General features: G+C 59.8%; 5 protein-coding genes across 5 annotated transcripts; 3 read left to right on the top strand and 2 right to left on the bottom strand.

Annotated features, from left to right (window-relative positions):
- Positions 1-3901: 3901 nt before the first annotated feature.
- LOC306656148 (testis-expressed protein 19.2-like) lies at positions 3902-4951 on the top strand. Its single transcript, XM_079131038.1, has one exon. The coding sequence runs from the start codon at positions 3917-3919 to the stop codon at positions 4943-4945; it is 1029 nt and encodes a 342-aa protein (XP_078987164.1). The 5' UTR covers positions 3902-3916; the 3' UTR covers positions 4946-4951.
- A 10069-nt stretch (positions 4952-15020) lies between these two features.
- Positions 15021-18589, top strand: UTS2R (urotensin 2 receptor; the record flags this gene model as incomplete). The annotated part of the gene is given in 3 exon segments (XM_079131037.1): positions 15021-15043; positions 17345-18546; positions 18549-18589. Coding segments are annotated over 2 exon segments (1158 nt in total). The 5' UTR covers positions 15021-15043; positions 17345-17429.
- Positions 18590-27799: 9210 nt separating this feature from the next.
- On the bottom strand, positions 27800-45276 carry OGFOD3 (2-oxoglutarate and iron dependent oxygenase domain containing 3). Its single transcript, XM_079131040.1, has 9 exons — positions 45145-45276; positions 42735-42955; positions 40020-40095; positions 39077-39119; positions 36924-36988; positions 36423-36479; positions 33980-34133; positions 31871-31994; positions 27800-28161 (listed from the first exon to the last, which is right to left on the bottom strand). Exons 1-9 carry the CDS (start codon positions 45216-45218, stop codon positions 28025-28027), a joined length of 951 nt encoding a protein of 316 aa, XP_078987166.1. The 5' UTR covers positions 45219-45276; the 3' UTR covers positions 27800-28024.
- A 154-nt stretch (positions 45277-45430) lies between these two features.
- HEXD (hexosaminidase D) lies at positions 45431-60807 on the top strand (the record flags this gene model as incomplete). The annotated part of the gene is given in 14 exon segments (XM_079131016.1): positions 45431-45551; positions 46437-46571; positions 51651-51760; positions 52997-53084; positions 54066-54230; positions 55323-55506; positions 56364-56435; positions 56867-57062; positions 58048-58130; positions 59018-59096; positions 59169-59267; positions 59444-59533; positions 60190-60341; positions 60344-60807. Coding segments are annotated over 14 exon segments (1989 nt in total). The 5' UTR covers positions 45431-45479.
- CYBC1 (cytochrome b-245 chaperone 1) lies at positions 60773-65999 on the bottom strand. The gene is made up of 7 exons (XM_079131051.1): positions 65544-65999; positions 64970-65089; positions 64265-64306; positions 63681-63754; positions 63076-63172; positions 61736-61880; positions 60773-61456 (listed from the first exon to the last, which is right to left on the bottom strand). The coding sequence occupies exons 2-7, from the start codon at positions 65052-65054 to the stop codon at positions 61336-61338; spliced, it is 564 nt and encodes a 187-aa protein (XP_078987177.1). The 5' UTR covers positions 65055-65089; positions 65544-65999; the 3' UTR covers positions 60773-61335.
- Positions 66000-67981: the final 1982 nt, after the last annotated feature.

Genomic DNA, 67981 nt, shown 5'->3' with positions numbered 1-67981 from the left:
TACTTCTGGACAAGCTTTATAATTTTTCAAACTGAATGCTGTGAATTCAAGAGCCACTGCATTACTAATGGCCTTATGTTCTAAGATCAGCCCCTGACTACCTTTTCCTGATTTAAATCATGAAACCAGCCCAGGCTGCAGGACAGGAGGCGTTGGGACTGGGGAGGAGGGCCCTGGACCCCCCGGGCTGTGGCTTTGTGGAGGGGCACACAGGTGGGCCCCAGCTGCAGACAAGGGCTCAGTCCCAACCCGCCTCGTGGCCTAGCAGAGCCCTCAAGGCCCTGGCTGTGGTGAAACACTAGAGGCCACTGGCCGTCCCCACCAACCCCCACCTTGGCCCACCTTGGCCACTACGAGTTCAGCTGAGGGCCATGTGGACCTGGAGGACTGTTGGGTATCCACATCTAGTGATGGACGGAGCTGGATACCAGCTGGGTCCCAGGACACGGCCCCGAGAGACACTGAGATGGGCAGAGGAGCACACTCCAGCTCCTGTGAAACTCACAAGGAAACCCAGATGGACTTCAAAAAGTCCGGTCGACAAATCAAGGACACAGAAGAACTCCAGCAGAGGAATGTAAGAACAAGACAGCTTTGGAGGGCAGTTCCCACAAAAACACACTGGGTATAGGAGTCGAGGGAAAGGTGGGCGTGGATCAAACCAACAAAACCCGAGAAGGAACCCTGCCTGAGGTGGACACAGGCCAGGCGGAGAGGGGCCAGGTGGACAGGGGCCCGCTGGAGAGGAGCCAGGACAGGGACACTGAGACATGTCCACAACAGCCTGGACAACAGGGTAGGCCAGGAACTCCAGTAGCGAGGGGCACCATCTCCTGAGAAGGAAGGGGACACACGAAACAGGTAGCCCTGTGTCGCCTGCAGGAGGTGCCACAGGCCCAGCAGAGGAGGAAAGTGGGATGCGTGGCTCTGGGGTCGGGCCCAGGTTTTCCACAACGGGCAGAACACAGTGGCCTCGGCCTAGGGTCAGCAACTCAGAACTCACTGTTTGATTCAGGGGGTGGGTCTGGGGAGAGGTCGGGGCCCAGAGCCCCTGAGCTGTGCTGGCCCTGCACACTACTTGGGGAAGCAGCAGGTAGACTGGCCACAGACCAGGCCGGGGGTGGTACTGCATCCTGACCTGCGTGCGGTGAACTCTGGTGCCAGAGGGGCCAGGGCTACCACCAAACCCACAGTCAGGGGAGTGGTCTAAGCAAAGCCAGCGGGAGACCAAGGCCTGGCCCCGGTGACTGCAGATGAGTGGTCGTCAAGTCCACGGGGAGCAGGGGAAGAGGGAGGGCTTCTAGGGCTTTTCCCCTTAGCGACCCCATCTTGTCCTGGCCGGGGGCAGTGCCCACACCGGGCATCCCAGGGACTCGGAGGCCGAGGCAGGAGGACCTCAAGGTCAAGGCCGGTGGGGGCAACTTGGCAGGACCCCGTCTCAAACTAGAAAATGACAAGGCTGGGGTGTGGCTCCGTGGTGAAGCGCCCTTGGGTTCAATCCCCGGTGCGAACGAACCAACAGGCCAGCAAACCCGCTCTGTGTTTGAGCGGGGTCTCTGATGGGCCTGGCGAGAGGACACGCCCCACTGTCCGGCACCCGCAGGCCCAGCAAGGACGGCCGTGGGCAAGCAGGAGGAAGGCCCGACCCAGCGGGCATCCCGCCTGGACGTCCACACACCAGAACTGTGACAGAAGCAGCCTCTGTGGCCCAACCACCCGGTGGTGACGTTTTATCTCAGCAGCCGAGCAGACGAAGACGGGAGCAGCCAAAGGGAACAGTCAGGAGTAAGCAGAACACGCGGGGACCTGGCCCCACGCCGAGGGGCTGGGCGCGACCCCAGACCCCAGGATGGCCTCCCCTTCAGGAAGAGGCCGCGCACTGGGTTACCTCCAGACCAGACACGGCTTTCAGAGAGCGTCCGTGGCCCCATGAGCAGAGCCCACCGGGCCAGGGCAAAGGAGCACAGGTCAGAGAGGACGGTCTCACCGCCTGGTGCCCGAGCACCTGGACGCCCCCCTGCAGGAGGGAAGTCTGGACGCAGCCCTCACTCCGAGCCCACGGGACACGGACCACGCACGTGGGAGGGAGAGGAGCCAGAACCACACGGCTGGTGGAGGAGGCAGGACACCAGAGGGCCCGGGGCGGCCACGCGCCACAGCAAGGCCCCGGAGGGGTGCCGCACCAGAGAGGCACAGGCAGCCGCCCAGTGGTCCCGGCGTCCTCAGAAAGAGACCCCCGGGGACCCCGCGCCCCGGCAGCCGCGTCTCTGTCTGGGGAGCGGGCCTGACCAGCGGGGTCTGCCGGAGCCGCGGCCCTGACCTCGGCTCCGGAGCTGAGGACGCCTTCTGCGGCCCGCGGGCCACCGGGGACTGCCGTGAGGTCGTCGTCCCGTGAGCTGCGCACCTGTGGCCTCGAGGGCTTGCGAACCTAGCGGAGCGGCCGACGACCCGGCGGCGGTGCCCTTGCCGTTGGCCCGGCTGGGAGGAAGGCGTCCACACACCAGCAGAGACTGCGCCCAACGGCTCTGAGGCGACTGGCCGGGCGACTGGCCGTCCGTGCGCGTGAGCGGTGGTCCCTCGTCACCGTCACCGAGGCGCGCTCCGCCCGTCGGGCCGCCGGGACACGGAGGGAACGGGGCCACTCTACGCAGTAAGGGAAGATGGAAGCCCGCAGCGTGCCCGGGCCCAGCCGGACACTCTGGAGGGCAGAGGGCCGCAGGCGTCGACGGTGAGGGCCCTGTGGCTGGCCGGGTGCCCAGGGGCCACGAGGACTCCACATCCGGTGCTGCGCGGGGCTGGGTCCCTGTCATCACGTCGATGCCAGGGCGGACCCCGGTGAGGACCGGGGCCCGGCCGCTGACGGTGTGTGGGGCAGGTTCCACGGTGACCAATGAGCCACTGCTGCGCAGCCTGGACCCTGGGCATCCCCGCCCGGGCCTCGCGCTCCATTGGCCGTGACCCCAAAGCTCGTCCAAAGCCACCGAAAACACAGGCATGGGTTTGGGAGAGCCTGCGTTTAAACAGCGAGGGCGACCCGGAAGGGGAAACGCGAGCGAGCGGGCTAGGACGCGAGGTTCACGAGGAGCTTCCCGGAAGGGACGGACGCGGGATCTGCTGGCAAACGCCCCGGCGGCAGCGGGACCAGCAGGGCGCGACTCACGCGGGGACGCGGGCCCTCGGTGGGCTGGGGCAGGCGGGCAGGCAGGCAGGCAGAGCAGCGGCGCCGGCCGGGCCCTGGGGGGCGCCGAGCGGCACGTGGCTGGCCTGGGCCAGGGCGACTCAGCACTTTCCCTGAGCAGGGGCTGCTGGGAGATATGCAGATGAGCCCTGGCTTTATAGGCCCAGGCCCGCCCTGCTCCTCCTTTCCCTGGCTGGCTGCAGGGGAGGCACCTTGGTGAGGGCACCCCCCGGGAGGGTCCCAAAGCCGGGGCGGGGCGGGCCGACGCCGAGGGCCACCGGCCACCGGGCCATCTGTCCTCTGGGGCAGCCGTTTGGGGGGTGGGGGTCCGGGCTTGTGCCTCCCCTGGGCTCCCGCCCGTTTTGTAGGCCAGGCTGAGGGGGCTGATGGGGGCCCAGTCCCGTGCTGGGCAAGCCGAGTGGAGGTGGTGCCCGGGCTTGCCTGAACCCCCAGAACCCCCTGCCCCAGGGTTGCCTGACCCTACCTGCCTTGCCTTCCCAGCGCCGGACTCTGCACACGGCAAGGCTGCAGAAGATTCTGGAAGTTCTGACCCCCACCTCTGTAGCTGCCAGCTGAATTGGGACCTCGTCCTTCCACCCACCCCGCGGCCCCCTCCCGCTCTGCCTCCCCGCCCCCCTGCCCCAGCCCCTGCCGCCCACCCCAGACCTGTGGGCCTGACCCCCTGAGAGCCCGGGGAGGGCTCCTGCCGCCCACCCCCAGGAGGCGGGCAGCGTGGCCATGTGCCCCCCGGTCAGCGTGCGCCACGGGAGGGAGGGCATGACCTGCCTGTACGCGTCCTGGCTGTACCAGATCCAGCATGGAGACCAGCTGAGTGTGTGCTTTGCCTGCTTCAAGGTCGCCTTCCTGGACCTCAAAGACATGCTGGAGTCGGAAGACTGGGAAGACGAGGACTGGGACCCCGAGGCCGCGGAGCTCCCGGAGGCAGGGCCCGAGCAGGAGGGGTCCCCGGGGCAGCCTGGGCATGGGGGCGCAGAGCACTGGGGTCCCGGGGCCCTGGCGTCAGCGCCAGCGGGGGCGGAAGAGGTGGGCCTGGACCCACTGTTTGTGCCCACCGAGCTGGAGCCTCAGAACGCGGTGCCCCTGGGCCTGGGCCCGGAGGACGCCGACTGGACGCAGGCCCTGCCCTGGAGGTTCGAGGGGCTGCCTCCCTGCTCGCACTGGCCACGCCCCCCTTCCCCGTGGCAGCACTTCCCGGGCGTGGAGCTGCCCCCGGGGGAGCCCATGGTGCTGGAGCTGGGCACCAGCCGGCCCGTGGACCCCGAGGAGGCCGAGGCCTGGCTGCTGGGCCTGCAGGTTGTGTCCACGGTGGGCTGCCAGGACGCCGTCTACCTGCGGAGGATGGTTCCGGGCTGGGCTCTGCAGGCCCCAGGCCAGCGCTGGAAACTGCTGCTGGACCCCGGCGAGGTGTGGGTGGTGAGGCTCCAGAACCCGTCCCAGCAGCAGGACCTGCACCGCTGGAAGCTGAGCGTGCTGGAGAGGGCGGGGCAGGGTGCAGAGCTGGTGCCCGCAGACTGCGCCCTGCAGAGGAGAGGCTTCACCATCGTCTCCTACTCACCCTGGAGCAGGAGGGAGGCGGAGGAGGGGGCCTCGGCCTGGAGGCCACGGTCCTGCCCCCAAGGACAGGACGCCAGCAGCCCCGAGGCCTGGGGCGGTGTGCCCGGGAGGCCCGGGGAGAGCCTGGCTGTGGTGGGAGCCTCGGTCCTGGGGGAGCCGCCCTGCTTCCAGCCCTTCAGGCCCGGGCCCTGAGCTGAGGGGCCGGGGTCCCTCGTCCTGGCTGCCCCCGCACACCAGGGACTGGGGGGTGGCGGCTGGCACCGGACGGGGACCTTCCCCTGCGGGGCAGAGCTTGGGCAGCCCGGGGCTGGGACGTGGGCTGCGGGGACCTCCGGAAAAGGTCGGGGGTGTCCGCGGAGTCCTAGCGGCAGTTACCTGTCTGTCTGTTGACTGTCACCGCCACCTGGTTTGGAACAAGATGCTGACCAGCCTGTTTCCGCGTGAAGGGTCAAGCTGCCCCTGATGCAGAAGCAGATCCCAGGACCGTGCCTGGCTCTAACCTGGCCGTGGGGAGGGACGCCGGGCGTGAGACCCCCAGCGACAGCCGGCGACCGCGACGCGTCCCGGGTGGTGCGGGGAGGGTCCTGGACGCCCTGCCAGGCGCTGACTGGGCACCGGGGTGGGTCTGCAGCGGGAGGGCCCGGGTGGCGAATGTGGGGCGTTGGTGCCTTTGGCCTGTTGATCCCTGTTCCTCTGTGTGGTGTTTGGTTTCAATAAAGTCTCTGCTTCACGCCCTGTGTGGCCTTCCCTCGGGGGTCCTCACGGGCCTGAGGCATCCTCTGAGTGTCCCAGCCGGGGCCGGGAGGGGGCACGGGCCAGGGCTCCGGCTCGGGGGCAGTCCGCCCACACGTGTTGGGCGGTCCTGTGGTCCCGGCCCAGGTGTAGACAGCTGCTTAACCCAGGAGGCCCTGTTTTCGGCGTGAGTGTGCCTCCCGCGGACGCGAGCCCCAGAATTTAGAACCCCACAGCGCAGACGGGTCTCAAGGGTGCTCAGGGCGAGAGGGCTGCACGCTTGGGCCCTGTGGGCTCTGCATGGATGAGACGGCGGCAGCACCGTGGGCAGGAGACCGGTATGGGGGACGCTGGGCGGTGGCTGGCTGCCTGGCCCCTGTGCCCAGGACAGGCCCTGCTCCCTCTCTTGCGTCCTCTAGAAGCGAGCGTCTGGGCCTCGGGCCAGGGAGGTGTCTGAGGCCAGTGCGAGGGAGAAGCAGCCGCCACTCAGCGGCTGTTCCGGGGGCCTCACCCTAAGGCGCCCCGGCCACCCTAGCGGCCTGTGGTGGCTGGAGGCCTGCACGCCACCTGCACCTGGTCCTGGTCCCAGGCAGCTGCAGCGGGGTCTCGGAGCTCTGCGCTGCCCCCTCTCGTCCCTCCTGGTACAATGTCCTTCCGCCATTCCTCCTCTGTCCCTCCTGGGCCGGCTGTCCGTCTGTCCGCCCTCCCTCATCCCTCCTGGTCCTGCTGTCTGTCCACTCATGTCTGCTGGTCCAGCTGTCCGTCCGCCCACCCTCCCCTCCTCCCCTCCTCCCCGCTGCTCAAGCATCCATCTGTGCAAACTCTGGTATCGCGTGGACTTTATTGAGAGGCCCGTGTCTGTGCTGCAGGGACTCTGGGACCAGGAGAGAGCCCCGCTCTGCCCGGTGAGCTGCTCCCAGCTCTTGGGCACCAGGTCAGAAGTTAGGTGGGAGGGGATAAGTCCAAGGCGTTCTCAGTGACAGGATGGCCCTGTGACCCGCGATTCCACTCCTAAGCACAGACCCCACGGAGTCTGAGACGTGCGGCCGGGAGCTCAGGGCAGCACTGTGCACGGGAACGGCCCACGCGCAAAGCCGCTCTCTGCCACCCGTGAGTGGGTGGCCAGCTGGAGACCCCTGCCTCAGCAGAGTCCTCAGCCGCAGGAGGGAGGGAGCAGGGCTCAGGCACGGATCACCCTCCGGGGCATGCTGGGCAAGAAGCCCGGCACCAGAGAACAAGTAGCCTGAGTCGCTGGGCTGGGACTCAAGAGTGGGCAAATCCACAGAGCGGAGGAGCAGCTCCTGGGGGCTGGAGGGGGCCAGGGCCTCCTTCCCGGGTGAAGGAGACCATCGGAAACGGGGAGAGGGCTCGGTGGCACGTGCTGTGCATCCACTAACTGCCACTGAGTTTTACTTCCAATGGTTGTTAGGTGACGTTCGCCTGAATCTTAAAAAATCAGCCGCAAAGCTGCTAGCGCTGGGGTCCAGAGCAGGCACACCTGGGCTCCTCCTCCGAGCGCCTGGCGGGCGTCCCCTGGTTCCCCGCTCCAGAGCAGAGCAGCCGCAGCCAGCCCAGCCCTAAGGGAAGGCCTTCCGCTACACACCGGCTCAGGGCCATCTTCTCTCTGGTCCGAAGGTGATGCTCATTTGCATCTGTGGCCTGGGCAGGCTCCTCAGAGGGACGTTCTAAGTAGCACCAAAACCCCTGATGTTGATCGCAGATCCAGATCTACCCGGGAGTCCTGTGTTTCTTTGGGGGCGGCTGCTGCTTGGCTCCACGCAGGCAGACCTGGCGTGGTCTGTAAGGGACCCGGCCCCGGGGCCTGGACAGAACGGGGCACAGGGAGGGCAGGGGAGGTAAAGAAGCTTGAGAGACGCCAGGGTGCACCCCCAGGGGTGCAGGCCCATTCCAGAGCCTGCTGTGTGCTGGCAGCTCCCTGCCCCGGGAAGGGCAGCAGTGGGCACTGCAGGCCACTGAGGGCTCTCACCCCACCCAAGGGTCCTCCAGTCCCAGCCAGCGGCCCCTGTCCTTTGTGCTGGGCTCCTGTGTCCTAGGCGTTTAGTGGTCAGGGGGTCTGGGGGTCAGTTTTGGACAGCTGTCCCAGTTCTCCAGGGACAAGGTTTCATGTGAACCCCAGACCAGCCTCCATGTTGCTGGCCACAGCCAGGAGAGATGCTCCGCAGCCCTCAGAGACCAGCCTGGCCACCCTGCCCCAGGAGGCCACTGATCCGGAGCTCCTCCCTGGGGCATAGGGATCCTTGGTGGAGGAGCTTCATTTCTGGACTGGCACCTGGGCCTGAAACCCAGACCCTGGGCACACTTGGAATCTAGGTTCTGACTCTCAAATGAGGTCAGACTAGAAGAAGGACTGGGGTCCATAATAAAACAATCTTTCTGGGGCATGGTCACAGCTGGGCTGACCAAACAGGTGTGAAAAAGTCACATCTCCCCGTCTCTAAACTGTGATCCAGTTTAAAGCCAGGAGCAGTGGCACAGGCCTGTAATCCCTGCTGCTCGGGAGGCTGAGGCAGGAGGATCTCAGGTTCAAGCCTCATCAGCTCAGGATGTGAGGTTTTGTGATTCTGAACTGAGGCCTTTTTCCAAAGGTCATTCAGCCTTCAAGTGACCTCAGGTACCTAGAGAGGCTTCAGTGTGGACTCCTGCAAACCCCCACCCAGGCTGGAGGCCCCTGGAGGCCAATCCTGAGAGAAGACTGGGTATTGGATCGTGTCGCCCCTGCATCTCAGCCTTCCTGAGCTCGGGCCTTTTGGGTTGGGAGCTCACTGAATCCAGTTGCTTCCGGCACCTTCAGTGCTTGGCTCACTTGGGGTTGCTCAGGTGTCTGAGACTGTCCACTGATGAATTGCCGCCTGCCCCATTTGGAAACCTGTGCGTGTTTTAATTCGTTTGATTGATGTCGTTACCTGTCCAGCTGCCTCTCTGGTCTGGGGGCCTTGGGACCAGGATTGCGGAAGCTCTAGCACCTGGACCCAGTTAGGGGAAGGTCCACCACAGCACCAAGAGGGCACTGCTGGAAGAGCAGAGTGAGCTTGGCTCTGGCCAGCGTGTCCTCCGGTCTCCTTCCCTCAGGAGCACAGGCTGTGGGAGGTAGGCACCAGGCAGCTGACACCAGTGAGCTTTGAGGGCCCAGTCGTTTCTGCACCGTGTGCTCTCGGCTCCGGATTCTGTCGTGGGCAGTGAGACCAAGCTGTCACCCTGTGTCTTGCTCCCACTGGTCATCCTTCCCAATGTTCTCCACCATAGACCACTCACTCTGCTCACCAGCACCTGCCCCCAGTGCCCAGCAGCTGGATGGACTCCTGGTCTCTGAGCACCTGTGGTGGCAGGTCCTGGACAAGGTGTCCTCTGTGACAAGCCTGGAGAGCACAGATATGGGGGCCGGGTGGGCCCCCCGAGAGCCACCCGCACACCAGGCTCTGCCTACAGAAGCTCTTTGCGGGTTCAGTAGCACAACTGGAAAGGAGTCCTTCCAGAGAAATCATCCCAAACTTAATGAGCCCATTATGTGCAGAGCAGACTCTGGAAGTCACATTTGTGGAAGAGGGGCCTTATGGGGGTGACTTACGATCCAATGACACACAAAGTGAAGCAGGCAGGCCGGGCGGCTTGTGCAGAGCACAGGGGGTCCGGGGCCCTGGGGCAGCAGACCAAAGCAGCATTCCCCAGCGACCCTGGGCACATGGCTCCTGTCTGAGCACATGCAGGTCCTGTCCTGGGCCCAGGCTTCCCAGATGATCCTCTCCCACTAGCACTTCAGGCCTGGGCTCCCTCCCTCCCTGCTGCCTGCTCTCAGGGCAGCCCTGCTCCCCCGCTGTCCACAGGGTCTGTCCAGCATCCACTCTGAATGGGTGCCCGTCCTTCCCTTGGGGTGCAAATAGACAGAAATTGCCTTGTGGCCTATGACTGTGGGAGGTCATGACCGGGGGACAAGGGACCGTGGCCACCCAGGATGCCCAGGGCATGGCCAGTTACCTTGGGCCAGTGTTGTCCTTAGTCACCCTATGTCCAGTGCATGACTCTTTGGCACCTGTCAGGCTAGGGTGGCCAGGGCCCTTAATGCTGACCCTGGGCAGGCCACAGGCCCCTGGAGGCTTCTGTCTGTGACCTGAGCACTCTCCAGGGCAGCAAACTGGCTGAACACGTGAGGCCAGATCACCTGCCCAGGAGGAGGGGGCAGGACAGGTCAGCCCGAGAGCTGGTCGAGACCTTCTCTGTGGCGGGTGCAGCAGGGCTTCCCGCTCTGCTGGTGACAGGCCCTCCTGCACTAGGAGGTGGGTCCATTCCAGGCTTCCTGAGGAAGCTCCACACTGCTTCCCAGAGCGGCTGCGCCATCTGCAGTCCCACCAGCAGGGTAGGGGTGAACCTTTTCCCCACACGCTCGCCAACACTTACGGTGGCTTGTGCTCTGGATAATCGCCATTCGGACTGGAGTGAGATGAAGTCTTAGAGTTTTGATTTGCGTTTCTGTAATTGTAAGAGATGATGAACGTTTTTTCATATGTTCATGGATCGATTGTATTTCTCCGACTGTTCAGTTCCTTAGCGCATTTATTGGTTGGGTTATTTGGTTTTTTGGATTCAGTTTTTTCAGTTCTTTACATATCCTGTAGATTAGTGCTCTATCTGAGGTGCGTGGGGTAAAGATTTTCTCCCATTCTGTAGGCTCTCTCTTCACGTCCTTGATTGTTTCCATTGTTGTGAAGAACCTTTTTAGTTTAATTCCATTCCATTTATTGTTTCTTGATTTTACTTCTTGCACTTCAGGAGTCTTGTTGAGGAATTTGGTTCCCAAGCTGACATGATGTTGGACCTACATTTTCTTCCATTTGGTGCAGGGTCTCTGGTCTAATGCCCAGGTCCTTGATCCACTTTGAGCTGAGTTTTATGCCTGGTGAGAGATAGAGGTTAAACTTCATTCTGCTACATAGAGATTTCCAGTTTTCCCAGCACCATTTGTTGAAGACACTATCTTTTCTCCAAGTATGTTTTTGGCACCTTTGTCTAGGATGAGATAACTGTATTTATATGGGTTTGTCTGTGTGTCTTCTATTCTGTACCATTGGTCTTCATGTCTGTTTTGGTGACAATACCATGCTGTTTTTATTACTATAGCTCTGTATTATAAGTTAAGGTCTGGTAGTGTGTTGTCTACTGCTTCACTTTTCTCACTAAGGATTGCTTTGGTTATTCTGGGTCTCTTATTTTTCCAAATGAATTTCATGACTGCTTTTTCTATTACTATGAAGAATGTCATTGACAATGGAATATTACTCAGCTATAAAGAATAATAAAATTATGGCATTTGCAGGCAAATGGATGAAATTGGAGAACATCATGCTAAGTGAGATAAGCCAATCTCAAAAATCCAAAGGACAAATGATCTCACTGATAAGCAGATGATGACACATAATGGGGTGTGGGAGGGGGGCAAGAATGGAGGAAGGAGGGACTGTGTAGAGGGAAAAGAGAGGTGGGAGGGGTGGGGGGGAAGGAAAAAATAACAGAATGAATCAAACATCATTACCCTATGTAGATGTATGATTACGCAAATGGTATGCTGTTACTCCAGGTACAAACAGAAACTATATGTACCCCATTTGTTTACAATAAAAATAAATAATAAAAAAGAATGTCATTGGAATTTTAATAAGAATTGCATTAAAATCTGTATAGCACTTTTGGTAATATGACCATTTTGACAATATTAATTCTGCCTATCCAAGAACTTGAGAGACTTTCCATCTTCTAAGGTCTTCTTCAATTTCTTTCTTTAGTGTTCTGTAGTTTTCATTGTGGAGGTGTTTCACCTCTTTTGTTACACTGATTCCCAAATATTTTATATTTTAGGCTATTGTGAATGGGGTAGCTTTTTAAATTTCTCTTTCAGTCGATTCATCACTGATGTATAGGAATGCAATTGATTTATGGGTGTTGATTTTACATCCTGCTAAGAAAAGTTATTAGGAGTCTCACAATTTCAGAGGTCTCAGTTCATAGAAGGCCAGCTCCATTCCTTGAGGCTTGAGGTGAGGCAGGACGTCATGACAGAAGAGTGTGGAGGAAAGCAATCAAGAACATGGCACCAGGGAACAGAAAGAGCTAAGCTCCACTCAGAAAATATGAACCCCCAGGGACCCATGTCCACCAGCCACACCCACCTGCCTTCAGCTGCCGTCCACTCAATCCCCATCAGGGAACTAATGCACAGACTGGTTAAGGCTCTCATGACCAATCCTTTCACCTCTGAAATGTCTCACGTATGAGCTTCTGGGGGCACCTCACATCCAAACCGTAACAGAGGCCCAGCTTTGACCCTTCTGCTCCAACCACCGAAGAGGGATGGATACATTCGTAGAAGGTAGAGTCCAGCCCCAGAGGCATGCACAGAGGTGGCATGGGGACTGTGGCAGTGCACACAAAGCAGTGCCCACAAAGCATTCCCAGGACCTAGCAGAGTGGACCCACAAGCTCTGCCCAGGAGTGGGCACTGAGCACATGCCTGAGCCCAAAGCCCAGTGCCTGGGAACCACAGAGATGGGGAGGGCCACTCCCAGCCTCACCCCCAACGCCCTGGAGTGTGGATTCACAAAACACTAGGGAAGGAGTCCTTGGAGAGATCGGATGTCAAGGACACTTGGGAGCGTGGGGAGGGAGGAAGGAAAGAACTCCACCCTCAGCAGGGATGGCGAATCATGGAACAGAAAGCAGCATCCCCAGAGTCTGTCCCCAGTCCAGCCCAGCCCCGGCTGGGCCACCGCAGCAACGCCCCTCCTGGATGTGTTCCCAAGCCAGGCCTGAAGTTTCCAGAGCTTCCTGGGTAGCAGTGGGCTGAGCTCTGCTGGTCCACAGTTGCTGGAGAGAATCCAACTGTCCTGATTATCGTTCCTGTCTTTGTTTTCATCCCGACAGCTTCGCTGCTATCTCTGTATCTCTGGTCTTCAGGACCAGAGGTGTGCTTCTCCTGCCTGCAACTTGCTGAGTCTCTTGACCTTGTTCACCAGGTCCAAAAACTTCCCAGCTACGACATTTTCCAATACTGGTTCTGCCCCTTCTCTCCTCTTCTTTGGGGCTCCAGCTGCATGGCAGTCGGATGGCTGGGCCTCTTATCTCTCACTGCCTGTGGCTTTATTCTTCGCCTTGTCTCTCCATTGCTCAGATCATTCCTATTGAACGACATTTGGGTTAGCTGATTTTTCTGTGTGACCTCTTAACCTTAGATATCGTATTTTTAAAGTTATAGAACGACTCTTGGGCTCTTGTATTAGCAAGTCCCATCCTCTTGAGCCAACTTGGAGCAGCTGGTGCAGACGCACCTGCCTCTGGAGGACCTCAGGGAAGGCAGAGCTGGGAGACCTGGGGCCGGCTCCATCTTCCTGTCCAGGCTGGGAGTGCTTTTTGCTCCTCCAGAGGCTTTGGAGCAGGTGATTATCCCTCCTCATGTCTGCAGGTGCAAAAGGCTTCTAAGATCAATTGCAAAGAAAAGGCACATTGCTCTTCTCCCCTCCTCCAAGAACCAGGGGTTAAAGCCAAAGCCAGGGCCTTGTGTTGGCCAGGGGGGCTCCACCACTGAGCCAAACCCCACTGGGCATTGGTCCTTTGGTTGAGCTGGTTGCTGTGAAGGTCCTGGCAATGAGCTGTCAGGGCAAGGGGCCTGTCTGAGACTGAAATCCAGCCAGTATCTGCCACCAGGACACCTGCAAGGGAATTTTGGAGGGATGGGGCAGAGCACATGACAGTCTCCTTGGGATCAAACACTCCTGGCTGCAGAATGACCATGGCCAGAATGAAATGTGTGATCCATTTCAGGCCTAAGGAGATGGAGTGAGTCCTAAGAACGTGCAGTCTTCTCGCAGGACAGATGGGGCTCTCAACTCCTCAGGACAGGGGAATGAGCCTGGGGCTTGGGGTCTGTGCAAGATATTCAGTGTCCACTCTCAGAAGCATGCTCCAGCCTTCTCTAGGTCCAGAGAGGATGACCACATGGATTCCCCAGGCCCTCTGCATCCAGCTGGGCAACAGGAAGGCCAGGTCCACATGCTCCCTGTGGGCTGGGACAGTGGTGCAGTCCTCCACCCAAAACCACAATGCTGCCCAGCAGTCACTTCTGCAGCAGCCATGATGTCCCCTGCCCTGTCCCTTCAACCTGGCCTTCCCTCAACCTTGGTTGCAACACCCCGTTGAACCCTCCAGGATGCTGTCCCCAGAGGTGCTCTCAGTTTAAGGCTCTGGGCGAGGGGTGACAAGGCTTAAGGGTCCCACCTTCACCCTCCACCCTCTCCTGCCCCTGCCCCACAGTGCATCCTCCTGGGCCGTGTACCACCTGCACATCAGTGACAGGCAGGGCTAGGGGCACCTGCTTAGCTCTGCAGGCATGTGGAGGCGATAGTAGGGCCCCAGAGGAGACAGCACATTCCAGGTGGAACCTGGGGAAGAAGAGCTGCCTGAAGAGAGGGAAGGGGCTGGGTTGCCAGGGAAGACCCCTGTTGCAGAGAGGCACTGGAGGCCCAACAGGCAGCAGCTGACCACACACAGATGGCCCAAACCCTGGCAGCCGGCCTGCAGGCAGAGGTGGAGTCCCGGGAGGATGGAGAGGAGGTGCCCAGGACGCAGGGCAAAGGGGCTTCATTTCAACGTGATGCCCTCCCACATCCAGGGCCTTGCTGCTCCTGTGTCACCTCTGTGGGTTCCGCTAGAGTGTGAGAGGCTGAGAACAAAGACCCTTGAGTCAGGAGGGCCAGGTGGAGGAGTCGGTCAGTCAGATGCAACCAGACCCCCTGAATCCCCAGACCTGCGAGGTTATGGCATCTGCAGAAACTTGCAAACGGGACACCTGGGGCTGGACCCGGGCCCTGCGAGCTCCCTGCCGCCCTGCCTGGCCTGGAGCTACTCCACAGGCTCCACACCAGCCTGCCTCCTTCAAGACCCTGATTTTTCTGGGAAGGGGTTGAGGGTGCCCTGCCCCCAGGACTTGATTGACAGCGGAGAATCCGATGGCACGAAGACTCAGCGGGATGCTGCAAGAGGAGGCTGCGAGTGGTCACTGCCCAGGCCCCCCGGGTTGAGCCCGGTGAGATGTGACCAGACGGGGACCTTCCCGGCACATTGCCCTCCCCAAAACTCTAGCGCCACCCCGCCATCGGCGCGCGTTCCTCCAGCCTGAGCTGCCCGCCCGGTAGCCCGCTCCCTTGGCTCCCGCGGCCTGCGGCCGACGCGCTGGGTTATTAATACCCGCGAGCTGGCGCGGGGCCGCGGCACATTCCCAGCTGGCGGCCGGGCAGGTGGCGGCTGCGGCCAGGGGCCGGGCGCGGCGCCGCTCTCCCGACGGAACCGGCGGCGGGCACCTCCCTCCTTTGCCTGGGAGTCCAGGAGGCGAACCCTGCCGACGCTCCGCGCCGCGGGCTGGGGCAACGCAGAAGTTCCCGAGGTCCCGTGTCCGCGCAGGGATTGGAGACCTGCCGGGAGCAACCCGACGCCAGGCAAGGTGGCTGCCCGAGCGCGATCCCAGGCTGGGGCAGATCTGATGGCTCAGTGACCCCGGTAAGCGCACGCGGCGCGGCGAGTGCCACCCCGGCTGCGTGCGGCGCGTGTGGCCCGGGCGCACGGTGCGCGGTCGCGCCTTACTTATGACTTAGGGTCTGCCGCTGGGCATCCTGCTCTCCCTTAGCCTTCTTAACAGCCCCATAGGGGGCTGTTAAGGTGGGCGACCCACAGAGGGCTTGGGCACTGGCCAGGAGGTGGGGCCACTGCAGGGAGGGGCCCTGCGCGCTGTCCCGGGTGCGCGGTCCGGCTGTGAGAAAGGATGTCCCTGCCCGCTTCATCAGACCAGAGGCAGCCCCGTGGGGGGATGGAGGGGCCTGGGACCTGTCCCTTCCCCTTCTGCAGCAGGAGCTCAGGATCGCTTGGAGTAGGGCCAGCCCGAATTAATCCTTAATAGCATCAGCCCCGACATGCAGAGGGAAGCCATCTAGACGCAACACATGGCTGGACATGAGGGAGGGCAGCCCTCAGGGTCTTCTCTCTTTCCTTTAAGAATTCCTACCATTAGGCCCTTCTTTTCCTTGGGAAGATAACCTGTAGGGCCAACAAGGGTCTTAAGTGTGCAGTGCTGAGTTTAGTGTGGCCAGCACACCCAAGCCCCCAGAGGCTCTCAGTGTCCAGGCCAGGAGACCCCCAGGTAATGGCCGCTCTGACCTCCTGCCCAGTTGACCATGCCTGTTCTTCAGCCTCAAAAGAGCCACAGTGAGCTATTTGTGCCCCGTTACCTCCACTCAAGATGGTGTGTGTGAGCTACGGCTGTGGTAATTCTGTCCTCTTTGTTGCCAGGGACACCTTTATAGCCATGTCGCAGTCTGCCTGTCCATGCTGCTATTTATGGACACTTGGGTTGTTTCCAGTTCCTTACTAGACATAAAGCTCACTCTTGCCTTTGTGTGAGCATCTGTGGTCCTCTCTCTTGGGTAGGAGCTTAAGAGTGGGACTGTTGGTGAGACAGGATGCGCCCATTTCACCTTCGGAGTGCCAAACTCTCTCCAAAGCGGCTGCTCTGTCTCACATTCCTGGCCACAGCACAGGAGATGCAGTTCCTCCACATCCTCCCGATACTCAGTGGGTGTCTGCCCTCCTGACTGTAGCATCCCAGCGGGGTGAAGGGGAGGCTGGTTTTGATTTTCACTTCCCTGCCGACTGGCCATGCCAAGCATCTTTCTGTGCTCTGTTGGCCATCTGGGCCACTGGGTATCCTTTTTCCAGCTCCTGTTCAAGGTTTTTAAATTGTTCCTTGTTTGTTTGTTTGTTTGTTTTGGGTACTAAGGATTGAACTCAGGGGTGCATAATCACTGAGCCACATTCCCAGGCCTTTCTTATATTTTACTTAAAATCAGGGTCTTGCTGGTTGCTAAGTGCCTCACCAAGTTGCTGAGGCTGGCTTTGAACTAAGGATTCTCCCTACCTCAGCTTCCCAAGTCGCTAGGATTACAGGTGTGGCCACCATGCCCAACCGCTCGAGTCTTTTACTCCACCTCCACCCCAGGTTGTTAGTCTTTATTGATCAATGCTCCTTTTGTGTATTTTGGTTTGTTCTTTCCATGTTTTCTTATAATCTTCCGGCCTATGGTTGACATTTGTACTTTCTCAATGCTCTTAATCAAGTTCATTTAAAAAAAAAAGAAAGAAATTTTGGGCTGGGGAGATAACTCAGTTGGTAGAGTGCTTGCTTTGCAAGCATAAGGCCCTGGGTTCAATCCCCAGCACCACAAAAAAAAAGAAAAAGAAAAGAAAAGAAAGAAATTTTCCTCCCAAAGGTCATGCATATATTCTCCCATTTTCTTCCAGAAGCCAGATTGATTGATCTGTTTAACCTTCTACATGTAGGTCTGCCATCCATAGCTGTGTGTTGTGAGGGTCCAGGTTCAGTCCACCATCCAGGGCTCTGTGTGTGGTGTGAGGGTCCAGGCTCAGTCCGCCATCCAGGGCTCTGTGTGTGGTGTGAGGGTCCTGGCTTGTGTTCCTCCTTTGATAAATGGAGATTTCAATTTGTACTTTGAGAGTCAGCAGTTATTACTTTTGTAGTTGGAAGAAAACGGACCCCCAGCTCCACCCTGCTGGTCTCTGACCCTGAGGGTCTGCACAGCTGTGCTCTGCTTTTCAGAAAAGTTCAGTCAACTCAATGCCTTGGCACTGAGGCTCCAGATAGTTCCCAGGTCCTCCTGAGCGGGGCAGATGAAGTAGAAGGGGGTCTTCTTGGGAGTCCCCTGCACCTCTGCAAATGGGCAATGGTCTGTGGGAGCTGTCCGTCGCAGGCTTGCAGGCATGAACCTTTGATGGGCATTTCTCCCACAGGACGGGCTGGTTGCCCAAGACAACACCCCACCCGTCCTTCTCAAGGAGCAGCACGTCCCAGCCAGAGCCTAGTGTGAGGGAAGAGATGGCGCTGAGCCCAGTGTCCACAACCAGGTTCCCTGTGCTGGATGTGACCGGCAGTGCCATGCCTGAGCCGCCTGGTGGCCCCAACGTGTCTGTCAACAGCTCCTGGACGGGTCTGATGGAGCCCAGTTCCTTGCAGGACCTGGCAGCCATGGGGGCCCTGGGAGCCGTGCTCTCAGCCATGGGTCTGGTGGGCATGGTGGGCAACGTGTACACGCTGGTGGTCACATGCCGCTTCCTGCGCACCTCGGCTTCCATGTATGCCTACGTGGTGAACCTGGCGCTGGCGGACCTCCTGTACCTGCTCAGCATCCCCTTCATCGTGGCCACCTACATCACCAAGCACTGGCACTTTGGCGACCTGGGCTGCCGTGTCCTCTTCAGCCTGGATCTCCTGACCATGCACGCCAGCATCTTCACCCTGACCGCTATGAGCAGCGAGCGCCACGCTGCAGTGCTGAAGCCCCTGGACACTGTGCAGCGCTCCAAGGGCTACCGCAAGCTGCTGGTGCTGGGCACCTGGCTGTTGGCACTGCTGCTGACCCTGCCCATGATGCTGGCCATCCGGCTGGTCCACCGAGGCCCCAAGAGCCTGTGCCTGCCGGCCTGGGGCCCACGTGCCCACCGCGCTTACCTGACTCTGCTCTTTGGGACCAGCATCGTGGGGCCCGGCCTGGCCATCGGGCTGCTCTATGCCCGCCTGGCCCGGGCCTACTGGGTGTCGCAGCGGGCCTCCTTCAAGCAGACGCGGCGGCTGCCCAACCCCAGGGTGCTCTACCTCATCCTCAGCGTCGTCCTGCTCTTCTGGGCCTGCTTCCTGCCCTTCTGGCTGTGGCAGCTGCTATCCCAGTACCACGCGGCCCTGTCCCTGGCGCCCCAGACGGCACGCATCGTCAACTACCTGACCACCTGCCTCACCTACAGCAACAGCTGCCTCAACCCCTTCCTCTACACGCTGCTCACCAGGAACTACCGTGAGTGCGTACGGGGCCGCCCGCGCTCCACGGGCAGCGGTGGCCGTGGGCCTGTGGGCACCAGTGGCCTCCTGACCAGTCATGTCCACTTCCAGCAGGACTCAGGCCGCTCGCTGTCCTCCAGCAGCCAACAGGCCGCGGAGACCTTGTACTGTCCCCAGCAGCCCCTGGTGGGGCCTGTGTCTGAGTCCCCCGTGTGAGCCTCATGCGGGGGACCCAGGCAGGGAAGGCCCCAAACCCAGGTCACTCCTGCAGCCCCTCCTGAAGCCCTTCGCCAAAGAGCCTGTGCCACTCACCTGCGCTCTGCTTCCCTTGCTCCCCTCAGCGCACCGGGCACCTCCCCAGCATGCCCGGACGCTCCTCCCACACGCCATGTCTCTGGAGCCAGGCCTGGCCTCCAAGGCCCGTGGGCGCTGGTCTTCCCAGGCTTCCTGGTCCCAGAGCGGCCGCCAATGCCACCAGGGCACCTGGCCCGCCAGGGCTCCTCCCTGCTGCCCTCCTAGCTGGGAACAGCCATGGGCACCTCCTCCCTCTCCCCTGCCCCAAACTCCTGGCTTCTGCTCTCCCTTCTCAGCACTTGGAGCAATAAAGCCAGAGCTCTGCCACCTCTGCCTCAGCACTCATGGGAGTAGGTATCTGGGGGGAGTCCATCCCCCAGCCCCACAGCCTGTGGGGCACCTGCCTGGTGCTGGGGGGGGAGTCCATCCCCCAGCCCCACGGCCTGTGGGGCACCTGCCTGGCACTAAGGTGGGGAGTCCATCCCCCAGCCCCACGGCCTGTGGGGCACCTGCCTGGCGCTGGGTGGGGGAGTCCTGCCCACAGCCCCACGGCCTGTGGGGCACCTGCCTGGCACTAAGGTGGGGAGTCCATCCCCCAGCCCCACGGCCTGTGGGGCACCTGCCTGGCGCTGGGGGGGGAGTCCGACCCCAGCCCCACGGCCTGTGGGGCACCTGCCTGGCACTAAGGGGGGGAGTCCATCCCCCAGCCCCACGGCCTGTGGGGCACCTGCCTGGTGCTGGGGGGGGAGTCCGACCCCAGCCCCACGGCCTGTGGGGCACCTGCCTGGTGCTGGGGGGGGAGTCCGACCCCAGCCCCACGGCCTGTGGGGCACCTGCCTGGCACTAAGGGGGGGAGTCCATCCCCCAGCCCCACGGCCTGTGGGGCACCTGCCTGGCGCTGGGGGGGGGAGTCCTGCCCACAGCCCCACGGCCTGTGGGGCACCTGCCTGGCACTAAGGGGGGGAGTCCATCCCCCAGCCCCACGGCCTGTGGGGCACCTGCCTGGCGCTGGGTGGGGGAGTCCTGCCCACAGCCCCACGGCCTGTGGGGCACCTGCCTGGCACTAAGGGGGGGAGTCCATCCCCCAGCCCCACGGCCTGTGGGGCACCTGCCTGGCGCTGGGTGGGGGAGTCCTGCCCACAGCCCCACGGCCTGTGGGGCACCTGCCTGGCACTAAGGTGGGGAGTCCATCCCCCAGCCCCACGGCCTGTGGGGCACCTGCCTGGCTCTGGGTGGGGGAGTCCTGCCCCCAGCCCCACGGCCTGTGGGGCACCTGCCTGGCGCTGGGTGGGGGAGTCCTGCCCACAGCCCCACGGCCTGTGGGGCACCTGCCTGGCACTAAGGTGGGGAGTCCATCCCCCAGCCCCACGGCCTGTGGGGCACCTGCCTGGCACTAAGGGGGGGAGTCCTGCCCCCAGCCCCACGACCTGTGGGGCACCTGCCTGGCGCTGGGGGGGGGAGTCCTGCCCACAGCCCCACGGCCTGTGGGGCACCTGCCTGGCACTAAGGGGGGGAGTCCATCCCCCAGCCCCACGGCCTGTGGGGCACCTGCCTGGCGCTGGGTGGGGGAGTCCTGCCCCCAGCCCCACGGCCTGTGGGGCACCTGCCTGGCGCTGGGTGGGGGAGTCCTGCCCACAGCCCCACGGCCTGTGGGGCACCTGCCTGGCACTAAGGTGGGGAGTCCATCCCCCAGCCCCACGGCCTGTGGGGCACCTGCCTGGCACTAAGGTGGGGAGTCCGACCCCAGCCCCATGGCCGGTGGAGCACCTGCCTGGCACTAAGTGGGGGAGTCCGTCCCCCAGCCCCATGGCCTGTGGGGCACCTGCCTGGCGCTGGAGGGGGGGAGTCTCCTTCTGACCTACCACACCCCTCCACTCCAGGGCCAAGCCTGGGGATGCTCATGCTGGACTGCCCTCTGACCCCACCTGGCAGTGCCCACCCTTCTGCCAGCCCCTCTGACACAGGCAGAGCTCCAGAATGTTCGTCAGGGGCGGGGACAGCTCCCATATGGCTAAGACTGTCCAAGTGTTGGGGATGACATGCACAGGTGGCCATCCCGGGGCCTCAGGAAGGGGTGGGGGATACTGGAAGTGCGGGCCACCTCGTGAACCAGCCCAGGGCCCCACCCTCAGCACACAGAACAAATGAGAACGAGAAGAAACCTGGTGGCAGGAAGACTCACACAGGAGCACCCACAGTGGGCAGGCGGGCAGGAGAGCCGCCAACCCGGCCCACTCCTCTGGGAGGCCCCTACCCCCCAGAGCCAAGATGCCCCAGAGGAGGGACTTTCTGGGGACCCTGTGGCCCCCTGCGTTGGACACACCGAATCATCAAGTCCCTTGAGGGCTGGTGGCTCCACGGCCCAGAGAGTCACCTCAGCACTGCCTGGTCCACTGGAGGGCCTTCTGGAGCAGAGGGCAAGGATTCACAGGGGACGAGCCTGAGATGTGTCCTGGCCTCATCCCCCTCAGCTGAGGTCAGGGTGGGGGCACGCGTGGGTCTCTGAGGCGTCCAGATGTCCCCACAGGCCCGGGAGGGAGAGTCCTAGAGGATAGGGGCATGTATGTCCATGAGTGTGCACAGCTCAGGGCGCCCTCTGCGTGTAGAGGCGGGTTGGAGACCCCAGGCGGGAGGAGCAGGTGAGCCCTGGGCAGTGTCCTTGCAGAAACCAAGGAGGCAGCTGCCCTGCTGAGCAGGGACCTGACACAGCAGGCCAGAGAGCAGGTGTGCAGGGTGCCAACAGGACAGCACTCCACAGACCAGAGGGGCTGCCACTCTGGCCGTCCCTGGCCCTCCCTGGCCCTCTCCTGGCCCTCACCTGGTCCTCACTGGCCCTCTTCTGGTCCTCACCTGACCCTTACTGGCCCTCTCCTGGTCCTCACCTGACCCTCACTGGCCCTCTCCTGGCCCTCACCTGGCCCTCACTGGCCCTCTCCTGGTCCTCACCTGACCCTCACTGGCCCTCACCTGACCCTCACTGGCCCTCACTGGCCCTCACTGGCCCTCTCCTCACACCTCCCACAGCCACACAGAGATGCTGCATAGCTTGCTGGAGCTCGGCACCCCCACCCCACCTTGGTCAGTCCTCTTGGCCTCACTCCTGGCACCCATGTCCCAGTGAGCTGCGAGTCCAGCTCCCAGGGGCAGTAGGCACCATCAAAGCCAGGAGGCGGTGCGTGAAGCTCCCCCGCTCCCGGGCAGGTGAAGCGCAGCAGGCACGGAGCCGCCCCGGCCCTGCCCACCCTGGCCACACCTCTGCCCAGGACTCTGTGCGGCCTAGGATCCATGGACTGCGGCAGGTAAGACGGAGTGAGATGGACAGCAGAAGCCGGGAAGAGGAGCACACCTGTGGGTGTGTGCGGATGGCTTGGACATTGGGCCTCCCTTCCTCTTGCTGGGCTGCTGCCCACCAGCAATGGCTTTTAGCTGCACACCTAAAACTCACCTGTGTGAGGTGTGCTGCAATGGTCAGTCCATCGGCAGAGGGTGCCACCATCACGGCCAGCCTGGGACGGGGTCTTTCAGGGCTCTCCTGCAGGACACAGCAAAGTGGGCCCAGGGAGTGGCTCCTGTGACTGGGCGGGCAGCCTGGAGGCAGAATCTCCTCTGAAGGTCTGGGTGCCAGCAGCTTTCACACTCGCCGCCTGGTGTGGTGCAGCTGGGCTACCTCCAGGTGGTCACCTGGGTGCAGTGTGGGGCAAAAATGAACCAGGCTGCTTCAGAACCAGCCAATGTCTCGGCCACGTGGCCAGGGGTGGTGTGCATGCTGGCACAGTCTCGGTGGAGACTCAACATGGGCGCTCACCCGGGGCAGGGCCCTTCCTGTCCTTGGCCTGAACTTGGACCTCTTGCAATTTGGGTGTGTCTAGGGGAAGGGATTTCTTTGCAGAGAAGGCTGCTTTAGGCTCCCCTGGGGAGATGCTGAGCTGGGGTGGAATGTGTGGAGTAGGTGGGCTTCGGTCCACGGAGCGTCCTCGAAGCGGGGCTAAGTGGGGGGGGGGGGGTCCTCACTGTGCAGAGCCCGCAAAGCTCCCAGGAAGACCTCGAGCAGCAGAGCAGCTGGCATGGGGACTGGCTGGACTGGGTGTCACTGCTTCAGGACAGGAGAGGGGGTCCTGTGCCAGGCCACAGGGAACATCCTCCTCTCCACTGAGCCCACCCAACTGCCTCAGACAGGTAGGCTGTGAGCCCCACAGGTGGGTCAGTGGAAGGCCCAGCGCCTGGTGGTCAATGAACAAATGAATGAATGAGTGTACCATGTCCCTCGCTGGAGCGTGGACGCCTATACATGGTCAGTTTTCCAGGCACCTTGCTTTTCTGGCCAGCTGGCTGGTATGTCTCCAGGCAGCTCTGGAACTTGGCTTTGGATCCCCTCTTCCTTGGCAGAGGGGGTGGACACCACATCTCCCAGGCTGTCCATGAGGCCCCATGGAACTTTTTCAAGCACGCTGAGCTCCCAGGGGAGTGGCCCAGCCCTGTCCAGGGGCTACAGAGTCCAGGTGTGGCCACCCCAGGCCTCACAGCAAGCACTGAAGATGTCGTTGACATGGGTCAAGTGAGAGGACAGCAGGACCCCAGGCCTCACAGCAAGCACTGAAGATGTCGTTGACATGGGTCAAGTGAGAGGACAGCAGGACCCTGCTTGCTGTGTGGGGACACACCAGGGCAAGGAGGTACAGATCTCACTGCCCCCAGGCCCCCGCCCAGGGTAACCTACCAACAGGAAACATACACACCTAAGTCCCCTGTACTGATCTTTCCAGGAATAAAGCACTTGGGAAGTAGCACCTGTAACACGTAGCCACCACAGTTTACTTGCCCAGGGAGCTCTCTGCTTTGGGACATTGTCTCCATCAAAAGGAATGTGAGGGGCACCTCCTGGGTTGAGGGTGACCACAGTGACAGCATTTGTGGGTGAGAGGTGGCCCTGGCCTGGGAGGGTGGCAGGGACATGACTGTGACTAGTCTGTAAAAGCTGGAGCTCTTCCGGCCCAGAGCCTGCACCTGCCTGCCAGGTGGGTCCTGCCTGGCTACCTAAGGGCCATCCTGGGGAAGCCGCCTGGGCCCGTCATCCCCTGGGGTATGGGGCAGACACTCGGGAGCTCGTCCCAAGCAGAGCGGGGCCTTCCCTCCCCATGTGCAGGACAGGTTTCCCCATTTAAATTCCAGACGGATGATGGTACCAGCAGGAAGGCAGCTTGTGGCCAGCGGGCAGCTCGACTCAGACCTTTGCCAGGCTAGCCCAGAGCCCAGCCCCATGCAGTTCCCTGGACTGACCCCAGAGGAGCCCCATCCTGCAAGCCACCCAGCTGGCACCGGCCCTAGCTGGCAGCACCATCCTGTGGCTCTCCTCTCCTGGACTCAAGTCTGGTGGACAGGGTGGGGAGTGCAGTAAGAGTTCCTACCAACCGCCTGAGGACTGCCCAGTGCTCAGGCCTCTCTGTCCTGCCAGCACAGCCGGGATGCCTCCTATTGTCTCAGACCAGCCCAGGGGTCACCTCCCAGAGGTCCCCCCTTCCTGCCCCCATCTGGCCTCTGCTGCATCTTTCACAGGCCCATGTGACCCTCTGGGCTGAGCCAACTGGCAGCCCCTTTCACTGAGGGACTGGAGGCTTGAGGGTCAGCCAGACCACGTCAGGACCTGTGGGGGAACCGGGGTGTGCATGTGACCAGGAAGTGCGGGAACTCGGTGCCTGGCGTCCGAGGGGCAGCGTGTGGGCTGGCAACCGTCTCCCTGGGCCAGGAGCCAGGAGAGCTGCTCCTCTGCTTGACCAGCCTCTGGCTGCGGTGTGATTGACAGTCCAGGGCCTGCGTCTCACCCCAGAACTATGCATCAGCATACAGGGTGGTGGCTCTGGCAGTCAGTGCCAGCCACCGGTGCCAGGACTCCTGGGGGCCGGCTGCCTGATGAGGAGGCACACACACAACCTGAAATAAACACACAGGTGGATACCCGCCTCTGGGCTGGGCCTCCGTGAGGGGTCCCAGGATCCAAGAGGCTGGGTGGTTCCTGGGGGAGGGCGAGCCCTCAGGGGCATCTGCAAAATGCCTCCAAGTTTGCCCCAGGGATTGGCCTCATCATCAGACAGAGAAGAGAGGGGTCACTGGACTGCCCAGCCCCTCCCCAGGAGCCCTAGTCAGCCTCCCCTGGGGACATCTTGGCCAGAGGGGGCCCTGGGGAGGGGCAGGAGGTGTTGAGGGATGGCCCTGAGTCCACGGAAGGGACCTTGTTCCAGCGCCCGTCCTGGTGCCAGGCCCTCCCCAGCACATCTGCCAGCACCGTCTTTGTCGAGGTCACAGGAGGGGACGAGGGTGGCTGTGAGCCCACCCTGAGCAGTGGGGGGGAGACCCGTGAGCCCTCCAGCCTCCTCAGGAATGGGAGACGCCCTGGTCCCATCGCGCCTCACCTTCTAGACTTCAAGATGGGTTAAGAAGGAAGGAAAGTGGGCATGGGGTCACACCTGGGATCCCAGGGACTCGGAGCTGAGGCAGGAGGATCCTAAGTCCAAGGCCAGCCTGAGCAGCTTAGTGAGAACCTGTCAAAATAAAAAATAAAAAGCGCTGGAGATGTAGCTCAGTGGTGCAGCACCCTGGGTTCAATCCCCAGGGTGGGGTGGGGGTAGAGGGGAGGAGGGGGGAGAAGAGGGAGGAAGGAAGAAAAGGGGGAGGGGGAGGAGCGGGAGAAGGAGGAAAGGGGAGCGGGGAGGGAGGGACAAGCCAGGTGTGGGGGTGCTGGGGCCCTGATTCCCTCTGTGGGAGGCCCAGGCACAGATCCTCCCCTGTCCTCTGGCAGGAGGGCCAGCGCAGCCCCACCCTCGGAGCCAGGGACCTGTGAGGGAGCAGCTGGTGTCGTGTGCTGCCCCCTGCTGGCCGGACCTTCCCCTCCCACTTAGGGCTGGGGTGGGACAGGAAAAGGGAGGTTGGGGACTCCGAGATCATAAACAGGCTCCACAGAGTCCCCTTCCTGTCTCAGTGACAAGCGGAAGTGCCCCCAACCCTGACCCTGAGAGCCTGCTGACAGCAGGGGACATCTGGCCATGGAGAAGCAGCCTGGCAGGACAGGCAGCACCATGAGATCCTCATGCAGCGAGGCCGCCAGGCCAGGTCCACGGGTCCCCCAGCTCCTCCCAACTAGCTGCAGGTGTGAAGGCGAATCTCGCACCTGACCCTGGAGTGCCCATCTTCCCCAGGCTGTCCGCTGGCTTCTGTGTGACTTGTCTGTGGGGAGACCTTAAACGTAGCAGTACAGGGTCACACAGGGCACAGAGACACGTGGCACTGGCCAGGAAGCAGCTCTGCTGGGCTGTTAACTGCCACGGTGGTGAAGTCCAAAGAACAGGGAGCCAGCCAGCAGGGCCTCATCCGTCCCACCCTGCGAGGGAAGCTGGGGTCTGTGAAGCACAGGCTGGAGCCAGGTCTGAGCGTCATCTTCCTGGGGTCACCCAGGTGATGGCTGCTCAGGCCTGGCCCTCTGACATCCTCCCCTAGCCACGAGGACACCCTGCAGGCTCATCCTCCCACAGCCCAGGGCCCTGCCTGCTGCTGATACTCAAGACCGGCTTTGGCCCCAGTTACGGAGGTAGATTCAGTATCTGCCATTGGCCAAGTGGCCCTTCCAGAAGCCTCTGAGGCTTGGTCCAGCCCCAGGGCCTGTCCCCTCCCAAATGTGGTTCTCCCCACAGTGTCTGGCCAGATCGAGCCACCGTGGAGCTGGGCAAGGCTGGCCACAGCTCTCCAGCAGCATGAAGAGGATAGCAGAGGATAGCCCCACAAAGGACACAGGGCCGTGACCTGGAGGAGGCACCGGACAGCACTGCCATGTGGGTTCACAGTAGGGACCTGGCACATCCCAAGCATGACATTGGGAAGCCAAGAGGCAGAAATCAAAGGAGAACCCAAGTGTGGGGAAGGACACGGCTTTTCAGCCTGGGCCTGGGACTGCAGCCTAACTGGACAGGCCCACGCAGTCGCCATCCCTGAGAAGCCAGCATGCCCACCAGCAGAGCTGGGCCCTCAGCCTTTCCAGATCACCACCTCCCCCTTAAAAGCGCAGCCCTTGCCCCAGGTACCCCAGCACGGGGACGGGAGGGGCTGTGGGAGCCCAGTGTGCCTGCCCACTGCCCAGGGCCGCCAGCTCTGGCCCCTGCCTGCACAGAGCTCCTCCTGTGCATGGCGGAACCTGCAAAAACAAGCACGCTCCAGCCGGTGAGGCCCCACTGCTCAAGACAGGCATGCGGTGCAGGAGGGCCTGCCAAACCAAGGGACAGACCTGACCTCAGCCCCAGACCTCCTGGGCCTCAGGTCCATTCACTCCCAGGGGTCCAGAAATGCTGCCCTTGCTTTACAGACCCCAGAGAGCATGGCCACAGGTGCACAGTCCCTGGCCCTGGCCTCTCAAGGGCCTGGGGGCCAAGAGTGGCCTCCTCCTCCAGCATCAGGGCATCTGCTCCAGGGACACCTGGCCACAATGGTCATGCTGCTCAGGCAGAGGAGGGGTGTTCCAGCAGTCCCTCCCAGGCATCCTGGGTCAGGGTGATGAGGAGAGTCTGGCTCCCAGGGGTGCTGGGTGAGGGGTCAGATCTTCTCCTGGGGAAGGTGCCCAAGCCCAGAACTGGCCACACGGAGCAACGTGGGACCACATCTGACCCTGGCAGATGCTGACGGACGTGCTGCTCAGCACAGGCTTCCTCCATGGGGGTCTGTTGGGCTCGTCTGACCACTGCTCTGACGGGCAAGGCTGGGGCACTTGGATAAGAAGGGAGAGGCAGACAGCTCAGCCAGGCAGGAGGCCCTGGGAGGGGGACAGGGCCCCCAGAGCCTCCTGGGGGTACACTGAGCCGGTGGCAACAGGCACAGGCTCAGGGCCCCGGGGACATCAGACGCCCACCCACCTGCACGCCGCTGCTCACTGGAACCTTCTGGGGAGTGGGGCTTTGTTTCCATCAAGTCTGCCCACACTCTGATGGGTCCTCCACAGTCCAGGACGGTGTCTAAACTAGATCCGGCCAAGCAGACGAATCTGCCTGTTCGCAGACGGGACTTCTCCCCAGGCCCTGGATCCCTCTCCTGGGAAGTCACCCGGGGCTTGCTGGGAACACTCACCAAAGCAAACACACAGAGCTTATGAGGAGGAAACCCGCTCCTCCATTTATTCACAGATGAAAAGACTAAAACACCGCAAATCAGGACTGAGGATAATTCATAAGGCACTCTGCAGAGGGAGGGGCTGGATCCCAGGGGCAGGGCACATGCTCAGGTGGCCCAGGAGCACCACCTGCCCATGGCTGCTTCCCAAGAGGAGGGTATGTGGACAGGCCCCAGGTGTGATCCCAGGGCCCCACCGGCTACGTGAATGCTGGGTCTTCGATGCTGTGGTCGGGGTTGCAGGTGAAGGCGATGGTGATGGCGTACCGGGTGCCCCAGAGGACCTTCTCCACCCGGTGCAGGTTCTCAGACCCTGAGGTGAAGAAGGAGACCCGCCCTGGGAGATAAAGAGAGAGAGGTGACCAGAGGCCACAGCTGAGGCCAGCAGGGCCTTCCGATAACACAGCAGCCTTGACTAATAAACCTGGCTGGATGCGGGGCAAGGTGGAAACATCGCCCACTCCAGAGGGAAGGATGGGCTGTGAGGGGCTTCTGTGGCCGGGCGGTCCAGGAAGGAGCTGCAGACCGCAGAAGAGGCCGCTCCCCCAGGCCACCCAGCAGTCGGCCCACCTCCAGGCCCCCGGCAGCCTCCAGCCTGCGGTTCAAGATCTGGTTTCTAATCATGTGTGGAGAATGCAGAACAACCGCGGAGGGTGAATGCTGACCGTCCAGAGAGGCTGCTCACAGACACCCACAGCCCCTTCAGGTGGAGACAAAGCCCAAAGGGCCGGAAGGCAGGCCACAGCCCGTGGCCCCAGTTGGGCGTCCTTGCAGGCCTGTGTTCCCAGAGCATTCTGTGCCCGTCTGCTGCAGCGCCAGAGGGCCCTGCTGGCAGGCGTGGGCTGCGAGCAGCCCAGGAGTTCACTGAGACTCCCGGGCGTGGCCTGCCACGTGCCTGGCTCCAGACCCCCTCAGGCCACTGCCGGTGACTCCAGCAACCTGAAGGGGAGAGGAACGTCTCCTCAGGAGCACTGCACCCTGGGGCCCGTGTGGTCGACCTGACTGCCTAGAGCTGCAGAGCTGGAGATCAGTGCACAGCAGACCTGGCCTCCTCCCTGGGGTGTAAGCCAGGCCCTTGTACCGGAGGGACAATGACCCTGTCCAATGGCCTTGCTAAGCTCAGAGCCCTTGCAGTGAGTCACCTGGAGACCCCAAACCCGGGCTCTGCTCCTTGCTCTTTTCCCTACAAAGAAAACTGACATTTGCCACTCAAGGTCAGAACTGCTGACCGCTGATCTGTGTGATCCCATCCAGGTTTCATAAAACACAATTATATAAGCCGAGCATTGATGGTGCACATCTGTAATCCCAGCAGCTCAGGAGGCTGAGGCAGGAGGATCACGAGTTCAAAGCCAGACTCAGCAATGTATCAAGGCTCTCAGCAAGACCATGTCTCTAAAAAAATATAAAAAGGGCTGGGGATGTGGCTCAGGGGTTGAGTGCCCCTGGGTTCGATCTATCTCTCTGTCTACATATCTATCTGGTACTGGTGATTGAACCCAGGGACACTACCACTGAGCCACATCCCCAGCTCTTTCATTTTTTATTTTGAGAGAGGGCCTCACTAAGTTGCCCAGGCTGGCCCAGAACTTGCAATCCTCCTGCCTCAGTATCCTGAGTTGTTGGGATTACAGGCATGAGCCACTGCACTGGGTTCATGCTTAAAATGTTTAAAAGCAAAATAAGCTTCAGAGCTATATGTTCACAAGTCCTGTGAACACTTCACCCACCCCTTCACTTTAGGAAACAATCTCTTGCACTGCATGAGTTCTGGGTTTTCCCACAGAAGTGCTATGACTGAGCTTCTGGGGGAACAGGCCGGTTGGCTGCACTACTGCTTGTGACAGACGTACGGACATCTGGCCAAACTGGTAACGAAGAGTGAGGCCAGGATGGAGTCAGCTGAATGTCCTGAGAATCCCAGTGGAGGGTGGAGAGGGAGGTCTGCATGGGGGCTGCAGACCAGTGTTGGGTTTGAGAGCAGGCCCATGCCAAGCCCACTGTGGGGTGATGGCAGAGTGCTCACAGAGCCAGGAGCAAAGACCCATTTACAACCCCAGCAGCTTGGGAGGCTGAGGCAGGAGGATTGCAGGTTCCAGGCCAGATTCATCCATTGAGCGTCTCAACATAAAAAGGGCTGGGGATGCAGCTCAGTAATAGGGCACCCTGGGCTCAACCCCCAGTGCAAAAAAGGGGGAAAAGTGCTCACAGGCCGAGCTGGGCTCCTGTGGGGAGTGGGCTTGGCAGGCCCCTTGCTGTGTCAGGTGCTGCCCATGCCATGGCCAGGGGAGAGCTCAGGCTGCCCACGGGAGGGTAGGCAAGGGAGGGAGGAGGCAGCCAACAGATCAGGAGTGTGGGTACAGAGGAAAGGTCCCTGAGGAGGAGCCCATGACGACACTGAACAGGGAGGTGATCCCTGCCGCAGAACGCAAAGACCGGGATCCCACCAGCACGCAGGCCCGTGAGGCAGAGGGAACTCCGGCCACAGCAAACAAAGAGCAAGGCCCAGCCCTCCCTCACCCGCAGCAGGACACGGCAGGGCCGGTCTGGAAGCTTCCGCCATGACCTCCATGCTGCAAGAGAAGCAGTGTTTGTCCAAACCCCCAACCATGAGGGGGAGACCCTCTGCTCTGCCCCTGCAGTGAGGCCTCCTCAGGAGACCCTCTAGCACCCACCTGCAGCTTCACCCACGTTCACCCCAACACAGTGCTTCCCTGGACCTGCCTGCCTCCCACTGAGCTGGTGACCAGCACCCAAAGGACCCAAGTGAAGGACCCAGCTGACCTTTCCCACGTAAACGGGCTGGCTTTATGACTGCAGCTGCCTGCAAGGGTGACGGGAACCCCAGGGTGAGCACCAGGGCAGGCCTGGCCCAGCACACCCCTCCTGCTTGCCAGCCTGGTGCAGCACAGACAGGCAGGGGCACCGTGGACCACATGGGGAGGCAGGTGATGGGCTCAGGACAGAGACTGGGGTTCTGGGAGCTTCTGAGGTCAGGTTCAAGCCGTGGCAGGAGACGTGCTGCCTCCCTGCCAGAGACAGTTATGGGCAAAAATGTCCACCGGGTGCTCCTTTTCCTTCCTGAGCCACGTGTCCTGTCCGCTGACTCCAGGATGCACCTGCCAGGAGAGCCCTGCCCTATGGTCACAGGGCCTGTGCCTGTCTACACAGGTGACCAGCAGCCACACAGACTGCAGGACCCCCCACAGGGAGCCCTCCTCCTCCAGCCTGAGCTGCAAAACCCACTTAAATCATCAGAAGCCTCACCACAGGTGAACTGTCTGGGCTTGCTGCTGAAACCGCGGCCCCCTGGAGAACAGCACCCACGCAGCCGGGAAGCAGGCCTCTTCACAGGGCGCAGCCCCACGTGGCCAGCTATTCCTGTCCCTGCACAGCGCCCAGTACAGAGCCCTGACCAGAAGTACGGACCGAGGCCACGCGCGTGTGCCGCTCATCTCACCGAGGACACAGACTGAGCCGCCTGCCCTGCCGGCCTGGGTATTCCAGCCATCAGGTCTGGGAGAGCAGCGGGGAGGCAGCTGGTGGGCAGGTGGGATTTCAGTGCCCTGCGGAGGGGCTGCACCTCCCAGCCAGGGGGCACGTGCTGCCAGTGCAGTGAGGCCCGCCCCACTCAGATGGTAGCCTCCTCCGGCGTTCCCCCTGGTCTCTTGGTGCTGGGCGGGATGGACCAGGGCATCACACAGGCTTCACCTGACCCTAAGTTCCACGTCCCTTTGGGAAGGGCACACCCTGGGGGCAGGGGCACCCTGTGTGCTATGGTGAGGCCACCAGCAGCCTGGCCCTGCCACTGACCTGCTGGGCCTCGGGCCGCAGACACTGGCCTCCTGGGTGTCATGACCAGCAGGGGGACCTGGACACCCCCAGCACCAAGCGTGAAACACAGCAGCACCCCACGAATGCAGCATTGCCCGAGTGCAGCTGCCCACCTATGGCCCAGAGCACACATGTGCTCTGGTGCCAGGCAGTCACTGAGCCGGCCAAGGCCCATGTCCAGGCCTGGCCTCCCGCCAGCCCACATGTCCTACCTGCTCTTGGCTCCACTGTCTTGTTGGCCCCTTCCTCCATGAACACAAAGCGCCCGCCACCGAAGTCTTCCAGGTAGTCGGAGAGGTAGAGCAGTGAGGTATAGTCGAAGGAGCCATAGGTCACCTGCGGGGCAGCGGGATGGCCCTCAGCTGCTTCCCTTCCCGCAGCGTGACTGCACAGGCCCTGGCCCTAGGCTGGCAGCTCCCGCCCAGAAAAACCCAGAGTCCACAGCCCAGTGGTCTGCTGGGGCTCCCCGAGCACCCAGGCAACTGGGCAGTGGTGACGCAGCAGAGCATGGAGGCCTGGCAAAGGAGCAGCGGGCGGGTTCCACCAGGGGCACAGCCCTGCAGGTGGCCCGGGGCCAGAGCAGAGTGCTTCGCTGACCTCAGGTGTGGGCAGGCCCAGACTTCTTACTCGTTTTTACTTTTGGGGGGAGAACTGGGGATTGAACCCTGGGCACTCAACTACGGAACCACATCCACAGCCCTTTTCATTTTTTATTTTGAGATAGGGTTTTGCTAAGTTGCTGGGGCTGGCCTCAAACATGCAGCCCTCCTGCCTCGGCCTCCAGGGTTACAGGGATTAAAGGCATGTACCACCCCGCCCTGCCCCAAACTGCTTTTTAAATTGAGGTAAAAGATACATGATAAGATCAAGAGAGCAAGGCAGGGTCGGGGCACACTGGCTGTGCGGCTGTGCAGGGACCTGGGGGCTTTGGGATCCAACCTGCCATCGGCTGCCTCGTTTAAGTAACAGGAAGAAAAAACAATGGCAAATGAAGATGTGTATGAGCCTGCGCAGTCGATAGAGCACAGCCTCTCGTGCACTTTTATACTGCTAAAAGCGACACTGGAGAAGGAGCCCAGATCTGGAGCTCGCGGCCAGCTGGGCACGAGGGGGCCGCTGGGGAGCATGGAGCTGCTCCTCCCTCACCGGGGCCTCGACACTCCACTGTTGCGGCTGGTGGGGTGCACACCCACTCAGAGCGTCAGACTTCAGTGAAGCACACTGGCTACAAGTCATGGCACTAGCTCCATCGGAACAAGGGGATGCACTCTCCTGGGTGTGGCTTTGTGGTGCAGGCGGGCGCCCCTGCCCTCACCCAGGTGTTTCACTGACGCAGAGCCCGTGGGCATCAGGAGCACCAGCCCTCGATGCCGCTCGGTTCCGACACACGGCTCACAGAGGGCTGGGAGAGGAGCGGCCTGGGGAAAGGCTGTTCTCCTGCCCTAAGGAGGTGGCTGGATCTGGGGAGAAGCCAGGAGAGTAAGATCCAGGGGGAGGAGCGTCTCCCACAGCTCGTGTTGTGCTGGCTTTCTGAAAGGGCCATCCCATAGCCATGCCAGCCCCACTGCTGCCCGCTGGGCACCAGAGAAGCCTAATGCCACAGCCTGGGGACTCCTGTGCCCTCTGTCCCCTGAGGTTCACTGCTTCAGCACCAGCAGCAGAACCGAGACACAGGGAACTGCCTGCAGAACTTCCCTCACACAACTGCCAGAGAACCACATGCAGTGCGCAAGCCCACAGCTGGGGACGCAGCAAGCAGACCTCAGCGTGGACCAAGGGCCTGGGGCCACAGAGCCTCTGGAAAGAACCAATTCCTAGAGGAGGACCTAGAAATGGCCCTGTGGCCAGACCTGCCCTGGGCCCCCTGCAGCCGGAACCTGGGAACTCCTCTCTGGCCAGAAGCTGGAAGGGAACCTCAGGCTGCTGGGTCCAGGAGGGGAGGACTTGCAGAGAGGGTCAAGACCACAGCCAACTGTGACTGGGGGGCTGGGAAATCCTCCACAGGGCCAGAACCAGGTGGGCAGGGGCGAAGAAAGAGGAGGACGCAAGGCAAGGCAGGGCAGGGCAGGGGGAGACAGGGATACAGAACCTGGGCCGGAGGACAGGTGTCATGAGCAAAGGGCGCACAGGAGGCGCCCGGGAGGCAGGAGCTGGGGGCAGCATCTAACCTCGTGCTCCCATCACCAGCACCTGAGAAACTGTCCCTCAAGTGCACCAGTCAGACTTAGGTGTGACCTGCAGAGCAGAGGCCCCAAAGCCCCGAAGCCACACCCACAGCCAGGAAGGAGGAGGCGGGCATGGCCGGCAGCCCCAGGCCCCACCTTGTCCACATGTGCGTGCCAGTACTCATCGTGGGCAGTCCGGGCCTGCGAGCTGTTTATGCGGGAGAAGAACGTGGGCTTCGTCAGATAGAGCGAGGACTCGCCGATGCCGAAAGCCTTGGCGATGGTGAGCTGCACCTTCTGCCGCACGTCCCTGCGAGGACACAGGGTGGCCTTCAGGAGCAGCTGGCCCCGTCGGCAGGGATTCTCCATGGTCCCCGCGCCTGCTCAGACCAGAGGAGGCAGAACGGCCACCCGCAGCCCCAGCAGCGAGGGGCGACGCCACACAGCTGGGGCCTGCGGACCAGGTCCTCCAGCCTGCGGGGAGCCCGCTGCGAGCCCCACGCCCGCAGCCGCAGACACCACATCAGCACCCACGCCGCGACCGGGCCTCCTGGGTGCAGCTGACCAGTGTCGATGCTCCAAGCAGTCAGAGGTCCAGGAGCTGATCCTGGGTGCCAGAGAGCGAGTGGGGTGGAAAGGCTCACCTGTGCCTCTCACGTGTCCAGGACACCTGCTGACATCTCTACCTGCACACACCTGCCTGCACACCCAGGCACACACACACACACACACACCCCTGCCTGCACACCCAGGCACACACACACACACACACACACACCCCTGCCTGCACACCCAGGCACACATACACACACACACACCCCTGCCTGCACACCCAGGCACATATACACACACACATACACACCCCTGCCTGCACATCCAGGCACACACACACACTCCTGCACAACTAGGTACCCACATGCACACTGGCCTACCTGAACTCACACCCACACACGCACATACTTTTCTACTCACACACCTTTGCACTTCATATAAACCCATGTGCAGCACATGCACACATACACTCGCACAACACATGCACAGCTACACGATACACACTCCTGCTTTGTGCACACATACCTGCATGTGCACACGTGTGCATGCACGTATGCATGCTGACTTGCATGCCCACGTGTGCTGCCCACACGCACACATAAAAGCAGGAGCTGACTGTGTTCCAAGCGATCTAGCCTGAGTGAGCCGCACGCAGTCCTGACAGCGTCTCCAGACCCAGCTGCTCCTCCAACGTGGGCATCAACAGAGTTCGCGGACATGTGCCACGCTCCCTGGACTCGCTGCGTGGTACACGCGTGTTCAGGGCAGGGCAATGTCCTGCTTCCGTCAGCAAGCCCTGGCCCCTGCAGGTGCAGGCATCTCCTGGCTGGTCCAGCCAACGCCAATGTCACCCGCCCCTTCCATCTCAGGGCACCGCTTCTCAGTGTCCGTCATGGTGGCTGCTGGCTGTGCCCAAGGGCCAGCGCTGCCAGCTGCACACAGAGGGTACGTGCTTCTGCTCGGAGGACCCCACGAACCCTCCGATGTTCACCTGAGGAATGGCAGTGAGGAAACCCTGGACTCGACCTGGGGGACTGGCCTCTCCCACGCCTCCCTCAAGCAGCCAGGCAAACTGGAGGGCACGGAGCCTCCGTGGGGGGCCTGCATCCTGGCTGAACACAGCGCCCGGCCCCAGCACAGTGACCCAGGAGGCTCTCTGGGACTGCCCTGTTGCTGCTGTAGCACACAGACAGCTCCCCTGCATTGCAGCTGTCCCAGGTTCCGCGTGGGATGCCAAGGGGTCCCGCGGCAGTCCCGTGACAGCTCCCCAGCTGCTCTCTGCAGGCCTGGAGGACCCACGCCCGTGACTCTTGACCCTATTCCCCTCGCTCTGGGCGTTCACTGTGTCTCACAAATTTTGAACTGAAAAACATCAAAATGTTACTGCACACTTTCCATGCAAGCAAGTTTATGCACACTAGCAATAAGCAGAATGGATAAAATAAACTGGTCATCTGAGGACTGTCACGGGCTGGGCCCTGGGTGGACTAAGCACAGGGCCCTCACATGGGAGCCAGGCACCTGCTGGCTCACACAGTCCTCCGATGATGGGGTTTCTGCTAGACTAGAGTTTACTCAGTCAACCAAGCCCTTCACCTGCATCCTGGACCCTGGCCTAGGCTTCCCTGAGTGGCCGTTTCCTGGGACAAGTGCAGGTGGAGTGCCGGCTGTTCCAGGAAGCAGGCTGAGGGTGCCGTGGCCCTGTGGTTACGGGCTGGGGCCACAAGTGTACAGGAGGCACCTCAGGAAGGCATGCAGGCGGGAACGTTCCAGGGAGCAACACCATTGCGTCCTGGACCCTGGGGCCCGCTCTGGGGAGGGCTGTGGGACCCCCTGCAGATTCCTACAGCCCTCAGGGTCTGGTGACTGCCACAGGCTCACGTTTGGGAGCTGCAGGTGGATGAGCTGCCCTGCAGGATGGGGACTGCCACTCTGCCAGGAGCGCTGCCCCCAGCCAGGCCCTGGACCAGGCACCGCTGGCCGAGCGTCCTCCTGCCACCCGGCCCCTCATCCACCTTTGCCAGAGCGCCCGGCCCCTCCTCCTTACTGGTACAACTGGAAGTCCTCTTCAGAGAAGACCGTCTGTATCTTATCCCCAAAGTATCTGTGAAAAAAAAAAGGCCGTCAGCAAAGGTGACAGCTCACTAGTCTTTTCCTTGTGTGCGTTGAGGTCAGGCTTTCCTCAAGCTCAACGGCAAGTCCCTAGAAGAGAACCTGGGTATCCTGCAGCAACTCCGTCCCTAAAATAATCCTGGGACATAGAAAATGAAGGGGGCAGGAGAGGAGGGAGAGAAACCGCTGCTGGAGGTGAGGGACACTGGGCGAGGCTGGGAAAGTCCCTGGGCCTCTCAGGCCCCTCTGCCTCCAGCCCCGGCCCACGGCCTCTGCAGGCCTGGTTCTCTTGTCAGCACACACCGTGACATGACAGGACCCCACTGCCCCCAAGGCTCCTGGACAAGGACCTGGGCAGACCCCCACCCCAGGGAACCAAGCTGCTCCCACTGCTGCAGCCCCGGTGAACATGCCAGGAGTACCCCTCCGGCCTCACCTGTACAGGTTCACGAAGTGCTTCCCCATAGACAGGGCTCCGGAGTGCAGGTCCAGGACAGACGCCTGGGAGAGAAACCCGTGGGGTGGGTCGGCGGCCGCCGTGGAAGCTGCCAGCCAAACCAGCAGCCCACTCCCTGGGCAACGTCCTAACCCTGCCTCGAGACGGCTCCCTGACCAACACATCCACTCACTCCTGATGCTCTAGGGACCGCGGTGGTGTTTCCCGGAAGCCTCCGTGCATGCCTCCCGTCCGCGCTCCTGCTCCTTCTCTCCCCTTCCCTCCCTTCTGCAGCTCTGCAGGGCAGTGGCCCCATTCAACTGGGTGCATGTGAAACATGGGTGCACAGGTAAGTCCCAGCCTGCGCACTCCATGGACACTCAGGACCAGAGAGCGGACGTGCCCTTCACCCCGAGGTGCCCTGCAGCCCTTGTGGGCCACTGCCATCGTCTGGACGCTCCCTCATCCCAGCACCAGGGGAAGCCTTGCTGTTGCCATGCCAACAGCTTGCTCCATCTTGCTGCTGGGGCGTCCACTGCATGCACATGCCATCCTCCTCACAGTGTCCAGGGCTGCTCTGGCCGGGGCTGGTGCAGTGGAGCTCTATGCACACTGGCTCAGGTGCTCATGGCTCCTGGATGGACACCTCGCAGACTGGCTGGGCCATGCCCCTGGCCACCTGTCTCAGAGTCCTTCCCATTCTGGAGCGGCCACCAGTGCCGACCACTCTCACCCCACCTGTGTGCATCCCTCTCCTCAGGGCTACAGTGACTGGCCAGGGTGTAAACGCAACTGACTGGCCAGGGTGTAAATGCAACGGAGGCTGAATAAACACTCACTGAACTTACAGCCTGACTAACTGGGTGAATGATGAGCCCACAGGGAGGCCCAGGAGAGAGAGGGGACCAGGTGCTGGGCAGCAGCGTCCCTGCCTTGTGGCTGCCTCTTCAGGGCGCATCCTAGCTGGCTCAGCTCGTGCTGGCCTTGTAGACCCTGGGGTGGGATGGGAGAGTCAGCAGTGCGCAGGGCCGGCGACAGGTGTGGGGCTTCGTAACCCCCAGCTGGACTGAGCTAAGATAAAGGGACAGGACTGCGGACGGTTGTGCAGACGGTCACAGAAGTACTCTGAAACTAATCTTCCAAGATGTCTCAGGTGCACAGTGACCACAACTCAAACTCACCACCCAACACACAGGAGGCCTGACCCCGAGACAGTGCCGCATGCCAAGCACCAGATGCAGTGGCTGATGTCCAGCAGCTGCCTGTCACAGGACAGAGCCACGAAGCTGCGGCTAGCTCCTGACATTGCTGAGGCTGAGGAACCCACACTGAAGGCTTAAACCTTGTTCTCTCGCTCCTGGAGGCTGACGTCGGAAATGAGGGTGTCGCAGAGCTGCACCCGCTCTAAGGACTCCTGGGGAAGGTCCTTCCTGGTCCTTCCAGCCTGGGGGCCCTGTGTACCCCTTAGTTGTGGCTTCATCACTCCAAGCTCTGCATCCAGCTTCAGGCCTTTTTCTCCTCCTTCCCAGCCTCCCTCTGCCTCCATCTTATAAGGACACCCGTCCTGGGGTTCAGGGCCCACCCTGATAATCCAGGATAACCTCATCTCCCAATCTTACATCTGCAAAGACCCTCTTTCCAAACCTGGTCACATATAGAGGTTCCAGGTGGACACACCTCTGGGGAACTGATCCCTGCAGCCTCACGTAGTGGCTGACAGGCCCCACAGGGAGCCTGCGGAGCCTCGGGCTTGAGGGTGGCCGTCACCTGAGCACCTTCTGTTCAGTGGGCCCAGCTTCTCCTGCAGCTCCATGTGCTCCTGCCCCACGCCTGTCACCGGCCCTGCGCACTGCTGACTCTCCCATCCCACCCCAGGGTCTACAAGGCCAGCACGAGCTGAGCCAGCTAGGACACGCCCTGAAGAGGCAGCCACAAGGCAGGGACGCTGTCGTCCCAACACCTGGTGCCACCAAGTGCCCATCAAGAGCATCTGTCATGGTCAGTGCTGGAGACACGGTGGAGGACCCACGCCAGCCTGCCTGCAGGTGGGGTCACTGAGAGGACTCTGTCACCCAGCGCCTCCCCCACCCCACCCGGGGAGAGCAAAGTTAAAAGCAAAGAGAGAAGTGGGGCAGGAGACGCAGCCAACTCACCCCTCCGTCGGATCCGCCCAGCGCGAGTCCCTTTGCGGCTATGCTGTGGGGAAAATGGTTTTAGACCACGATCAGTGACTGGAATTGGGTGTAAGGTATCTAAGAACTCGGATCAACATGATCTGGACCAGTCCCTGGGCTAGAATGCTCCGCCCTCTGAGCTGATGGAGCACGCCACCGCCGCCCTGCTCTCGGGACAGCAGGGCTTAGCGCCCCGGAGCCAGAGGCACCTCGGGAGCCTTGGTGGACCCAACTGAACTGCTCCCAGGCGGGTCAGGCTTGGGTGACCACAGCTCAGGAGGGGAAGAGGCCCTGCAGGGTGGGGAGGCAAAGACCGCCCATTAGCACGCTGGACCAGAGAGGGCCCCTATCAAAAATTAGCAGCTTTGATGGACATTTTGAGGTCACCCAGGGACTACGATCCCTCAGTAAACATCAGTAATCCCCAAGGAGCAGGAGAATATAGTGGGAGGTGAGGATCCCTGCTGGGAATCTCAGCAGGACACTATGTGGGACCGAGATGGGCCTCCAGGGCCAACTGCCCCTTCACACACTCAGTCTGAACAGCTGGTCAGAAAATCAAAGCTTTCTTTCAAGACTTTGTTTAAAAGCACCAACTGCTTCCAACAGGTGATTTTTAGCAGGGCGAAGTCTGCTGGAGACAAAACCGGGCCGATTTTGAGCAGACAGTGGGAAGGATTTAGTGACCCTCCCCCAAAGCTGGGGGAGCAGTCTCCAGACAGGATGGCTTGTGGGCAAGCTGCCCCAGAGAGGAGGTCAGCAAGGACACCCAGGGTGGTGGACTTGGCTCGTGGGAAGCAAGTAACCAGGCCTCTGCCCTTGAAAGCAGTGAGAAACGCTGACTGACTGCTGAACTGTCTTGCCTCTGCCCACCTCCTACCCTGACCAGGGCACCTGGACAGAGCGCTGTGGCACCAGGTACCTGCGAAGACGCTGCGCCTCCTCCCGGGTGATGACAACGTCAGTGACGCCCCGGCCACACTTCCTGGGGGTGCAGCCTAGAGGGCAACAGACAGGGTCAGGTGATGGGTTCCAAAGCCACTGTCCCAGGACAATGGCTGGCAAGACCCCTCTATAGGTCTGGGGTGGCCGGTGACCAACGCACCACTAAAAGGTGAACTTCTGATAAGCCACATGCCCCTCCGTGTAAACGCACCTGCAGTCTCAGCTCCATCATGGGCATCCTGGCGTCCAGCGGCCTGTGCTGGACAGGTTGACCTAGAGGCATCTGCCACTGTCCCCAGCCCCTGGGAGGCCAGGGGTGTCCCCACACTCGCAGCAACTGTGTTCCTGAGCTGCACTGACCACAGGGCTGGCACTCCGGCTCCCCAGGAAGCCCTCCAGGACCAGCTAGCGAGCTCCTAATCCCAGCCACACCACCCTAGGGCCACGGCATTCCCAAGTCCCTCTGCCTCTCCTCACCTGGGGACCTGCAGAGCTGAGGGGGGACTGAGAACTCGGGGGCCAGGGTCATGGCAGAGGGGAGCAGGGTGGACAGCGGTCAGGGTGGACAGGGGCCAAGGTGGACAGGGGTCAGGGTGGACAGGGGCCAAGGTGGACAGGGTCAGGGTGGACAGGGGTCAGAGTGGGATGGGGCCGGGGTGGACAGGAGTCAGAGTGGAGGTGGGTGGGCCCGGGCGCAGGAGTGCATCAGACAGGAGCCCAACAGGCCATCAGTCCCTGTGTTCTGGCAGCAAACGCGGGGCAGCTCCCTGGGCCGGGTGGGCAGCCCGAGGACACACTGCGCAGGCCACAATCTGCCTGTTGGGCAGCTCCCTGGGCCGGGTGGGCAGCCCAAGGACACACTGCACAGGCCACAATCTGCCGGTTGTTTCTCTTTCCTTCTTCCTGCTTGGAAGTAAGTCTGAAGTAAGCCTAAAGCTTAGAGATGGAGCCGCCATCCAGGGACCACTCGCCCAGCAGCAGGACCAGGGCTCAGGCCTGCAGGGCCTTCCTCTGCCCTTTATGAAGTTCTTACATGGACTTGTAAGGGATAATCCAACCCGGGGCACCTAACCACTGAGCCACATCCCCTGCCCTTTTTATTTTTTATTTTGAGATAGAGTCTTGCTAAGTTGCTGAAGGTTTCGCTAAATTGCTGAGGCTCACCTCAAACTTGCAATTCCCTTGCCACATCTGGCCCTATTAACTTTTTATTTATTTATTTATTTATTTATTTATTTATTTATTGTAGTTGTTGATGCACCTTTATTTTATTCATTTATTTTTATGTGATGCTGAGAATTGAACCCAGTGCCTCACACATGCTAGGCAAGCACTCTACCACTGAGCCACAACCCCAGTCCTGGCCCTATGAACTTTTAAAATTTAAAAGTATAGCCAGGAGCAGTGGTACCAGGGACTCAGGAGGCTGAGAGAGGAGGATCACAAGTTGGAGGCCAGCCTTGGCAACTTACCAAGACTCTGAAAATAAAAAATAAGAAGGGTAGAAGGTGCGGCTGAGTGACAGAGTACCCCTGGTTCAATCCACACTACTAGGAGGAAGGGAGTGATAGACACACACCCAAGCGCTAGAGTGCTTACCTAGCTTGCGATCTGGGTTCAATCCCCACACCACAAAACAAAATTATTTTTGAAACTGGGATGTCAGAGAGAAGAGTCTTAAGACACACAGCAACAGGATGATGGGGGACCTTCACTCCACTGACCTCAGAGGTCATTTCATTGACCTTCCTCTGTAGATGCCCTGCCAACAAAGCACCCTACTTTCATCTTGCTAGGTGGCAGGAGCTCCCAGTTCATGTGCATTACAACAGCGCCCCCTCATGGAAGAACTTGGCAATATTTTCTCAGTTCAAGTCCAAGGCATTGATTTGAACTTAATTTTATTTATTTATTTATTTATTTTTTTGCCAGACATGGTGGCACTTGCCTGTAACCCCAGTGACTCAGGAGGCGGAAGCAGGAGGATCACAAGTTGGAAGCCGGCCTCAGCAACTTAGCAAGACCCTGTCTCAAAATAAAAATTAAGGGCTGAAATGTGGCTCAGAGGTAAAGTACTCCTGGGTTTAATCTCTACTACTTCAAAAAATACTTCTTTTAATAAAAAATAATGAATTCTATGCTAAAAAGCTAATCCTGTAAGCTAGGTTTAAAAACTGAGAGCACATGTGCGTGGTGCAGAACATTCAGGAACATGCAGCAGTCAGAGAAGTCACAGCCCGGTGTGGCCAGCCCTGGTGTGTGCTCTCCAGGGTGCTGACTGCCATACCCTGATGCTGGCTGTGCCAGGGTTCCTCTGGACCCTGCTCCTCTCCAGCCTCCCATGGTGCTGGTTGCTCCTTTGTGTTGAGCCTGGGCTGGACAGCCTGTCAGGGTGGGACCTCTGCCAAGGGCCTTCTTTTCATGGTTTCTGCATACTTTCTGGCCTTGAGTTTCTCATCCCCATCTTGCCACATCTGTGACTTCACCACAGAGGCACCACTGGACTCCCAGTTTGCCACAACCACCACCGGCTTTGCACCCAGGCCAGGCAGGGCTGGCCAACCGGAAGGGAAGATCGCCTGCTGCCCTGCAGCTAGTGGCCTGAGCCACCCATCGGTCCAGCAAAGGCAGCACCACAGTGCACAGCAGGCTGCTGCTCCCAAGAACCACCATGGGGCTGGCGGCACGGTACCTTCAAACCTCCGGTGGCCATCATAGTCTTCAGAGCAGGGCACCTCAATGAATCTGCCTGCCAGGACCTCACCACGATGGGCCAGGACCTCAGCCACGCCATCCTCGGTCCCCAGGCTGCTCCAGAGCAGGAGGGCAGCCAGCACGAGGCCAGCCACCAGGCCTGCAACCCTCAGCCATGCTTCCCTCCACGACTCCCGCAGCACCCGGTCCTTCTTGGCGCTGGGAACAGAAAACACAACCACCGTCACCAGACCATGGCTGCACATGCTGGGAGTGCAGGCGAGAGCAGAGAGCAGGTCATGCAGGCTGTACCAGGCTGCCTCTCCTACCGTGAGCTCGTCCCAACAAACAGATGGAAAAATGTCGAACAGCTCTCGCAATCAGGGAAAGGCAATCAAAGCCGCCGAGGCTCCACCTCGCCCAGTCAGAATGGTAACAATCAGTGCTGGCCGTATAGCCCCTCACGTAGAGTGCCTGACTCTCATCCTGGAGATCCAGGTTCGAGTCCCCGGCCCTCTCTGATTGTGCAAATACCAAACAAACAAGTGCACCAGAATGGTAACAATCAAGAACACAGACAACAACAAAAGCTGGGGGGCTACAGGAAGAAAGGGACACCTGTGCGTGGGACTGTGCCCGGCACTGCCCCTCTGGAGCGGTCTGGACACTCCTCAAGACACTAGTGATGGAGCCGGGCACGGTGGTGCACACCTGTAATCCCAGCAGCTCAGGAGACTAAGGCAGGGGGATCATGAGTTCAAAGCCAGCCTCACCAACTTAGCGAAGTCTCTAATAAAACACAAAATAGGGCTGGGGAGGTGGCTCAGTAGTCCAGTGCCCCTGAGTCCAATCCTGGGTACCAAAAAACAACAACAAAACTAATAATGGAACCACCATATGACCCAGCTATCCCACTCGTTGGTGTTTTCCCCAAAGATCTAAAATTGGCATACTACAGCAATACAGCCACCTCAGTAATTATAGCAGCACAATTCACAATAGCTAAATTATGGAATCAGCCCAGGTGACCATCGATAGATGAATGGATTAAGAAACTCTGGTATATATGCTCAATGGCATTCTATTCAGTCATAATAAAAGAATGAAATTATGGCATTTGCTGGTAAATGGATGGAAATGGAGAATATCATGCTAAGTGAAATAAGACTCACTGAAGAAGGAGATGGAGAGGCAGAGTTAGAGGATGGGCTGGGGACTTCTTAACTCATGTCAGGTGCATATACGAACACACCACAGGGAATTCACCTTTACACACAGGTGAAAAGCACCAGTCACACATGAATAAGCCAGGCGTCTGGCGCATGCCTGCAATCCCAGGAGCTTGGGAGGCTGAGGCAGGAGGAGCACAAGTTCAAAACCAGCCTCAGCAACTTAGAGGGGCACTAAGCAACTTGGTGAGACACTGTTTCAAAAATAAATAAATAAAAAAGGGCTGAGGATGCTGCTCCCCACTACTCTCTCGCTGCCCTGGCACGGAATCTTCTGGGTTGCTCATGTGTGGAGCTCTCCCAGTCTGTGGCACGGGGGACTGAGCCCAGGGTCTCTACGCTGAGCTACGTCCCCAGCCTTTTATCATTTTCATTTTGAGACAGTGTCTCACTTATTTGCCCAGATTGGTCTGGCACTTGAGATCCTCCTGTCTCTGCCTCCTGTGTCGCTGGGATTGCAGGTGAGTGCCTCCACTTCCAGCTTGCTGTTTTCTCCGGGGCCTCCAGCTAGACAAGCGCTCTCCCACTGAGCTACACCTGCCTCCCGGGGGTTTGCACTTTAAACGTCCACCCTGACATTTCCTCAGTACATCCACGAGTTGTTACTAGGAGCACTGAGGAGGTACAGAAACCTGCAGGGGTCCATACGGAAGTTCTGGGCCAAAGAAAGGCATGGAAAGCAGTTTTGAGGTGACTGGGGACACACTCTCAGGCCGTGCTGCCTGTACCTACGGAATCCATCCCGAGACAGGGATCCAGGAATACGGTGAAGGTTCCGGCAACCTGCAAGCCGGTTTTGGTAAGGTGGGAAAGGCTGGGACATCAGGGTGAGAAAGCCAGCACCGCTGCAGGGAGGCCTGGCCTGCAAGTCTGCGGGTCACTGGGGCTAAGGACGTTGCTCCAGTGACAGCGAATCTGCGTCGGGCTGGGGCGCATTAAGGCGGTACTAGGAGCTTCCTGCAGGACGCGCGCCCTGAGCCCTGAACCCGCAGTCACGTGGACCGCGGCTACCGGTCCGCAGGATGCCGCAGGCCACGCCCAGGTGGGTCCGCCCACCGTGCCAGGCCGCCTAGGCCCCGCCCACCTCGCTCAGGGCCCGCCCCCCGCGGTTAGGCCCGCCCCCGTTCCGATTGGTCCCGCCCCTCGCCCAAGGCCTTCGGCGCTCGCACTCCCGGGTACCTGCTTGGGCGCCGGCGCACAGCGGCGCCGCTGTTCTCGGCCGCCCTGGGCGCGCCCCTCCGCTGAGGAGCCATCGGGCCAGGCTGCCGCGGAGCCCGACAGACGCGGGAGTCGTCGAGCACGGGGCGAGCGCCTCGGCAGGGAGCGAGGCGGTGCGGCGAGGCGGGAGCGACGCGCTCGGCGATCCTCCGGGGCTGCGGCCAGACGCGAGCAATCGGCGGCCGAGCGGCGGGGCGGGGCCGGCTCCTCGGCCGCGCGGCGCACCTGGGGCAGCTGGGTCCGGCCGGCCGGGGCGCCGCCCTCCCGGTGACCCGTGCCCACACAGGGTAGCCGGGATGGCCTGCCCTCCCCAGGGGGCCGCAGCGACCTGCCCTCCCCTGGGTCGGAGTACCGCCAGAGTGGCCAGGGTAAGTTTGGGGCCGTCATGGTCCTCCCGAGCGCATCCGGCGCTTAAGCCTGGTCAGACTCCGCCGTTCACCGCCCGGGGCGCAGGGTCCTGGAGGCCGCGCGTCCTGTGCTCGGGCGGACTCGCAGGTGGGACCAGTACTGCCAGTGATGATGCGGAGTTTCCCTCTTCCATCTCGCCCTTTGCGTTTTTTTAATGGGCAGAAAAGAACGAGTGTCTCTTCTGGAGCTTCCCATCAGACAGGCCTGTGAATCCAGTCAGCTCTGACGTGCAGGGGTCTCGGTCCCCTTTCAGATTGATTGCCTCCTTTAAAACCCTAGCCAGTTTTCTCAGGAGTAAAATTTGCAGTTTCTTCAACCCTGCCCCTAAGCTGACCCATGTTCTAGAAATGAGAATTAATTTTAAGGTTATCCGAAATTAAATCGAGGGTGAATTTCCCAAAGAAACCTTGTATCGCGGGGCCTGGTAAAAGTATTCAGACTCCGCCTGCCCGCTTTCTCTCAGATGGTGTATCTGAAGGGTCTTTGGCCGGGTGCTGCTCAGGGAGGAGTGCTTGACTACCACGCACAGGGCCCTGGGTTTGATCCCCAGCGCGCGCACACACACACACAGCCTTGAAAACAATTATTTTGCAGTTGTTTGTGTTGCAATAGATCATAACCATCTCTTGAGGCAACCAAGGCGCTTCTATATCAAGGCAAGTCACAATTAAATAGCAGAAGTCTCTGTATTGGAAAGACAGACTTCTCCATTCTTTTTCGTGTTAGCGACATGAGTTTTCTCTAAGGTAATAAGGCAGAACTGGCCGAAAACAAAACTGAAACAGTGTGAGAGAAGGGGTGGGGAAGCCTCTGCTCCTATTTATAGCTCAGCTTTTCTTTACCAGGAAGACATCCAGACACAAGGTCCTGTTGTAGAAGCTCACACACATTCTGAGATGTCACACCCCACGCCCTTTAAGATGAGATTAGTACATCTGGACCTCAAAGGAGCTCCGCCCAGGGTCTCCTACTTCTCAGAGGTAAGCACTCCCTTTTACCTCTAGAAATGTCAGAGAAAGAATTCCCAACTGTGCAATAAGACTCAAGAGGCCATAGGGGCTTAGGAACGCCATGAGGCTCTCAGATACACAGTAGAACTTTTTCCCAGAAGGACAGAGCCACATAGTAAGGACAAAATGTTGGGAAAAGTATCCCAACTATGCAGTACAGTAAGGGTGAAGGAGAAAGAAGGTTCAGATTAAGGGAGGGGGCCCCGAGCCAGCAGAGATGGAGTACCGAAGAAGTAGCCACACAGCTGTGGTGGAGAGGGACCTGGGAGGGGCTGTCTCCATCCCAGATGCAAGAACCTGCTCTTAAAATCAAAAAGCAGAAAGAAAAAAAAAAAAAAAATCAAACAGCAGAAGATAGGCATGGTGGCACACACCTGTAATCCCAGCAGCTCAGGAGGCTGAGGAAGGAGGATCACAAGTTCAAAGTCAGCCTCAGCAACAGCGAGGCCTTAAGCCACTCAGTGAGACCCTGTCTCTAAATAAAATACACAATAGGGCTGGGGATGTGGCTCAGTGGTTGAGTGTCCCTTAGCAATCCCTGGTACCCCGCCCCTGCAAAAAAAAAAAAAAAAATCAAGCAGCAGAGAAGGCCCTGTAAACACATGAAGACCTAGGAGAGGGTGGCCACCCAAGCAGCCCGTGACAGCGAATAAAGACCTGAAGGGACCAGGACCATTCAAAGCAAGGAAGACAGAAGTGGCGAGTGGTGGAAGCTGGGAAGGACAGCATGAATCAAACAGCCCAGACACCACTGCTAGTCCAGAGGCTCTGTGCAGAGACGGTGTGTTGCTCAGGAGTGAGTCGTGACGAGGACTGGGGCACGCAGCAGCTGAGAGCAGAGGCCCCAGGCAGTACATCGCCTGAAACACGAAAGAAAGAGAAGATCCCACACGAGGAGACTGAACGCCTCTGTGACAAAAGCGAAGGTGCGAGACAGAGGTCAGGAAGGTGAGCTTGCTCATCACTGGAGCCCCAGGCAGGTCAAGGGCAACAGCCTGCGGCCCCATGTGTCCGCGCTCGGCTGGGTGGTTCGGCCAGTCTGAGCTGGGCTGCCTCATGTGTTGCAGACCTGTAACACCCAGAGTCACCTGGGGCCTTGCTCACACGTCTGGCCGTCTTTCAGCACCATGGTCTCAGGGCAGTGCTGCCAAGTTCCCCAACCGGCTGCCTCTCAGTGTGGGCTGCGGTTCTGAGGCCAGCCCAGTCCACGGGTGAGACGGGCTTCCCCCTGATGGGAGGCGGCACAGCCTGTGACAGCGTTAGCTCTCCAACACTCCCAAAGAGGTCAGGCAACTGACATCAGCGACAGTGGGAACTGCAGCTCAGCCTGCTTCCGAAGGAGGACATTGGGCCTGCACGTGAGCAGGGCAGGCTGTCCACCTGGGACACTTCTAGATGATACGCACCACAGCATCAGGGAGTGTGGTAGCACTAGTGTCCCCAGCGCCTGCCTCACAGGGGAGGGTTAGCATGGTGTCCCCAGCTCCTGCCTCACAGGGGAGGGTTAGCATGGTGTCCCCAGCTCCTGCCTCACAGGGGAGGGTTAGCATGGTGTCCCCAGCTCCTGCCTCACAGGGGAGGGTTAGCATGGTGTCCCCAGCTCCTACCTCACAGGAGAGGGTTAGCATGGTGTCCCCAGCTCCTACCTCACAAGGGAGGGTTAGCATGGTGTCCCCAGCTCCTGCCGCACAGGAGAGGGTTAGCATGGTGTCCCCAGCTCCTACTCACAGGGGAGGGTTAGCATGGTGTCCCCAGCTCCTGCCTCACTGAGGAGGGTTAGCATGGTGTCCCAGCTCCTGCCTCACAGAGGAGGGTTAGCATGGTGTCCCCAGCTCCTACCTCACAGGGGAGGGTTAGCATGGTGTCCCAGCTCCTGCCTCACAGGGGAGGGTTAGCATGGTGTCCCCAGCTCCTGCCTCACAGGGGAGGGTTAGCATGGTGTCCCCAGCTCCTGCCTCACAGGGGAGGGTTAGCATGGTGTCCCCAGCTCCTGCCTCACAGGGGAGGGTTAGTATGGTGTCCCAGCTCCTGCCTCACAGAGGAGGGTTAGCATGGTGTCCCAGCTCCTGCCTCACAGAGGAGGGTTAGCATGGTGTCCCCAGCTCCTACCTCACTGAGGAGGGTTAGCATGGTGTCCCAGCTCCTGCCTCACAGAGGAGGGTTAGCATGGTGTCCCCAGCTCCTACCTCACTGAGGAGGGTTAGCATGATGTCCCCAGCTCCTGCCTCAGAGGGGAGGGTTAGCATGGTGTCCCCAGCTCCTACCTCACTGAGGAGGGTTAGCATGGTGTCCCAGCTCCTGCCTCACAGAGGAGGGTTAGCATGGTGTCCCCAGCTCCTACCTCACTGAGGAGGGTTAGCATGGTGTCCCCAGCTCCTGCCTCAGAGGGGAGGGTTAGCATGGTGTCCCCAGCTCCTGCGTCAGGAGGGAAGCAATTAGATTATGAGAACTGTGTCTAATCGGTGCATTGATCCCTTTGATTGATTAATCATTTGAATGCCCTACTACAGTGGACAGTAACTGTAGGAATGTGGCTGGAGGAGGTCAGTTACTGGGGTTGCCCAGGGGACTTTATCTTGTCCCCTGGCTTCTCCTTCACTGTCTTCCCAGACGCTGGCCACCAGGAACTGAGAGAAGCTATCCCCCAGCCAAATATTTCCACCGTAATGTTCTACCCCAACTCAGGCCCAGAGCAATGGAGTGTGCTGACCATGGACTAGACCTCTAAACTGAGTCAGAATATACTTTTCTTCCTCTAAGTTGTTTTTGTCAGGTATTTTGGTCATAGCAACAAAAGTTGCTTGGCACAGTAAACTTATCAGTTATTAAGAAAATGAAAAATGGCACTCACCTGTAAACCAAGTGATTCAGGTGCAGGGGCAGGAAATCAAAAGTTGGGCAACTTAGCAAGGCTCTGTCTCAATAAGGGCTCAGTGGGTGGCTCAGTGGTAGGGCACCTCTGGGTTCCGTCCTCATTGCCAAAAGGTTTACTAAAGAACAAGCTCAGATTGCCAAGACATGGTGAGAAGCTGTGACCTCAGGACCTGGTCACCAGGTACCTACTGGGAAAGAATTCCCCCTCAAAGAATCCTGGCTAATGGACCCAGACGAGCAGCATTTGAAGTTAGCACCTACCCCCAAGAGCAGCCAGTCAGGGCTCCCTGAGGCCACACAGCTTGCAGCTGTGGAAGCTGCTCATGGAGAGGTGCTGGCCAGCCCTGTGGGGCACCTCGAGGACCTCAGGCCTACAAGCCCAGCTCTGCAGATAGCGGCCAGCTCAGGGCCCCTGGAGAACATGGGCAGTCAGATCCATAACATTGGAAGCCACGTGGAACAAGCGACTTGGTGTCTTCCATAAGTAAATTTCAAGTTCAACAAAAAAGGAAAATAGTTGCAGGTGCTATTAAACAAAGAAGCAAACCCTGAAAGTTCCACTCAAAGAACTGTATGCATCTGCTTCAGATGCTTAAGGTAAAGTTTTAAGAGTTGGACATTGTGGTGCATACCTGTGATCCCAGCAACTCCCGGAGGCCAAGGAAGGAGGTTCATGAGTTTGAGGCCAGCCTCAGCAACTTAGGAGACCCTGTCTCAAAATAAAAAGGGCTGGGGATATGGCTCAGTGGTAAAGCACCCCTGGGTTCAATTCCCAGTATCATCAAAAATTTTTAAAAAGTTTTTGAAACAGGGGCTGGGGATATAGCTCAATGGGTAGAGTGCTTGCCTTGCAAGCATAAGGCCCTAGGTTCAATCCTCAGCACTGGAAAAAAAAAAAAAAAAAAAAAAAAGGTTTTTGAAACAGGAAAATTTGAGTGTGAATGATATTGAGGAATTAACTATTTGTTTCCAGTGGCTTGGGAGGCTGAGGCAGGAGGATCACAAGTTCAAAGCCAGCCTCAGCAACTTAGTGAGACCCGAAGCAACTCCATAAGACCCCATCTCTAAATGAAATATATAAAAGGGCTGGGGATGTGGCTCAGTGGACATGCGCCCCTGGGCTCAATCCCCGGTACCAAAACAAAAACAGCTTGTTTAGGTGGGATGATCGCATCATGGTTTAAATCTTTATCAGATACAAACTGAAGTCGTTACAGCTGAGGAGCTGTTGTCCAGGATTTGCCTTAAAGTACTCCAGCCAAAAAGAAGGGTGGGATTCAGCTGAAGTATGCTGGCAGAGCGTGGCCGCAGTGGGGACACAGCCTGTGCAGTGTCCCTGTGCTTGTGTGTGTCCCGTTCTGTAAGGAAGCCCTCTGCAGGGCACACATTGGGAGGGCCTATGGGGAAGGAGGGCAGTGCAGAACACCACTCATCCCCATGAGGGTCCTGGGCTGGTGGCTTGTCCAGCTGGCCTGCCCCTCCCACGAGCCACAGTCACTGATGATATACTTTATGAATTTTATGCTGCTAATTTTAGTCCCAAACTGCTCCCTGTTTGGACCCAGCATGCTTCAGGCCGTCCCATGCCTGGGAGGGGAGCACATGAGCAGTGACCCCTGGGAATGTTGCAGGGCACAGCAGCCATGGCCATGGCCCTCACCTGGAGACTGGTGGCCATGTGGCCCTCCAGACCTTGCAGGGCCCCTTGGGGCAGGCTGGGAAGACCAACTTTGCCCTTGAGGACAGGGCCTGCTCCTTGGCATGGAGGCAGAGATCTTGGGAGGCCCAGGGAGGGTGCCAACCTCCAGTTCTTCAGAGCCATCAGTTCCTCTTGCCTCCGGGTCCCTGGGACCTGGTCCTCTGCTGTCTCCTGCCTGATGTCTGTGCCTGTGGGCCTGAGCCCTGCTCCCCAGCTAAGCTCCAAAGTTAACTGCTGACCTGTGGCGGTTCTGTCCATAGTACATCTCCCTTCCTGTTCACAGTGGACACGTCCCCAGGTGAGGGTTTGATTTGGCATAAGGACACATTGTATATTCAACATTTCCAGGAGAAGTGGAAGTATCAACTCCCACCTGTCTCCAGGCTAGAAAGGGAAGTGTCCATGCTGTGTGGAAGTTGCCTTTCAAGCCGATGGTCACTTCATTACACTCCACCCCCCACCCCCGTCTCCCCCAGATTTTTCCTCTGTTCCATGCGCTTGGGGCAAATGGCCTCCTCATTGAGTATGAAGACATGTTTCCCTACGAGGGCCACCTGAGGCTGCTGAGGGCCACGCACGCATACAGGTACGACCAGGCAGCCCACGGGGAAAGCCCAGCGGGGCGGGATGGTCAGGAGTCCCAACTGTGTGGGCATGTCCCTTTTCTGTCTTTATAAATGCATGTCCTTAATTATAAGAACTGATGATAAAATGAGCACATTGTAAAATAAGACCTGAAGAGAATTCAAGGACATTTTAAAGAGCACATGGGCACCCACCATGACCTTGCAGGGAAGAGCTGCCAAGTGCAGGTGGGCCCCACTCTGGCCTCTACCGCCTGAGTGCCGAATGCCGTGGGCTGGCCCTTGAGTTGGGGTTGCAGCTGAGAGGGAGAAGATGGAGGTCCGTAGGGCCAGACGCGGTGGGCTGCAGTGACAGGTCATGTGGCTTATTCTGAATGGCCCAGAGGAAAGAGGTGAGCCCACAGACCCCAAAGGTGGGAAGAGAAGTGGCCAGTGGCATGCAAGGATTGAGGAAGGGTCAGACCTCTCACCCTGATTGCTGACAGCCCTGCCGTGGGTGGACCTGGCCAGCCCCACCCGGCATAGCTCTGGGCATCTTGTGCCCGGTGCCTTCAGGTGCAGAGGGGCGGCTGCAGGTGCTAGGGGCCCTGCCGAGGCCTGCAGATAGTACTCTGCGTGTTCTTTGGCTCTCATTTTTTCTTAGGGTGAACGTATTTTATGTTGTCTGTATTTTTAGTGCTGGGGAGCGAAGCCAGGGGCACTAAGCTACTTCCCCAAGTGGCCCAGGCTGGCCTGGACCTTGCCATCCTCCGCCTTGGCCACCCAGTAGCTGGGTGACCAGCGTGGCCCCACACCCAGCAGTGAACATGTTTTCTTGGTCTCCCTTTCCTAGTAAGAAAAGCCCCAGGTTCCTTGAACCTTGAAACAGGTATATTAGAGTAACGACGTTCCGTGATTAGTGTACGTGGCTGATCAACTTATAAGATGGTGAGAACACTCAAAACGAGATGCTTTCTTCCCGAGACAACCCCATAACTGATACCCATGCTGGAGCAGGCAGCGGCCCTTCCTTGGAGTGACTGCCACATGCTCGGGTGGGGGCTGGAGGCAGTATGATTCCGTGAGACGTGCCACGTCTCATCCAGTGGATTCCCTGAAGGCAGGGCATGGCTCCCACACCTGGAGAACCGCCTTCCCCACAGCCTTGAACCTGGAGCTGTGAGTTGGACTCACTGTCCTCGAGGCCTGAGCCTGAGGAGGGACAGGTGGTGTGACCCTCATGGACTTTGTCTCTCCAGTCCCTCCGAAGTCACAGAGATCCTGCGTCTGGCCGAGCTCAGCAAGTTGGAGGTGGTTCCCTTGGTGCAGACATTCGGACACATGGAGGTGAGTGCAGGGTTGGGAGCTACCTGGGGCTGGGCTTGTCCCTTGCACAGGGACAGCAGCTCAGCACTGTCCTGAGGCCACTGCCTTGGACGTGCTGCGCCAGAGCGCACAAGCGCAATCTTTCTCACTTGGTGCTAAAGCTTTTCTCCATCTGCGTCAGACAGCTGGGAAGCAGCTGGTCAGATGGCTCTTGGGTTGCACTTACTCCTCCCACGATGCTGCGCTTCACCAGCAGAGCCCTGCTGCCCACCTGGACGTGCCCTGGGAAGGCAGGGCTTCTGCTGAGTGCCTCCGCTGTGCCCTGCTACCTGCCCTGGGGGCTCTGCAGGACTCCTGGTGTTCCCTCCCAGCTTCCCCAGGAGCTCTCCTGCCACCCTGCCCCGGGCTCTGAGCCTGACCTGCTCTCTGGCTGCTGCCGCCTGTGTCCACCATGTTGCCACAGGAGTGGCAGCTCTGGTCCTCTCCTGTCAGGCCCCTCGATGGCCTTGGGCATTGCTGACAACCCCTCTCCTGCACCTGCCCCTTCCTGACCTCCCTGTTCATGGCTGTGCCCCCTGGGCCTCCATTCTGGGGTGCCTCCTCCAGATGGCATCCAGGGAGAGTGGGGATTGGGAAGGGGTGGGGCAGGGTTAACTAAGCGCCCAGTGTGTCCCTTCTGGCAGTAGAGGACCTGCTGGGAGCATAGGAAGCAGCCCTCACATGTGAACGTCTCTCAGAGCCCTGAAGTGGCTGTCTGGGGAGCCTTGTGCTTTGGGGACCACCTCTTCCCGTGCCCAGACAGCAGTGTCTCAGCCTGTAGTTGGAAAGGTGGGCGGGACCTGTCTCTTCAGCTCTGCCCTTAGCTCAGTTAGGAGTGGCTGCTAAACAGCTGGAGGCCTGGGCACCCACCTGGGAACAGGTCCTGCACAGGAGCTGTTGCGAGGGTGGGGCTGGGGGCCCTTGCGTGGAGAGGCGGCCACAGCAGCTCGCGCTCCTCCACAGTTCGTGCTGAAGCACACAGCCTTCGCACATCTCCGGGAAGTGGCGCCCTTCCCCAGCACCCTGAACCCCCATGAGGCGGAGTCCCTGGCACTCGTGGGAGCCATGATCGACCAGGTCCTGGAGCTGCACAGAGGTGCCCGCTGGGTGCACATTGGGTGTGACGAGGTGGGTGTCATCAGCCCACTCTGCAGCCCTCCTCCCCTCGGGGCCGTGTTCCACCATGCCAGGATGTCACGTCCAAGACCAGAGAAGAGACACGGCTGCTAGGGAGCAGGCCCAGAGAGGATGTGCCCAGCAGGGGCAGTCCTGCAGAGCCCCAGTAGGGCTCCCTGGGTGTGGGACAAGACGAGCACCCACTGGCCTGGGCAGCAGCCAGAATGAACACCAGCCCGTCTTGGGCAACTTCTTGCCCTCAGAACTTTGTTCCAAACAAAGAAGTGCAATGCAGGGTGGTGGGGGAGTGCTGCTTTCAGAGCCAGAAGCACCAGCAGGCAAACATGGCTCCAGGGGACCCTGGTGGTGTGACCCCAGCTCACCCAGCAGCCCATCCCTGCCCCCTGCACTGATCTGACTCCAGATGTGTGGCAGGGCCTGGGCCAGCTCTGAGCCCTGAGGCCTCTGCAGGTCTGCAGCCCAGGGGAGGCCCAGAGCTAGGCCCAGAGCTAGGCCTACACATGGGGACACTGAGACCTGAGGTCCCAGTTTCAGAGTGCACCTGAGCACGTGAGTGTTTACGTGTGAGCGCACAGCTCAGCAGCTGACAGTGCGCTCTGGTGTAGGACCCTCCCCTCAGCAGCTGACAGTGCGCTCTGGTGTAGGACCCTCCCCTCAGCAGCTGACAGTGCGCTCTGGTGTAAGACCCTCCCCTCCACCTCGCTGTGGAGCCTGCACTCCTCACCCCAGCTGCAGCCCCCAGGGTACTCCGCCTCCCTGGACCTGCCCGGTCTCAGTGCGCCACATCAACGGAAGGAACCACAGGATAGGTGGCCTGTGTGTGGCTCCTCACGCAGTGTCCAGGCAGGACTACCCACGAGGTAGTCTAGGGTCAGGAACATCCTGTTGTAGGGCTTATGTTTAGCTGCTGCTCTCCTGGACAGACAGCCCCCCTTGGCTGTCTGCATAGGGCTACTCTAGACCTCTGAGGGGTCCTGTACAGGAGGCTGACCTCCTCCCCATGGGCTTCCCTGAGACCCGGGACGTGGCGGGAGCCCCAGGTGCTCAGGGCGGAGCCAGAGCCGAGCGTGCTTTCTCCTTCAGGTCTGCCACCTGGGTGAGGGGGAGGCCTCAAGACAGTGGCTGCAGCAGGAGCAGAACAGCCAAGCAAAACTCTGTCTGTCCCACGTGCGGGCAGTGGCCAGCCATGTGCTGGCCCGACACCCTGGCACTACTCCCCTGGTGTGGGACGACATGCTGCGGGACATACCCCAGGACCAGCTCACAGGTTGGCCCCAGGGTCCGGGGACGGGGCTTCCGCAGGCCTGCCCAAGACCTCTGACTGCAGAGTCCCAGAAGCCAAAGTCATTCCCTTAAGGTGGCTCTGGACTTGCTGGAGTGGGCTGCTGAGGGCCCAGGGGAGGTGCAGTGCTTCAGGCTGCCTTTGGTCCTCGGTGGCCAGCCCATGGCCACCTCTACCACATGGCTCCTCTAGCTCCTCCAGGGCTCAGGGTCCTGGATCACCCTACCTGAACCTTGGAGAGAAGCACTGAGATGCACCTTCCCAGCCAGGGAGGTGGCACGTAAGCACATCCCTGCCCCCCCAGAGCCAGAGGCTTAATGAGTCCCAGGGCAGAGCAGGGGTCCAGTGCTGGCTGCTGCCCATGCTTCTGAGTCTCCCTGGTCCTCTGGCAGCCACTGGCCATGCATTTTTAGACTAAGATTAATTAGAGAAGCTGGGTGTGGTGGTGCATGACTTAATCCCAGTGACATGGGAAGCTGAGGCAGATTGCAAGTTCAAGACCAGCCTCAGTAAATTTGACCCTGTTTCAAAAGTTAAGGGGGAAAAGAAAGAACTGGGGGTGTGGCTCAGTGGTTGAACATGCCCAAGTTCAACCCCGTATAAGAGAGAATGAGCTCTGATGGGGGTGTGCTCCCAGGGGCATCTCTGGCCCAGTCACTTCCGAGGTGGGCACCTTCAACAGCATCATTTGTGGCTGGAAACCTAGCATGGCCCTGAGCCTGAGATGGCCAACCTGAGAAGAAGGGGTATGTTCCCATTTTAATGCCAGAATAGTGTGTCCCAGGAACAGGGAGTGTGGTCTGGATAGTCCGTCTGCCCTCATGGCTTCACTCTGTCCCCAGCGTCCGGGGTACCGCAGCTGGTGGAGCCTGTGCTCTGGGACTACGGGGCCGACCTGGACATCCACAGTAAGGGTCAGTACCATGTTGCCCAGGATCTGGGCTCCATGGCCACATGTCAAAATGGGCTGTTTTCCTGTCCCCTGCAACCCTGTAGCATGGCCTGCCCAGCCTGGAGGGATGCAGGTGCCCTGTCTGCTTGGCTGACCAGCTTGTGAGAGAAGGGCCAGGCATAGCCTCCTGCCTGGGCACTGCCTGGGTATGGCCCTGCTTCTCTGCAGAGCCCACCCCAGAGGAGCCCAGCAGACCCAGGACAGTTGTGTCCACCCTCAGCCCTTCACTTGCGCTTTCTCTGCCCAGTTCTCTGACATCTTTTCCTAGTAAGCCAGTGTAACTAGTCTCTGCTCTGCTGCCAGTCAGGACCGGTGTGGGGTCTTGGGGTGCACGTCCTGGGCTCTGTGGCAGGCTCTTTCCACGAGAGCCATCACTCTGGCTCTCTCACCCAGTCCTCCTCATGGAGAAGTACCAGGAGTGCGGCTTCTCACGGCTGTGGGCCGCCAGTGCCTTCAAGGGGGCCACAGGGGCCACCCAGGCCCTGCCCCACATCGAGCACCACCTCAGGAACCATGTGCAGTGGCTGCAGGTGGCGGGCAGTGGGCCCGCGGACATGCTGCAGGGCATCATCCTGACTGGCTGGCAGAGGTGAGCTGCCCCCCAAACCTGCCGAGGGGACCCAGCTGGGGCTCAGAGCCGGAATCACAGCCCCCACCCCACACGTGAGGCCACTTTGTCATATGGCAGTGGGGCAGAGGATAGACTTGGGCACTTTTGAAAAGTGTAGCTACAGATAAACCCCTGGTCCCTGGACAGGTCCTGGCTCTGCTCCTGACCTGCAAGTTGGCACACCTGCCAGCACAGCACTGGAGGAAGGGCCATGGGGAGATGTGTTCTGAGGGCTGGGCCCTCTGGGCTGTCCATGTGCAGCTGGCCTGCTGGGTCATGGCCAGCGCATATCCAGAAGCAGCCTGCGTGGGGTCGGCTCTGCTCAGGTGCACATCCAGACAGCAGTCGGCTCCACAAAAGCTTCCGGGTGTCTCCCACCGTGGCACCATCTGCTGTGCAAATTCAGGGCACCTCTGATCTGGATCAAGCCAGAACCGCCTACACAGCAGAGCCCTCTTGCACACACAGACTGTGCCAGGGATTCCATAACAAGCAGGTGCAGAGAGCACAACACGCGTGAGGCCAACGTCACCGGCTGCCAGGCCCTCCATTTCCTCCACCTGCCACACCTCCAGGCTGTACCTGGCTCCAGCCCACCTACAACCACATAGCCACAGGGCCAAGGAAACAGGCTTGTGGCTGCCTCCTCATGGGGCCTTGAGGGAAGCCTGAGGACATGGAGGACAGGACCAGCTCAAAGGCTACTGCAGAGGCCTCAGAGAAGGCCCCAGGGCACAGCCCCAAGAGGGGAGGAATGGCCTGGACAGCATCCCAAAGGCAGTTCCCAGCAGGCCCCACTGTACAGAACCCACTTAGGAGCCCCTGGCCAGTGGTGGGAGGGGCCCGGCTGCCCCCAGGGGGCCCTGCCTTGGGCCCCAGAATAAGCATAAGCACTCCAGGTCAGGGTGGCTGTGGCCAGATGGGCTGGCCGAGGCTGTGGAGCTGAGCCCTCATCTGGACGTAGGTATGACCACTTCTCCGTGCTGTGTGAGCTGCTGCCTGTGGGGATCCCCTCCCTGGCCGCCTGTCTGCAGTTGCTGCTCCATGGTATGTCCCGTCCTCCTCTGGGGCTGGACTGTGGCCCTCCAAGCGGTGAAGGTTGGATACGAAGGTGGGAGGCCAGGGAGGACATGCAGGTGGGCATGGGGCGTGTCCCGAGAGCTGAGGGGGCTGTACAGACCCAGCATTCTAGTCACTGCCGGGCCCCACGGCCCAGTCTCTGGGCAGCAGCCAGAGAGCAGACCACAGCAGACAAGTGCGGCAGCTTCAGACCCTGTCCCAAATTAAACGGCTGGGGACGTAGCTCAGGTACTGGGCTCAGGCCCCAGTACAGGAACCACAGAGGCAGACTGGTGCCAGTGGTGTTCCCAGTGTGACTGCTGCAGCGCCACAGAACCCTCCTGCCTGCTGGGGCTGCCTTGTGCAGAATGTACCACTGCTGGGCAAGATGCAGGTGTGGGCTCCACATGCCCCTGGACACTGCCAGTCAGGCTCTGCAGGGAGATGGCGGTGCTGCCAGCAGTGCCATTCTTACCCCAGCTTCTTGATCTGTAAAGTAACATGCCCCAGGTGCAGTGGCCACGCCTGTGACCCCAGCGACGCAGGAGGCTGAGGCAGAACGGCAAGTTCCAGGCCAGCCTGAGCAGTTGAGATCCTGTCTCAACAAATAAAAAAGGGCTGAGGTGCAGCTCAGTTGCGGAGCATCCCTGGATTCCCCAGTCCTGGGGTGACAACAGTAGCAAACATCTTGTGAGGAATAGCTGAGTTTGCCCATCCCAGGGAGACCCTGGGTCGGCTGGTGCAGGTGGTGCCTGGGGGCTCCAGCATTGCTGCCCAGTGTCCAGGGGCCTGGAGACCCCATGCAGATGGCAGGGCTGGCAGGGAAGCGCCTGCTCCAGAGGCCCTCTGACCACTTTGCCTGTGGCTGGTTGCAGGAGGATTTGCGGAGCACGTGAGGCTGAGGGTGGAGCACCTCCTTGGGCTTCCGAGCCTGGGAACAGCCGCTGCGCAGAGGTACCCAGCCCCGCCCCACCCAGCCCTCCCCCCTTCCCAGGAGACCGCTGTCTCAGGGCGCTTCTCTGGCAGCCAGGGGACCAGCTCCTTCCCTGGCAGTGACATCCACGCCCTCGTCACTCAAGTCAGCCTCCACCTACGCAGTTCTGTGGACACGCTGCTGGGGAACAGGTGAGTGCCTCGGTGAGCAGGCCCCACCAGTCCTGTCCCTCACAAAGGCTTTCTGGGAGGAAACAGGACTTGGTTTTTCCTACCAGATTCTAGAGCTTTCCAGGGGTGTTAATGATGCAAAGCCCCCAGCTTGCCAGCTGGCACCCCTGAGAGCACCCCTGTATGGACTTACCCAGGTACATCACTGGCTGGTTCAGCCCCTACCATCGCAGGCGGAAGCTCATCCACCCGGTCATGATCCAGCATATCCAGCCTGAGGTGCTCAGGTAACCACTGTGTAGCTGGCCGCAGTGCCGGCGTGGTATGTGCAGTAACCAGCGTCAAACTGAGACAAGCTTCCAGCCGCTGCAGCCACGAACCTCGGATGACTCACAAGGGCCATCCTTCCCTGACATTAGCAAGAAACTAGGTCATGCAGGGCACAGTGACACATGCCTGTAATCCCAGCAGCTCGGGAGGCTGAGACAGGAGGACCTCAGATTCAGAGCTAGCCTCAGCAACTTAGTGAGACCATGTCTCTAAATACAAAGGGATGGGGATGTGGCTCAGTGTCCCTAGGTTCAATCCCTGGTACCAAAAAAAAAAAAAAAAACCCTGGGTCATCCCTAGCCTAAGAGCCTGGGCAGAACCACAGGTCTTTGGAAGGAGGCCACCTTGAGGCCATCCTGGTCCTGCAGAGGGCCCTTGTGTCTGGAGTCCCCTCTGCCCTCCTTTTCTTCCCTGGCTCAGGGCTGTGAGCACAGCCTGAAAGACCTGCTGCACAGGAAGCTACTGGGCTCCTGTGCCACAGGAAAAGCCGCCAGCCAGATGCGGAACGGCTGCAGTGTCAGGTGTTAAGTCTCCATGAGCAAACGGCATGGAGCAGTGCGGAGCCGGGGCTGTTGCGGTCCTCAGCAGGTGGGCTCAGGGCCCATCTCCTCAGCCTCCTAGGCAGGTGGAGTGCCCTCGTGCAGCAGCTGGAGACAGCCCTGCAGCTGGCCTTCTACCCCGACGCCGTGGAGGAGTGGCTGGAGGAGAACGTGCGCCCGAGCATGCAGCAGCTGCAGGACCTGCTGCAGGACCTGAGTGAGGCGGCCACCACCGGCCCCTGCCCCCCAGCCCTGGCTGGGACCCCGGTCGGGACTGCCGAGGGGCAGGGTTCACGGGTGGGCTGAGGGCTCCTGCCACACACAGGCCAGGGCGCCACACTGTCACTTTGGCCTCCCCGTTCCCGCACCCTGCTGAGCCCTGGGCAGCTGTGCCCGCCAGGTACCCTCAGAGCACAGTTGTCTTTGGGGAAAGTCATGAGCACCAAGAAAAGCAGGGGCTGTTCACAGTGTGCATGTGGAACTTTACCAATTCTGAAATAAAAGGGCAGCAGGCACTAGAGCCCCGGACCAACTTGAATCTTACTGCTTGTCACCACTCTGGTTCACAGCTGGCTTCACCCTCCCCACTCAGGACCAGCCCCAAGCCTGGGTATCCTCATTTGAAGCATCATAAGCAAGCAGCCAGAAACCTACTGCTGTGCTTTGAATTTTTCATTTTAGGGGGGATTTAAAACATCTCAAACATTTAAAAACAACTTTGGCATAAAGGACCACATCCCCCAACTTGGAGCTGGTGGGCAGAAGACCTGCTCTGCTTTCACGGAGGTGCCAACCTGACTGCCCTGCCTGGCCTAGGAGCCTCAGACCTGAGTGGTGTGTGGCCTCCCAGTTCCACCTGATCACACCTAGGCGCACAGCCTCATGGGGCTGACCAGAGCCCCGGGGGCCAGGCTGGGCACTTAGAGGGACCTGGGTCCACTCAAAAGGTGGACAGAGCAGGGGCAGGTCAGTGGCAGCTGGCACTCGGCTTCTGTGAGGAACAGCCAGTGCGCTCCTGCAGTCTGTAGGCTCCAGAGGCTGGAACCTGGTGACTGTACAAGAGCCGTCAGTCTTCAGGAGCTGAAGGATGCGCCAAGAGGTGTCCTCTGTTCTAGGCACACGGCCTGCCCAGGAGGAGGGGAGGGCATGCTGCAGTCTGGCAGGTCTGAGGCAAGCACCTGGCTGGAGCCCTGTCAGGAGCGAGCCGGAACCTGCCTGCCTCAGCTCTGGCTGCTGGGGCCGTCGGGCTCACTGTCGCTGCTCTGAGACAGCTCCGAAGGGCTCTCCAGGCGATGCAGCTCCAGGAAGCTGCTGACGAGCCTGGCTACAGCGTCCACATCACTGGAAGCAGGTACCAAGAGGAGAGGCAGGTCACCATGGCATGTGCAGCCACGAGGCCCTGCAACCATTTACATGCAGCAGCTCCCAAACCAGACCCCCACCACCCCCACCACGTTCTGTGCTTCCCCTGCAGGTGGCCATGCAGGGCTCCCCCCAGGCACACACAGCCTCCCCACAGCTGTGCTCTCTAACTCCTGTCCCGCCCCTGCTGCCCCAAGGCACTGGGTGGTGACCGAGTCAGACCACAGACGGGCCCAAGGGGAGTCCCAGCCCACGCACCTGCGGCGGCCCATGACTGCACTCTGGGTGAGGGGGTGGGAGAAGCCTGTGGCAAACCGGAGCACCACCATGTAGCCCTTCCCAAAATACCGGACCTTCTCCTCCTCCACGTTCACATCTCGGATGTCACTGAGCAGGACCACCACTGGGGAGGCGCAAAGGTCAGTGGTCACATACCCCTCCCCACCTACTCCACCTGCCTGTGCTATGGGCAAGGTCGCCCTGGAGCCACTAGCTCTGATGGGAACAGTCATAGGGGCACTGGTGGCAAAAGTACCCTAGGCCTGCCTCCCAAGCATCAGCTGGGTAAGAAACAAGCTCAAGCCAGGCGTGGTGGAACTTGCTTGTAATACCAGCAGCTCGGGAGAATGAGGCAAGAGGGTCTCAAGTTTGAGAGCAGCCTCAGCAACTTAGTGAGACTGTCTCATGCCTCAAAATAAAATGGGGATGTGGCTCAGTGGTGGAGCACCTGGGTTCAGTCTTCAGTACTGGAAGTTAAAAAAAAAGACAAGCCCAGCAGACCTATGTCATGAACTGCTGGGTGCAGTGCTGACCTGCAAGTAGCCCGAGAGCAGAATCCTTAGCTAAGGCGTCAGTTCCCCCAAGGCTGTCAGCCGTAACAGCACACTGTCCCACCAACCCTGCAGGGAGACGTGGGGCTGGCCCTGTGGCCAGGTGTCTGTGGAGATTGTTCTCAACTGTGCAAGACTCCCAGCCACAACCCATCAAGAAGCCCAACAGCATAACACTACCCCAGCCAACTGGGCAAGTCTGGTCCTCTGTCCATCTCAGAGTCCACACACAGGCTAAAGTGCCACCCAGATCAGAAGAAGTCAGCAGCACCCGGATCTAACCCATCCCAAGGTACTCCCCACCCAAGGAGCGCCTGTACATACAACCACCTATTCATCAGTGGGCAGCACATCTAGGGCATCCTTTGCTAACCCACACTTGGACTAGCGCCCAGACCCAGAAGTTCAGGGGTGAGAGACTTCCTCTAACTGCCCAGTGCCTCAACACAGGCCCAGCAGAGCCAATGGGGAACTGGAACAGGGCCTGGGAGAAACCAGGAGACCCTCCAAGAGCAGAAAGGATCGAGTCAGCTCCAGAGCCACCAGCTCACTGGTGCAGCTCAGCCTGCCGGCATTAGGACCTACCCCCACTGCCCACACTCACCTGAGAAGAGCTGCTAAGGGGCTGCCATCCTCTCCAACAGGCCAAGCCTGGAGAACCCAGGAATCCTCAGGACCCAGGGCCTGCCTAGACCCCACCCTACGGGCCAGGGCATGGCTGGAGGGCCCCCAGTCATAGACCTGCACATGCCCACTCCCACAACTCACCCTGGTCATGGCCTGCTCTGAGGAGAGTCAGCAGCTTCCTGTAGAGGCTGAATGTCTTCAGAATGACCTTTCCAGTGTTCTTGTTGAAGATGGCTTCCTGGAAACATGTATACTCACCACACAGACCTCCGAGGAGGGGCCAAGTGGGCACCGGGGCACTGTCCCACCCACACCAAGGGGAATGCACAAGAAGAGATGCTCCCAGCACCTGTGGTCCAAGTCCTCAGACTCGGGCTGTGCAGGAGTCAGCAGGAAAGCAGTGAATGGAGCAGGTGCCCATTCTCTTTACATCAAGATAAAGGACAGAACAGCAGCAGGGCCCTCAAGAAAGCAAAGGTGAAGACCAGCCTAGTCCTCCTAGTCCTCCAAGCAGCTTGGAGGACTCTCAAGAGCCAAAGAGCAGGGGTCCACACCATCTGTGCCACAGCAACCCCAGATATACAGAACCTTGTGCAGACAGTCATGGGGAGCTTCTAGAGACTTCTTGGCCCAGGGATGGTCACAAACAACATCCAGGGCCTGAGTCCAGCTAAATGGACACCTGCAGGCCAGTCAAATACTTCTCCACAGAGAGAGGCACTCTGCCACCCTCTCCCACTTCTTACCTCCCAGTCTTCCAAGTTCTGCACGGCCACAAACAGGCAGCCTGTGACATAAAAGAGCTTCCAGCCCAGGCTATCTGTAGACAAACACAGGACACCCACCCATAAGTGACCAGTCAAAGCTATGCAACCCCAGGAAGCCCTGCCTGGCACAGCCTCTCCCCAGACCCTGACTCTGCCCTGTGAGATCCCAGGCAGACAGCTGTGTGGCTGGCCCTGTCTTGGTCACTTAGGACTTGCACATGACAAGCTTTCTCAGCTCTGGAGAGGCAGGCAGGACCCAGCTCCTGCTCACCTTGGCAAGCTTCTAACAGTGGGAAGGTGGAAAACACGGCTCCTCAGTGCACCAGCACCTTAGGCAAATGCTTAAGAGCCTCTTTGGAAGACTATCTTATGACACAGGAAAATGCCTGAGGTTTCAGATGTGAGGTGCAGGTCACATGGGGCACACACACCAGTGCAGGGAGGCAGAGATGCTGGCCATCCCCAAGGTCACACCACGAATGCACACAGGAAATGATGGTTTTTCCTTCTTTTCTCTATTTTCCAAATAGTTGAGGAAGTTCACAAGGGATGGGGTACTTTACCTCCACTGTAGTAAGCAGCAGCCAGGCCGGTGGACGAGATTCCTGCAGAGAGGGAAAAGGAGTACCTTGCTATAGTGCCAGTGAGAGTCGCACCCCTCCCAGAGCTGCAGCCAGTGGGCCCTCCCCACTGCCGGACTGCTGTGCACTGGCACAGCAGGAAGAGGCCACCAAGTACAGAGTGGAGGAACAGCCCAACATTCATTTAAAAAACAGTATAAACCAGGTACAGTGGCCTCGTGCCTGCAATCCCAGCTTCCCAGGAAACTGAGGCAGGAGGATGGCAAACTGCAGGCCAGCCTGGGCAACTTAACAAGACTGCCCCAAATTTTAAGTGGGGGTGTAGCTCAGCAGAGGAGTAACCCTAGGAGCAATCCCTGCTACCACAAAAAAGAAAGAAAGAAAATTCAGTGATTTATGAAGAGCACAACTTGGCTAAGGTGGTAGCCATAGAGCACTTGTGCGGTAGACACAAGGCCCTGTCCATCCCTAGCACCACAAAAGAAAAAAAAAAGGGACCGCGGGGGTGGGAGAGTAGAATTAGAAAGAATAAAGAGTGCTAATGAAGCACCATCCCAAAGCTTCTATGGGTAAGAAAAACCTAACAGGATGCAAAGATAGCTGGTATTTTTGGGGGCAGAACAAAAGAGGAAATAGTTTTCAGCCTTTTTTAGCCTCTCCGTTTTGGGGAAATTTACAAAGCCTTACCGACCAGCAGGGACCAGGACCGGATGCCCGGAGCCCTCTTCAGATGGAGGCAGGAGCTGGTGCGAGTCTCCACCTGCATGTACATCCCTGGAACACGGGCTGCACGCCACAGGAGCGGGGCTAGGAAAGGCCAGACACAAGAGGCTGCAACAGCGGGCCACAGCCCGGCCTCGGGAGGCCTGCTACCAGTCCGTGTTCGCAAACCACCGAATCCCCAGGGGCTCCTCCTCCAGGTGGCCTCCTGGCTCACAACCCCACGGCCTGGGCTCCGCGTCCGCCCCACCATCGCCTGCCTGCCCATCCTGCCCAGGACCCTGGACTTGAGCGGGTAAAGCCGTTAGACACCCCCACCCGAACTCTCCCCTGCGCCGGCCTCTGCCAGGAGAGAACCGAGAGCATGCCCACCGCGAGTCCCGCTCCAGGGGCGGGGACAGCTCTGGCCGCAGGCCTCCCGCGCAGGGCCAGGGGTCGGGGGAGCCACCCGCTGCGGCCCAGCGACCTAAAGCTCACGAAGCCTGGGGCCGCACGCGACCGCCGGCACGTGCTCCACTCGTGCACGCATGCACTCACGCACCAGTGGCCGGTCTGCTCAGCACGCTGTCCGTCCCGCGTCCCGGTCAGCCGTGCCCGGGGCAGGTCGCCGCCCGCCGCGAGCGAGGGCCCGGTCTCCGGGAGGCCGGCCGAGCAGGAGAGAGGGCGAGACCGCGAGGGGCGTGCCCACGACGCGAGAGACGAGCGGGGACCGCCGGCGCCTGTCCGCTGCACCGGAGGGTAGCGGGGCTCGGTCGCGCCGACTTTCGGACACTCCGCCCGGCACAGCGGGACAAGAGGACTGCGGGGGCTGGCGCCCGGGCTCCTCACTTCCGTGTTGGGCGGGGCCTGCTGACTTCCGCGGTGGGCGGTGCTGCGGGCGTCCTAAATTGGGGGCGTGGTCTCGCGGACTTCTAGGGTGGAAACGGGGTCTTCCAACACCCCATGTTGGGGCGGGGGCTCTTGACTTCCGCGTTAGGCGGGCCGGCGGCTTCCGGGTTGGGCGGGCGTGCTGACTTCTCGGCTGGAGCTGTCCTCCGGGGTTCGGCAGTTCCGGGCCTGGCGGTTCCGGGCCTCCCGCAGGCGGGCTGGAGGGACGGGCCTGGCGCGGCGCGGGACAGGTGCAGTGCAACCGCAGGTGCGGCCGGAAGCGGCGCATGCGCGCGACTGGAGGACCGTCCTGGCTGCGTAAAGAAAGGCAGGCGGGTCCCACCCAGGAAGGCTGCCGGCCGGCGTGGAGGAGGTGGAGCGCCGCAGGCCTGCCGCCCGGGGCCTCGGTGACCTGCGGCGCTGGCACGGCGGGCGGGCCGGCAGCCCGCATACCCTGCCCTGCTTTTTAGACCTCTTCAGCCTATGCTTAGTATTAATGGAAGATGTTCAGAAGGCCGTGCGGGACCAGCTGTGGAAGCACGTACCGCAGCAGCCCGGGCCCCAGAACGTTGGGCGGGCGGGCGCGTTGCCGGGAGACACGGAGCGCTGGGGCTTGCGCTGCTGCGGGAGGCGGCCAGGCAGCGGGAGGCGGCGTGCCCCGTGGTGGACGGAGGACGGCAGCCAGGCGTGCCCAGCCCAGCCGCGCGGAGGCCGAAGCAGGATGGCTCCATCCCGGGGTGGGCGACGTAGCAAGACCCCTTCTCAGAAATAGACTTGATCGTGCTCGAATGATTTTTTTCTCTTAAACTGAAACAATCTCTCTCTTAGAAATGACGTAACCAAAAAGTGTGAATTTGAAGAATTTTTTTGCCAACAGTTTATAGCAGATATATTGTGAACCAAGGTGATTTGAATTCGTAAAAATGTAAAACAGTATGAACACGATGCACTATGCCATTTTGGACATCCGGTAAGATTCGCATTCGTCCTGTAAGCTCAGGGGCACGGCTAGTGGCCAGATAAAATCGGACAGAAATAAGCTTTGTTGGAATTTGGCTCTCCGCGAAATTCCCAGCCCCCTGGGGTACAGGCCAGGGTAAGGAGCCGGAGAAGATCGCACGTGGCCCCGGCTGCCCAGGGTCTTTATGGACCAGAATGGGGGGCGGGTCCTGCTGAGTGATAGGTGGAGGTAAAGGTCAGTGGAGTTTCTCTGCCCCTTTGATTGGTCAAGGTGTGGGGCACTGTCCTCTGCCTTAGTTGCTCTGCTCCCCCTCATATAGTCGCCCAAATTCCGACCTAACACATACGGTTTTCAACATTGTGTTCCTTCTGCATTCATACTTTTATTAAAGGTTCAAAGACCAACAAAAGGAGGACGTGTAAAGATTACGAATACATATCCATATTTTTGCTATGGATAGTGCTTTATCACAGGGTTTCTTGCCATTGAGGGGGTTAAAGTGTGCTCACTTGGCATGTTGACCACTTAAGTTAAAGGCACCTGAAGCGCAAAAAATCCAGAAGCCATCTGTCCCTCTGTCTGGCTGTTTCTTTTTTTGTTGTTTTACGGCACAGGGGATGGACTCAAGGGGCGCCTTACCACTGAGTTACATCCTCAGGCCCACCCCCCCTTTTTTTTTTGACAGAGTTGTGCTAAATTTTCTTTGAGTTTAGGATTCTCCTGCCTCAGCCTTTTGAGTGGCTGGGATTATAGGAGTAGGCCATTGTGCCAGGCTCCCTACTGTTTGAAAAACAGGAGACTGAAACCTCCTATCAAAGACTTCTCCCTGCACTAGGAAGAAAAAAGCACTTGTCCTTAGTCTCAAGGAGAAGGGGAGAGGTGTTGTGTGGTGCAATTTAAGAACAGACCGATCACCACTGAGAAGTCCAGATTGAGAGTCTGATTAGCCCGCCAGCTGACTGCCTCACACAATGCCCCAAAATGGCTACTGGGAGAACAGCCCCAACCATAGGATTGCAGGGGTTTTTATACCATAAGTAAAGCACATCGATACATTAATCTTAAGTGGCTGTTACTATGATTCAAAACTACAACTAATATCATGAGATCTAAAATCATAAGCAGAAGGGGAAGTGGGTCAAAATGACCTT

The sequence above is a fragment of the Sciurus vulgaris genome (assembly GCF_902686455.1).
Source record: "Sciurus vulgaris genome assembly, chromosome: 3".
NCBI lineage: Eukaryota > Metazoa > Chordata > Mammalia > Rodentia > Sciuridae > Sciurus > Sciurus vulgaris.
This window is presented reverse-complemented; position numbering and strand designations above follow the sequence as displayed.

Coding starts and splice junctions, on each gene's coding strand:
- LOC306656148 (XM_079131038.1), top strand. CDS start 3,917: ATGTGCCCCCCGGTCAGCGTGCGCCACGGGAGGGAGGGCATGACCTGC.
- OGFOD3 (XM_079131040.1), bottom strand. CDS start 45,218: ATGGCTCCTCAGCGGAGGGGCGCGCCCAGGGCGGCCGAGAACAGCGGC. Junction 36,989..39,076: donor TGGGCGGATCCGACGGAGGG/GTGAGTTGGCTG, acceptor TTTCTCTCCCAG/GCGTCTGTCCTGGACCTGCA. Junction 36,480..36,923: donor CACTTCGTGAACCTGTACAG/GTGAGGCCGGAG, acceptor TTTTTTTCACAG/ATACTTTGGGGATAAGATAC.
- CYBC1 (XM_079131051.1), bottom strand. CDS start 65,054: ATGTACATGCAGGTGGAGACTCGCACCAGCTCCTGCCTCCATCTGAAG. Junction 64,307..64,969: donor GTCCTGGTCCCTGCTGGTCG/GTAAGGCTTTGT, acceptor CCCTCTCTGCAG/GAATCTCGTCCACCGGCCTG. Junction 63,755..64,264: donor TGCTGCTTACTACAGTGGAG/GTAAAGTACCCC, acceptor GTTTGTCTACAG/ATAGCCTGGGCTGGAAGCTC.